The sequence below is a fragment of the Diceros bicornis genome, chromosome 25, assembly GCF_020826845.1.
Source record: "Diceros bicornis minor isolate mBicDic1 chromosome 25, mDicBic1.mat.cur, whole genome shotgun sequence".
NCBI classification, from domain to species: Eukaryota; Metazoa; Chordata; class Mammalia; order Perissodactyla; family Rhinocerotidae; genus Diceros; species Diceros bicornis.
Genome location: NC_080764.1, coordinates 36,198,655 through 36,270,743, shown reverse-complemented (window position 1 = coordinate 36,270,743; position 72,089 = coordinate 36,198,655).

Below are 72,089 nucleotides of genomic sequence, written 5' to 3'. Positions count from 1 at the left end.
AGTGGTATCTCATTGTTGTTTTAATCTGCATTTGTCCAATGACATATGATGTGGAGCATCTTTTCATATGCTTATTTGCCATCTGTTTCTCTTCTTTGGTAAGGTGTCTTTTCAGATATTTTGCCCATTATTTAACCAAGTTGATTATTATTGTTGAGTTTTAAGATATCTTTGTATTGAATACAATACATATTGAAAATATTGGATAACAATCCTCTAGATAGGTTTTTTGCAAATAATTTCTTCCAGTCTGTGGCTTGTATTCTTTCTGTTAATGATGTCTTTCCCAGAGTAGAAGTTTTTAATTTTAGTGAAGTCTAGATTATCAATTATTTCTTTCATAGATCATGCTTCAGTGTTATGTCTAAAAAGTTATCACCATACCCAATGTATCTACATTTTCTCCTATGTTATCTTACAAGAGTTTTATGGTTTTGCATTTTAAATTTAAGCCTATGACCTATTCTGAGTTAATTTTTATGAAGGGTGTAAAGTCTGTGTCTAGATTCATTTTTTTTTGCCTGTGAATGTCAAGTTATTCTAGCACCATTTGTTGAAAGTACTATCCTTGTTCCATTATATGATATTTACTCCTTTGTCAAAGATCAGTTGAATATATTTGAATATATTTTGTTACTCTATTTCTGGGCTCTCTATTCTGTTCCATTGGTCTATTTTTCTATTCTTTTGCCTATTCCACACTGTCTTTATTACTATAGCTTTTTAGTAAGTCTTGAAGTAGGGGAGTGTCAGTCCTCTAGCTTTATCCTTCTCCTTCAATATTGTGTTGGCTAATCTGGGTCTTTTGCCTCTCTCTATAAACTTTAAGATTAGTTTGTTGTTATCTACAAAATAATTTGCTGGGATTTTGATTGAAAATATATTGAATCTATAGATCAAGTTGGGAAGAACTGATATTTGACAATATTGAATCTTCTTATCATGAACAGGGATTATCTCTCCATTTATTTAGTTTTACTTTGATTTCATTCATCAGAGTTCTGTAGTTTTTCTCATATAGATCTTGCACATATTTTGTTAGAGGTATACCTAAGTATTTCTTTTTTGAGGGTGCTAGTATAAATGGTATTGTGTTTTCGTTTTTTTTTTTAATTTTATTTATTTATTTATTCCCCCAAAGCCCCAGTAGACAGTTGTATGTCATAGCCGCACGTCCTTCTAGTTGCTGTATGTGGGATGCAGCCTCAGCATGGCCGGAGAAGCGATGCGTTGGTGCGCACCCGGGATCCGAACCTGGGCCACCAGCAGCGGAGCGCACGCACTTAACCGCTAAGCCACGGGGCGGTCCCTGCTTTATGTTTTCAATTTTGGATTCCATTTGTTCATTGCTTGTTTGGCTTTTGTATATTAACCTTGTATCCTGCAACCTTGCTATAATTGCTTATGAGTTGAAGAGATTTTTTTTGCTGATTCTTTTGGAATTTCTATGTAGACAATCATGTCATCTGTAAACAAAGATAGTTTTATTTCTTCCTTCAATCTGTATACTGCCGTACCTCTGAGATACTGTGGGTTTGGTTCCAGACCACTGCAATAAAGTGACTTTTACAATAAAGCAAGTCACACAATTTTTTTTGGTTTCCTGGAGCCATATAAAAGTTATGTTAACACTATATTGTAGCCTATTAAATGTGTGATAGCATTATCTCTAAAAACACAACGTTCATACCTTAATGAAAGAATATTTTATTGCTACAAAATGCTAACCGTTATCTAAACTTTCAGCGAGGCGTAATCTTTTTGGTGGTGGAGAGTCTTGAAAAAAACACAATATCTGCAAAGCACGATAAAGCAAAGCACAATAAAGCAAGCTATGCATGTAGGCCTTTTTTTCCCCTTGTTTTATTAAATTAGAATTTATTGTACTTGATCACCAGTATGATGTTGAAAGGAGTGGTGAAGGGGACATCCTTGCCTTGTTCCCTATCTTAGCTGGAAAGCTTCTAGTTTCTCACCATTAAAAGTGACGTGAGCTGTAGGTTTTTGCAAATGTTCTTTACCAAGTTGAGGAAATTCCTCTCTACTCCTAGTTTGCTGGGAGTTTTTATTTAAATCATAAATGGGTTTTGGATTTTTTCAAATACTTTTTCTGCATCTAATGATATGACCGTGTGCTTTTTCTTTTTTAGCTTGTTGGTGTAATGGATTACATTAATTGATTTCTGAATGTTGAATCAGACTTGCATATCTGGGAATCCCACTTGGTTGAAGTGTATAATTTATTTTTATATATTATTGTAGTTACTTTGCTAATATTTTGTTGAGGATTTTGCATTTATATTCACGAGATATTGGTCTGTAATGTTGGTGTTTTTTGGTATTAGAGTAATGTTAACCTCATAGAATGGGTTAGGAAGTATTACCTATGCTTCTGTCTTCTAGAAGACATTGTAGAGAATTGGTATAGTTTCTTCCTTAAATATTTGATAACAATTCATCAGTGAACCCATCTGGGCCAGCTGCTTTCTGTATGGAAAGTTAGGATTATTGATTTAATGTCTTTAATAGATGTAGGCCTATTTAGATTGTCTATTTCTTATTGTTTGACTTTGGCAGGTTGTGTCTTTCAGGAATTGGTTCATTTCATCTTGTTTACCAAATTTGTGGACATAGAGTGTTTGTGTTCCTTTGTGCATTTGTGTTCATAGAATTTCTTTATTATCCTTTTAATGTCCATGTTATCTATAGTGATATACCCTCTTTCATTTCTGATATTAGTAATTTGTATCACCTCTTTTTTATTTTTCACTTAGCCTCTCTGGAGGCTTATTGATTTTATTGATCATTTCAAAGAACCACCTTTCAGTTTCATTGATTTTCTCTGTTGGTTTCCTCTTTTCAAGTTAATTGATTTCTGTTCTAATTCTTATTATTTCTTTTCTTCTGCTTACTTTGGATTTAATTTGCTCTTTTTTTCCTCATTTCATAAGGTGGAAGCTTAGATTATATAAGCTTAGATTATGTAGCCCATTCTTTTTTCCTAATATATGCGTTCAATGCTCTAAATTTCCCTCTAAACATGCTTTTACTGAATTTCACAATTTTGATAAATTATATTTTTATTTTCATTTAGTCCAAAAATATTTTTAATTTCTCTTGAGGTTTCTTTTTTGACACATCTGTTATTTAGAAGTATGTTTAATCTCCAAATACTTTGGTTTTTTCCAGCTATTATTCCACTCTTAATTTCTAGTGTGATCCCATTGCGGTCTGAGAGCAGACATTGTATGACTTCTATACTTCTAAATTTGTTAAGATGTGTTTTATGGCCCAGAATGTGGTCTATCTTGGTGAATGCTCCATGTGAGTTCGAGAAGAGTGCATAGTCTGCTGTTGTTGAACGAAGTAGTCTGTAGATGTCGATTATATCCAGTTGATTGATGGTGCTGTTGAGTTCAGCTATCAGTTCCTTACTGATTTTCTGCCTGCTGGATCTGTCCATTTCTGATAGAGGGGTGTTGCAGTCTCCAACTATAATAGTGGATTCATCTATTACTTGCAGTCTATCAGTTTTTGCCTCATGTTTTCTGATGCTCTGTTGTTAGGCACATACACAGTAAGGATGTGTTTGTCTTCTTGGACAATTAACCCCATTTCTCCTGATATAATTCCTCATTTTATCTCTGATAACTTTCCTCACTCTGAAGTCTGCTCTGTCAGAAATTAATATAGCTACCCTTGATTTATTGTGATAGTGTTAGCATGGTATATCTTTGTTTTTCCATCTACTTTTAGTTTATATTTATCTTTATATTTAAAATGGATTTCCTGTAGATAACATGTATTTGGATCTTTTTGATCCACCTGGACAATCTTTGTCTTTTAATTGGTGCATTTAAACCATTATGTTCAAAGGGATATAGCTGGATTAATATCTACTATATGTTACTGCTTTCTATTGTTGTCCTTGTTCTTTGTCCCTATCTCTGTCTTCTACTCTTTCCTTGCATTTTGTGTTTTTAATTAAGCATTTTAAATGATTCCATTTTTTCTCCTCACTTAGCATATCAGTTACACTTCTTTTCTGTTACTCTTTTAATGATTGCCCTAGAGTTTGCAATATACATTTACAACTAATCCAAGTCCACTTTCAAATAACACTATACCACATAACAGGTAGTACTAGTACTTATAATGACAAAATAATCCTAATTCCTTCTTCTCATCCTTTGTGTCATTGCTATCTTTCTTTTCACTTATATATAAGCATGCATAAGCATATGTATATACATAAACATACATAATTTAATTCATTGTTGTAATTATCATTTTGAACAAATTGGTAGGTGTTAGATCAATTGAGAATAGGAAAAATAGAAGTTTTGTTTTTTTTTTCCTTCACATATTTGTTTTCTGATACTTTTTCTTTATGTAGATCCAAGTTTTTGAGGTGTATCATTTCCTTCTCTTTGAAGAAATTCTTTAACATTTCACGCAAGTCAGGTCTACTGGGCACAGATTTACTCAATTTTATTTGCTAAGATAGTATTTATTTCTCCTTCACGTTTTAAGGATAATTTTGTAAGGTACAGAATTCTAGATTGGTGGATTTTATCTCTCAACTATTTAAATATTTCACTCCACTCTTTTCTTGCTTGCATGATTTCTGAGAAGTCAGATGTAATTCTCATCTTTGCTCCTCTATAGGCAACATGATTTTTTTCCCTTGGCTTCTAAGATTTTTTTTTTTATCTTTGATTTTCTGCAGTTTGAATTTGATATGGTAAGGTGTCATTTTTTTTTACATTTATCCTGCTTGGTGTTCTCTGAGTTTCCTGGATCTATGGTTCAGTGTCTCACATTAATTTCGGGGAAATTCTCAGTCATTATTGCTTCTGTTCCTTTCTGTCTTTCTAGTATTCCCATTATGTGTATGCTAGAACTTTTGTAGTTGTCGCACAGTTCTTGTATATTCTTTTCCTTTTTTTTCAGTCTTTTTTCCCTCTTTTCTTGTCAGTTTGGGAAGTTTCTATTGAAATAGAAACTCAAGCTCAGAGATTCTTTCCTCAGTTATGTCTAGTCTACTAATGTGCCCGTGAAAGGCATCCTTCATTTCTTTTACATGTTTTTGATTCTTAGAATTTCTTTTTGATTTTCTTAGAATATTCATGTCTCTGCTTATGTTACCCATCTGTTCTTGCATGTTGTCTACCTTTTCTATTAGAGCCCTTAGCATATTAATCATAGTTGTCTTAAATTCATGGTCTGCTAACTTCCATATCCCTGTCATATCTGAGTTTGGTTCTGATGCTTGTTCTCTCTCTTCAAAGTATGTTTTTTTTTCCTTTTAGTATCCTTTAATTTTTTTTTTTTATTATTGAAATCAAGACATGAAGTACTGGGCAAAAAGAACTGGGTAAATAGGTCGTTAGTGATGCGGTGGTAATGTGTGGGAAAGGTGTATATTTTATAGTCCTATGATTAGATCCCAGTATTTTACTGAGCCTGTGCCCCTAGGCTGTGAACTTCACAACTGCCTCTGACTTTTTTTCCCTTATTTTAGAAGGGATGTGATAGCTAGAGAGGGCTTTAATGGGGTATTTCTCTTCCCTCACATGGAAGGCTAGAGGGAACTGGAGTTGGGTATTTCCCTTCCCCAAGGTCAGTTAGGATCTGATATAATCCCAATAGATTATACTCTTTTAAAATAGTTTTTCTTGAGGGCAAGCCTTGTTAAGAATAATAGAATATTCTGGCTATTTCAAAATGGTTATTTTCCCCTCCCCCTGACAGAAGCCTGAGAGAATTTTTATCTAAATTTTACTATGAGAACCTGTAAAGCTACATGACGTAAATCTCACAAAAGTGTGGGGCCCCTATTTAAGTCTCAGACTTGTCTTCCCTGAGCCTGCAGGAATTCACCAATTACTGCTCAGGTTTTCCTATTCTGGTATAGGTTCTCAGGGAGGTTTCTGCTTGTTGGTTTCTGCTCCTGTAAGTTGTGATTCTCTGTATCTATTTGTCTTTCTAATTCTGGGGGCAGTGGTTTAGAGACAGCCCTGTGGCCTCGCTTCTCTGAGGGATCTAAGAATAGTTGTTGATTTTTCAGTTTGTTTAGCTTTTTATTTGTTGTTAGGGTGGATTAGTGACTTCCAGCTCCTTACATGCCAGACCGGACACAAGAGATCTTAAGTCAGTTTTGTTATGTTGAATTTTATGAGAGATTTACCCATTTCCTCTCAGTTTTCAATTAATTTTCATGAAATTGACTATGTAGTTTTTAAAATTCTAGTATTTTTGTATTCTAATATGAATGCCTTTTCTTTTTCTTTCTTTCTTTTTCTTCCTGGGGAATGTTACCAAAGGTTTGTCCATTTTATTAGAACAAGAGGCATAATATTAGGAGACAGGGACAGAAAGATGTATGCGTGAAGAGGGGAGGGAGGATTGAATCATTTTCAGGCCATTAAACTGACTTTGGCTTTTACTCTGGGTGCAACGGTCAGCCACTGGAGGCTTCAGAGAGGCATTATTAGGCTCACTCAAGCCACTCTCTTGTAGATTGGGGGGGTGGTAATGGTGAGAACAGGAATATTATTAGGAGGATATAGTTGTAATCATCATGAAAGATATCAGGTGCTGGAACCATACTGGTGGCTGTGAATGTGATAAGACGTGACTGGTTTCTAAATATAATTTGAAGACAGACTCAAACATCACAGACAGGTTGGATGTGTGGTGTGAGAGCAAGTAGTTAAGGATTAATCCAAAGTTTTTGGTCTGAGTGAAAAAAATGTGCAAGTTAGCTGAGACAGTGACACTGCTGGGAGATGATGGCAGTTAGATTACTTACAGCAATTTTTATACACATATTTGTATACCAGATTGTATCCTAATGAATATGTTGTGCAAAAATGCATTTGTTTCTTTTTTTTTTCTTTTGGGAATGATTTTTGTCTCTCTGTCCGCTTGAAAATACAATATTTTTCTTGGACATAAGTGATTCATGATCCTCAAATTGGTTTTACACTTCATGTTTTGACCCTCTGTTACTTTTTCCCTCTTTCAGTATATTTTATCCAGAAGAGTAGCAGTCACGTTTTGGTCTAAGTTGAAATGGATTTACTCTGTCACTTAGACACACAAATGCGTGACATTTCTTATTTTATACCATTACTTGAATCTCCTGACTATACTACTGCTTTTTTTTTTGACAGTTTAACCACATTTACCCAACTATCACCTCTCTCTTCTATCACACTTCTTAGCAAAACAAATATTTTTCATCTACCACTCATCCAGACATCCTAATACTCTCTTTCAGTTTCCCATATTCCACTTGGTTCCTGGAGAAGAATATTAAACTGGGAGTGAGTTGATTAATTTTACTGTGTGACGGCAATTGCTTTAAACATAGGATTAACTCCGGCCTCATACTCTTTTCCTTACTCAATAAAGACAGATTTCCTGACTATATGAGACATGAAAAATTTAGGCAGCATTTATAGCTTACGTAGTTTGGCATTGCTAAACAAAACTTCTTCATATATACCTTGCGGCATTTCTAAAACCACTTCCGCAATATACTAGTTGATTTTGATTCAGCTCTTTTCACGTTAACTTCTTGCCAGCATACATGGCTGGCCCTTGGCTTGGCCCTCTCGGTGTGGCTTCCCCCTTTTCAATTTCCACCTCCCTAACAGATGCAGAAATGCAATTACAAGGCATGGAAGTACCATTCTGCAGCTTCCGTTATTTCTCAAAAGGCCATATTTCACAGCATATATTCCTGCTTTTCTATCCACTTTACTTCTACTGTCTTGTTCCAAAATTCTCTTCTCTCTTTTTCTAATCATTTCCAACAACTGCACATTCATTCTCTAGACTGGGGGAGTATTACACATATAATCTCTCTACAGAAATCCTAAACAAAAATTCAATCCTATTGGGGACAGGGAATTATTTCAATTGGATGTCTGAATAAAATTACTCCTCAGGTGATTCAAAAGTTTAATCTTATGGTTTCAAGCAGACACAGTCTGAATATCTGACAGTTTTAAGTAGAAATGGGAATAAAACTATTTTCCTGGATCATATCAGCCTCAAGTTAACCATGCCAACTTTCATTAATAAATGTTCTCAAAGTTTTGCTATCCAAGCTATTTTCATTGTTTTTATTTCCTTTTTCAGACAGTATCCATTAAACAGATGGGATTTTGAAATATAAAGCCTATGAGAATTTAAAGATGTCTTGGGAGAATAAGACTACAACATTATAAGAATGTCCCCAAACTAGGTCCTTCAGTATTATATATATATACTTAAACAACTTTATAGATTTTCAATAAACCTTTTGATGAATCCTAATTTTAATAAAAGTTTTATATGATTAATATTGAAAATAAAGGTAGAAGACCTAACTCAGTTATTTGAAAGAAATTATGAACAGGTGCCTTATTACACAATTTTATTAAGTGTTTAATCAATGAATTCTTAAAACAGTACAGTTTATAATGCCACCTAGTGGATTTCTGAGTTAAAAATGACCCTTGAGTATAACTGATATATAATATGAAACATATGTAAAAAGAATGTTAATCCACTCTTCCTATATGTTAACACTGGTCTCTCTCTCCCTATCTATACACACTCAGTATTATATCATGAGATATAAGGCATTAAACATTTAAAAGCTTTAAATTGAAACAGAAAGAGAAAGCATGTCTGAGAAATTTCTCTTTAAGTTTTCTATAGTTGCAGAATGTTTTAATTGAATCTCAGAGACAGTAGGTAAATACTTGGCACATTTTGTTATAAATAACTGCATATAAATATGATTAAAATAACTAAACAGCAAACTATATATAATTATGGTTATATATAACATAGTACACATATATATTAGCATAAATTAAGTCATTATCAGTTAAACTTTTCATTTTTAACTCCATGTAAAATTGCTCGGATCAGTATGAAGCTGTGGTTTGTAAATCTGGCAGTGTATTAGAAATCTTCTGATTAAAAGACTCCAGAAATGAGGCCCAAGAATGTCTATCTCAACAAACCTCCACAAGTTCTTATCATACACATTAAAGGCTGATCATTGCTGCCGTAAAACATTATCTAGACTCAGAGACTAGCGTCCTGACTGCCTGAAACTGGACAAACGAAATTTAATACAGAATATTGTCTTAGAATGGTTTATTCTGTGTTTGGATATAAACGTAGCATGGCAATATTCACTATTTCCTCTTCTCTGTCAGTTTTAAATACCGGTATATTCTATGATTCTTTGTCTCATCTTCTCTCTCTACAATCTCCCTAGATCACATAACTATTTCCATGGTTTCAAATACCATATATGTGTTGATACATTCAAATTTATGTAGCAAACTCATATCTCTATTTTGATTCCCAAATCTGTGTTCAGCAGCCTCCTGAATATCCCCACAGATTCACACCAATTTCAGAGTGTCCAAAGCTAGTGGTACTAGTCCACCTCTAACCCTCGAGGAATTTATCAAAATTTTTACCTTCCCTATTTTAGGTAATGTAACCAGCATCCATCAAGATGAGCAAAAAACAAAAGTTCAAATCTGATTCTTCCATGTACTAACCTCTCACAATTTAACAGTTTTTAAAATTCATCAATTATACTTCTTAGTCTTAAATCTACCTTATTCTCTCTCTCCACACTGTGACTACCTTAGCTCAGACCTTCCTAATTTCTTTCTCTGATTGTGGACTCAAGTTTGTTTTCCTCCAATCTATCCCTTCCCTTCACTCTATAGAATGATAGCAAAGTGACCATTTTAAAATATAGTACTTTAACCTGTTTTTGATGTTCTTAAGATGCTTTAAATGGCTTTTGAAATAAAGTTCTTACATTTTAACAGCAGTATTTTTCAGAGGCTCTTCAGTGACCCAACTGCCCTAGAATCACCAAGGGGTGGGCTTGTGAAAATATAGATTCTAGGGTTTAATACAAACGATGGGGTGCAGGGAATACTTTAAGTGACCATCCACTGCAGGGCAACCAGATACTAAAAGACACATTTTTTGAGGCATTGCTGGTATTATAGGAATTAGAAAAACTCTTTAAAAACACTCCTCCTAAAATAAAAAGAAAAAGGATCACCTTGGTGTGAGATCTAGAAACCTAGTCGCAATTGCTGGGAGTATCCCAGAGGTTGGTGACATAGACGATCACTGGTACTAGGTTAGTGAGCTTTGGGCCAGTTTCTGAGCCTGATATTCTTGTATTGAGACGGGAAATTTGAGGAGAGAAGAAATGCTCCCATATCAGATATTTCTCCTGGTGCCTAGTTGAAAAGGACATAAATCCTCTTTGGGCAAAAATTATGCCAGTTTAGTCTCACAGGGATCTGCCAGATGAAGATGTGGCAATAACTTTACAATAAACATCAAGTAGAAAATTACTTATGTAAGAAAATCAAAGAAAATTTTTTAAAAATTATCTTCTAAGACTTAAGTAGTTGAAATTGCCAGAAACACAATATTAGCAAGCTGAATATCTCTATAAGGTTTTCAAACAAATTTGAAATAAATGTAGGTCTAGAAATAAAATGTAATTTTTGAAATATAAAAGGGCAACAGATGGATGAAACAACAGAAAAGATACAACTTAAGAGAGAAGTTAAAAACTAGAAGATGTATCCAAAGAATACACTGAGTAGGGAGTGACAAAGAGATAGAAAAATATTAAAAAAAAGTTAAAAGAAATGGAAAAAAATAATGATGTTTTAACATACATCTAAGAAGATTCTCAGAAAAATAAAACAGAATGAAAGGGAAATTTTTAAGTGATAATTGCTGAACAATTTAAATGACTAAAGCAAAATTTGAATATAGTGATTCAGAAAGAGAAAATATATAGAAAGTTAAACAAAAAAATATATATCCATCTCAAAGAGGTTATGATTCTGTACATCAAGACAACACGGCCTTTGCTCTGCCTTACTCCAAATTAGTCTCTATCAGGTAAAAGTTATTAATTTACTAAACATTGCATCATGAATTTGAAACTAGAAGATAATTAGGATTTATAAAACTATATACCTAGAGTAAGTATATTAATTATGAATATAGGCATTTCATATTAAGTACTGTAGATAATTGAGTGTCATTCAAGTTTAGTTATATCTGTCAGGAAAGTCGAGCTTACTCTGAAGTAACAAACAACTCCCAAATATCAGAGGCAGCAAGAATCATGATTATTTCTTGTTCATACTCAGTGTCTATTTCAGGTTGGCTGTGCGCTGTACCTGCTGTCATCATCCTCACCGTGGAAACCAGGCTAGTATTGCCATTATCTGGTATTGCCATTGCTAGTTGTCACAACAGAGGGAAAGGAGTGTGGGAAGCCTCTCACGGGCTCTTAAAATGTCTACCTAAGAGTGACACACATCTCTTCCACTCATATTTCATTGGCCAAAACAAATCACATGGCCGCTTCTAAAGTGTGAGGGCAAAGTGCTATATAACCGAGAGTCTGGAAGGAGAGACAGCTGGAATATTTGTCATCTCTCTAATGTCTACCATCCATAGTATATTAACATTGCTTACAGAAAAATAGAAATTTGGAGCAATTTAATTATAACTGTAATTACAATCAAACAAATAAAAAGGCCTGCTATTTCTCTCTTCTCTCTCTCTCGATCTCACTCTCTCTCTGCCTCTCTCTCTGTCACTCCTATTTTATATGTTAGTGCTTTGGGAATTGATTTACCAGTTTATCTATCTCTTTCTGAAACTCGAGACCAAACCCCTTATAATAATATGAAAATAGAAGAAAACACTTAAATACCACCCACTTGCTGTGTGCCTAAATAGATGGGGCTTGTTTATCAATTGGAGTAGAATAAAACAAAATTATATCATCAGTATTAAATAAATCCCTAAGGAGAAAGAAAGGGATATAGAACAGACCTTGCAGAGAGCTAAGGAAGTTAGAAAAGGGAGTTTAGATCCATAAGTTAGACTGGAACAAGACAATCCTTAAAATGTTGAGAGCAGTTTTGAATCCATCCCAATATAAATAAAACTTCAGGGGAATTGTCTGAAGAGGGTGAGAGTGATGTGTTCCTGTTTCCTTGTCCTACTCAGGGCAGAAGTGCATAGCCAGAAAAAATATTGTCAATCCAAGCATTAAATGTCACTACTAAATATAGCATGGACTGATCTAAAATGCAAAAAATAAAAACAGTTGTCGATTGTTTGTGACAGTGAGCTTAACTCTATCCTGTCAACCTTTATTGTCTTCAGTTTATAACTTCCTGCATATAGTTAATCAGTGTCAGTAGTTTTTACGTTTTTTTTTTTTTAATTAAGAATGTACTAGTTGTAAGTTTTCAATGCAGTGTAATTGTCTGGAAAAAACAGGCTAGATTTAACTGTAATTTTGGCTCATTTTGAACAATATTTTATTTATTTATTTGTTTATTTTTGGTGAGGAAGATTAGCCCTGACCTAACATCGGTTGCCAATCCTCCTCTTTTTGCTGAGGAAGATTGGCCGTGGGCTAACATCTGTGCCCATCTTCCTCTACTTTATATGGGACGCCTGCCACAGCATGGCTTGATAAGTGGTGCATCGGTCTGCGCCCGGGATCCAAACCTGCAAACCCTGGGCCACCAAGGTGGAGTGTGCGAACTTAGCCACTATGCTACCGGGCCACCCCCAAGTAATATTTTATTTTTAAATACTATATCCTTTCCACAAGTAATTAAGCCAGGAGAGAAGAATACAAATTAATCATTGAAATGATTTTGAATTTGTAAAGCTATTAAGTTTGTTCTGTTTCCTAATATAGATAGGTTTAATTTTATGGGATGATATACACGTATACTCATTTAAGTGCCCCCTTCAATTCATTAAATGATAAAGAATAATTCAATACATTTCTGTATTTGGCATTGGTAAAGATTATAAACATAAATAAATATATATGTGTAACTAAGGATAATAGAGAGATATGATAATCCTTCAGATCATCAAATCTCTCAAAATAAGAAGCTGACACAACTAATCCAAATTTGAAATTTGTAAATAGAAATAATATGTACTCTTTGCTTTTCCCACTTAAAATAATAGCAGTTTCACTTGGCATAGAAGATGTTCCAGGATTATTAACCATGTGGAGTTAACTGCCCTTAGATTATTTTTTAGGCATCAGGAAATGTAGGACTATTAATATTCTTGGATTCTTATTCTTGAAGATACTTAATAAATATTGTTGGAATGAATGAATGATCTACAGAGAGTGAATAAATGTCCCAGACAATGGGAATTTGTGATTGTTTCTGTGACAGGACACATTTACTATAAAATAAGTCCATGTAAACGATATAGCTGAGAGTAAAGGTAAGAGTTATTGGAAAGATAAAGGAATATTTTATGAGGGTTTGGGAAGGACAGACAATGTCTGAAACACTACCATGGATCATGCCTCCATCTCATCCTTTTTATTCTCTGCCTGTGAACTCTGTACTTTCCACTCTTCTCTCCACAAGGAATATGGTCACCAATAGCTTATAAAACTCATGTCAAGGTTACTACCACCAGCGAAGGACTCACTTGCTCTTTGGTATAGGCTGGGAAATCTAGTAAAGGTTTTTAAATGGCTTCATTTGATTCAGTTGCACAGCTCTAATTCACACAAGTGTGGTCAGGGATGTGAGACTGACATGCTTGGCTCAGCTGGGGTCAGATTATGCTTTGTGTTGGGCTAAGAAGCATGGTGCTGTTAGCACAGAAAAAGCAGCTTGGAGCACAGTAACTTGTGTTAGGACCAGTCTTAGAAAAGGAGCAATCACTCTGAACTAAGTACTATCTCAAGTTTCTCATCCTTGTAATAGTCAATTCCATATTTTCTCTATCTCCAAACATTTCTTGATGCTGGGAATCAAAAATAATATATGACTGTTCTGAGGAAAGTGAATGTATCTCCCTGACACACATTAGAGAGTATAATATAAAAATAATGGATATGTTAACTAACCTTATTGTGGTAGTCACTTCACAATGTATACATATATCAAATCATCACATTGTACACTTTAAACTTACACAATGCTTTATGTCAATTATATCTCAGTAAAGCTGGAAAAAAGAACTCTTATAATTCAATAATAAGATAAACAATCCAATACAAAAGTCTGGAAAGGATTTGAAAAGAATCTTCACCAAAGAAGATATATGAATGGCCGATAAACACATAAAAGATACTCAATAGCATTAGTCATCAGAGAATTGCAAATTAAAACTACAAACACCCATCCACTAGTATGCATAAATTAAACAGACAATATCAAGTTTGGGCAAAGATGGGGAACAACTGGACTCGTGTATTGCTGGTGGGAGTATAAAATATTACAACCACTCTGGTAAAGAGTTTGGCAATTCCTGATAAAGACAAATATACAATTACCATATGACCCAGTAGTTCTACTTTTAGGTATTTACCTAAAGAAAATAACATATGTCTACAAAAGGATTTGTATACAAATGTTCTTAGCAACTAATTACTGATATACACAATAACATGGATAGAATTCACAAACATCATGGTGAGCGAAAAAAAGACACCAAAAGAATACATAATATATAATTGTTTATTTTACATTTTTCTATTTATATGAAGTTCTAAAATTGACTATTAAAAACATAAATAAATAAGTTGCAATAAGTTGCAATATTTTGCAAATCTGATGTAGGTGAGTTAATGAATCCCAACAAGATCTTCTCATTCACAGCTTGTACTTAAGCAATTCATTTAAGTTAGGGTACAGTGTCATTTTATATAACAAATATGTAACCAATTTCAAGCAAAAGAAAGCCAAGAGAAAAACATTCTCTTGCTTTTTTCAGTACTTTTTTCTAACTTTCTAAGTCAAAAGACAAACAAGAAAACAAATGAAGAATATTAGGAAAAAAGGCCTGGAGAAAGTGAGAGAATAATTTTGGGGGTTTTCTTCTTATTTAACAATTCATTATTAGGAGGAAGAATAAGGAATCTTGCAAAAAATAATCCTGTTTTTTTTTCCCCCTTACTTATGTGATACATATCATAAAATCCTCAGTGAATAATACACACTGGAAGGTCTAAGTATTTCAACTGTGTAAAATTAAGTGTGAAATAATGAGTGTGAAAGAACTTCCAATATGAATGTATTCCCTATACTCTTGTGAAAGAATTTTCTTCGTTTGTCGTGGTTATCACAAGTATAATGAAACATGAAACTTAAAAAAATTAAAGAAAACTGTTCTTTCAGTAGAGAAGTAACCCAAGGTCTGCAAATAATTATCGTGAATAAGAAATATTCCTGCTGGTGATCATTTGTTCCACAATATCATTCCATTTTTTTCCATGAGGTATACTCAAAATTACACAGTTAGTGTTTCTAAAGTTAGAAACAAGAAGATATTTGCCCAGCTGTTCTAATCTCAACAGTTGCCCTTCTGATAGAAATGCCAATCTATTAGCTAATGAACACAAATTTCCACGACACCAACTCAACACATCTAAGTATTTTGAATGATTAGTTCCAAGTTAACTGAATTGTTAGCTTGGTGCTTCAAAAGGCAGAGTAGGCTAATAGACATTGATTTGTTTTCAAACGTACTGACTCATTCTTTGTCAATAAGGTAAGCATAGATATAGAAGTATCTGCTGATATGAGGTATGGAATCTAAAATTAGACTTATTTTTATTTCCTCATTTTAGAATCACTAGATTTGGGGGTCATCAATTTTTGGGGGAATAACATTTTCATAGTAATTTGGAGTTTTTAACACAGTATTTTTCAACCTTATTTTAATTCATGCCCCAACAGCTGAGCTGAGTTTGTCGAGATTTAATTTCTAGAATTTATGCTTCAAAAATATATTCTTTAATTTCTTAAATATAAATTCATTCTACAATATTTGGTGTAAGTTTGCAAAATCCAGTGTCCCACCTCCCATCTTTAGAAAGTTTTTATTTGTTCCCTTAGAAGAGCAGTCTCTCCGGGTCATGACTCATGGGAGAAAGAACATGAAGTTTGGGGTCTAAGTGAATAAGAGTCTACCTTTAGCTCTGCAGTTTACCAGTCCTATGGTAGTTTCTTTGCCCTAATCCTGGTAAGTTTTTTTTCCTCTTATATGAGAATAGTACTTATCCTCTAGATTTGCTGTGAGAACCAACTGATTATACTACTGTACCTCTAATTACCCAGGACAATAATGGGCATATAAGTCACTCAACAAAAATAATTCAATATTTTTGAAGTATTGTTGAAATGACATCCTAGGATTATTCATTAAATATTTCTATACACACATCAACAATTATTTTGACAAGTAAAAATATAACTATTAAAAGAGAATTATTTATTCAGTGTAAACTCCCAAGAATTTAAGAATGGCTGAGTTTTGAGACATTCATTATACTTTAGTAAGCTATTATAGGAAATACTATGCCCTCGACACTGGATGTGTTGATGTAGCATCCAGAAAGTAATACATACAGAAAAGATCCAAAAAATAAATAAAATAATAGAGGAGCACCAGTAATTGATGAAACAATTTCAAACAGCCTGATATAGGAAATGTGTGGAACACATGCAATTATAGTCTTCAAAAAAAAGGGTGAGCATAAGAAATATTTGATCAAATATTGGTCAAAAATTTCCAAAATTTAATGAAAATATAAACTAACAGATTCAAGAATCTCAGTGAACTTCTGCCTTAGTAATACAGTGCCAAGCCAGAAGGACAAATAACTGCAAGGCAAATTTGCTTATTTTAATTTTATTAAAGAAGAGGTTTATTTGAGTCAGTGTCTCACATTGGGTTAACAATTGTCAGCATGTCAAAAATATTTTAAGCAATCTGGTTTGTATTTTGTAATTTCGAGAAAAGTGCAGATAAACATTATTGACCAATTATTGGTTTTGAGATGTACAAGCTTTGGCACATAATTCGTACTAACAGTTTTATATTTCTGTAATAAGATAGTGATTCTTATTTGATATCGTGTTATCAGAAAATGAAATTTAAACTTTATGTCTCTCTGGCAATCAACAAAGAGCCACAAAGTATCCTCACCTTAATTTAAATGTTCTAGGTGATTTTTTTTCAAGGCACAAAATATAAACTAGTCACTCCACCAAAGTAGAGATGCTGTGGTAGCAGTGGGGGTAACCAGCAAAACTAAGTCTATAATTCTTCTCAAACAAGTAAACATACACGTGGCTAGAAAGAGTTCCCTCTTTCTAGCTGTAGGCCTCTGCCTTAGCCAGAGGCAGACTTCTCTGAGATTTTACTAGAGAAGACCATTATGGAAATGTGAAGTCTAAGAAATAATAATCAAATTGCGTTTAAGTGCACTCTAAAACCAGAAGGGCAGGATATCTGAGGCATTAACTAAATTAGGGAAAGAAACGATGGACTTTTTTTCCATTTGTTTATTATTTTAAAGTAACATTTACGATTGCTTCAACCAAAATTTTATGTCTAAGTTGCATTTTTAAAAAGGATAAAGAGAGGGAGAAACAGAATACCTATTAGGCTCAAATATGCTTTTAGAAGTCTAAAAATGATATCATTAACTGACTTGTTTAAATATATAGTTAAATCATTTTCTCTGGGAGTGTGAGTGAACTAAAACATTCCCTTCATGAGGCAAACTATGTAAGAAGAATTATTTTCCAGCTCATGCTTTTATTCTTAAATTCAAGTTACGTAACAGATCTTCAATTATTATGACTTAAACTCAGTTGTGGCCAATAATATTTTTTAATAGGTGCCAAAAAGCCCAGAATCTTGCACATTTTAAGGATTATGTCTACTATTTTATTCCATGCTGTATTGGGGAAGTGATCTGGTGAGTGTGGGGTAGCAAGTCCAAGCTTCCCAAGATTTTTGCTTTGTTTTTAAGAGTAAGGAGATTTGTGAAAGGGGGTAGGGCTGAGGTGTCCCCACGGAGGGTTTGCCTTGCAGTCATTCAATTCTTAGAGTCAAGTTCCTCGGTAAACTGCTGTTTACATTATAGCTCCTCATGTTTCCAAGTGAAAGAATTCCTTAGAATAATCCTTCAAGCTCTTTCCCCATTATCCATTTCTCTCTGTGGGAGGAGTGAGTTTTCTGATTAGAGATTTAACAAAAAGGAGCCAGGCATGCTCAGCTTAGCTCTTTCCTCTTTTAGAGTCAGAGGTCTCTTCACGCTATAAATTTTACAACGGTAACCTCAATAGAGGAAGTTTGTGGTTTTCCAGCTATGTCTGTACCTGGGTGAATAAGTGTAATTCTTCGATGCACTGTTAGCAAGCCATGTCTTCCAACCTAGCTTTTGTCATAAATAAAGATGATATATTAATCTCCATCCGTCTGACTCCTTCATCTACGCCACACTTTCTCCTGTTGCACTCTTTGTGTATATTTGTGAAGGCTCCTGTTTCATTCTATTGCATTTTAAATTTATCTGTCTCTTTCACTAGGCTGTCATTTCCATTATAGGCTGGGGATGTCAATTCCATCGCCCTATTTTAATCGCTTAGAAGGTTTAAACATAGGAAATAGGCAATGTACGTTTGTGGAATAAATGGATGAAAATGCAGCAAGAATTCCATATGACAAAGTTTATCTGGGATATGTATTACATAACAAGTCCTAAAATAAAGATCCAGTAACCTTAGTCAATAGACTTGCTGCTGTTTACTGGATTACAAAACATAAAGGTGATAGATTAGTTCTAACAGTGAGCCAACCTTGATCCTTAGCCTGCTGCACCTTGTCGCATCAAGTGGACTTTTCCAGGCAATTACCCTCCAAACACATATGGCAGAGTTTCCTGTTTCTTCTGTTGGATAATTCATCTTTAACCGGTGGTTCTTTGTGTGATTCTTTCCACCTAGATCAAGTGGAAGAAATGGAAGTTTTATTGAGGGTGAAAGAGCCCATTGGCACAATGACAGGAGAAAGCCTTTGAAAACGCATGTATTTCTCATTCTTCTAGCAGGACAGTCTTTCCGGTTCAAACCAGCTGTTTGATTCTCTAGGGTTCTATTACTTAGACTATCTCAACTTTGAAAGCATTGCGCCGTAATTTTAAACATATATATATTCCAACACTGGTTTAGAACTATTCTTTAAGATTGAAATAAAATCCAGGATGCAGAAATTTAGGATAATATAGGTAAAGAAAAACGCATTACTGGCAGTAGAGAATGTAAACAAAAAAAGTATTAATATTTATTTGCTGAAATATTAGCTTATGAAATAAAGAATAGCCAGGATTTTATAAGTATTAAATAGAAAGTAAAACTCTTCCAGGCCATGTTATAATGTCTCAAGAATCGAGCAAGAATTTTTCCATTTCCTTTCTTTTCCAAGAGGAAAATAATAGTAATAACTATGATATTGAACCTCCTCTGAGATTTGGTAAAACATTATAAAAAGTCCAACCTGAGCACTTTTGGTTTTCATGACCTGAACTGAACATGACCTTATCCCATATATTCAGCTTCCTTTCCAAAATTGAGAAATTAGTGATTTATAACATCATGTCATTTTTGGCTGCGGTAACATATCATAAATGATGTTGCACGTTGTTACAACATGCAGAGTGTTGAACAAATATTTCTCTTTTCTTACCTCTTTCTGTGTTGTTTATTCACTTGTATTCCTAGGAGATGCCAGCTCAACACAAAACTTTCTGGCATAGAAATCTTTAAATGAGTGGAAATAACCAACGACATTTTTGGGTTAGGACTTGCACTAGCTATTGAATCCCTCAAGCCTACAGGAAGAAACCATTAAAATAGATTCCCTACATGTTCATTTTAAATGGGTCAGAAGGTTACATAACAATATAAAACAGCACACGAGAGCTTTAAAAATGATTTATGCTTTGTTACATTTATTAATACTAATAACTCTGAAAATTTTACATAGGAACAAAAACCTTACTCTTGAAAAGTATCATGTCCATCAATGGACATATGGTGTTTGTAAAATGTCCTTAGTCACAGCTTATATCCTCATTTTTAATTTTCTATAATATTTGGTTTTGTCTCTAATTTAAACTTGTCTTCTTTGTCTTAGAACAAAGTGATTCTTGGAATTAGTGAAAAAAATAAAAAGTTATATTTCATATGAAGGCATGAAATATTATCAAGAAAATATATGCTGTTAGCTTAAAGAAATAATTTAAAAGAAAAAAGGATAGGCATGTTTTATAATTCCTATTTATTTCTACAAAGAGCTTTACTCATTTACTTTATTTAAGAAAACTTTCATGTCACTTAATTCATGGCAAGCATTGTTATGAATTCTTTTCATGTATTAGCTCAAGTAATCCCCATAGTACCCCTATGAGGTAACTACTATTAGCATCCTTGTTTTCTGGGTAAGAAAATTGAGCCACACCCTGTGCTTAAAGAATTACTCAGGTGACTCAGCTAGCGAGATGGAGCTGGATCCAGAGTCTAAGCTTTTACTTCTGGGGTCACTGGAACTCCAGAATATCGAGGGGAAAAAAAGTACTCCAAAATGCTACAACATATTCTTACTTATTTATTTTTGTCCATATGCCTATGCTTAGGAAGTGAATTTATGCTTGCTTTTATATTTACAGTTACAACCACGATGCCTATACAAAATTTTACCTCAAGTTTAACCTACAATTTTATCATAAATTTTGGTCCGTTATTACATAGCGAATTTAACTATCAACTTGAAGGATGCGTAAAATACTACTATATTTTTATGTACTTTTCTTTATTTGTGGAGGTTCAGATCACATAATATTTTCTCTTATAGATATGAATACTGTTAGTTATGGTTAATATTTAGAGAATGTGGCTAAACCTTTCCACAATACTCACAACAGCTTTATGAGCAGGTACAATTATTCCTATTTAATGAGGAGGAAACTAAGCATAGGATGATCAAATAAATAATTGAGTGTCACACAGCTCTAAGGACTAATACAGGATGTGAATAAGCAGTTTGACTAGAATCTCTGTTCTTATATACACCACATGCCCTCCCATTGACTAGACCATTGTTCATAGAGAGTTCTCCAGGGTCAAAGGGTAAAGAATTTTCAAGGCTATAGATGTATTTAGCCAATTTGAAAGGGTTGTATTATTTCCTTATTCAATTGGACTGAAGATGCTGCCCAACCCCTGCCAGCATTGGAAGCTCTCTCTCTCTCTGGATCCATCTATCTTTATATCTCTATACGTACTTAGAAATATATATAGAAATATATTTGCTTAAGCTATTTTAAAAGGAAAAATAACACAATTTTTAAATATGCATTTATTTTGTTCAAAGTTAAAAATTTCACATATATGTGTATAACATTAATTTCCTTTTTTGCATATTTTTCAATAATTTTGGCATTTTTAAGTTAGTTTGTAATGCATTAGATATATTAATATAATAAAATATTATCCTTTTTCTACCCTACTTGTCTTTTTTCTTATTTTTAAAGAGGTTCTCTACCTATGTCGACACAATGGCTAAAGAATTTTCTATGTCATATTTTACAATTTTAATCCAGCAGAAGAGGAATGGTGCTTACCCATTAATTTCAATCAAGTGCCAAAATTGAGACTAACTAGCTCTGATTGGCCCATGCTGAGCCAGGAATCCATCTTCAGAAATAGTCACTATGGCGGGTTAATGAGATGTATTTGTGTGCCCGGTCCCAGCTCACAAACTCCACTCTTAAATCAGGAATTGGAGCTATTCATGAGAAAAGCGTGGACTGAGAGTTGGTGAGGTGTGGCTCCCCGAATGAATGTCAGGGGCAGTTAATGTAAGTAGGTAGAAAGAAATGCTGACTGGCCAAAATCAATAACTGTAGGCTGTATCAGTGAAAAATATAGAATTTTCTTCCTTCTCCTAGAAAAAAGTGATTCAGGTAATGACTGGTCTCTTGGAGTTTATATTCTTGTGGATGAAGACAATAAGTAAATGAATACATATAAAGCAGATGAAGGTAAGAGTTGATATATTATAAATAAATTTAGAATGTAATACTTATAATGTTTGGCAACTAGGATATTAGATTGTGCTTACTTTATAAACGTTCCAACATTTCTATGAGCTCAAGCATTTCATAAAATTTAGAAATATCTTTTAGTTAATCAAAAATATTCTTTCAAGAAATGATCTTCAGGACATATACAGTCCAATAGGAAAGATGAGATATGTAAATAGATTTATTTTTAAATATCTTTCCACTTACACCTTTTTAAAGTTGGAATGATAAATTATAATCACAGTTAAGCCATAAAATGTTTAGGGCCAATAGTTCAGGAAGATTCCCTGTGAGATAAGGTATATGAGTACATAGTATAGATTTTTAATAAGAATATGATATACTTGTCCAGCACAGACTAAACAACCCAAGTGAAGAATTTTTGTCAATTTGACATAAACATAAGAGAATGATGACAACTTAATCCCGTGCTTATATAAACAATGCATATCTGGAGAAGGTATTTGACGATGTGCAGTGGAATAGTTGTAACATTTCAATAATGGTTAATGTATATCTTACTTTAAACAATCCTGATAGGAATTTCCTAATCATTTTAATTTGTATTTATACTTGAACAAAAATTCTTGGCCTTAAAAAAGTTGTTTCTTTGAAAAGTTGTTTCTTTGTAGAGTGTCTCCATTTTACGTAACATACAAAAACAGCTGTGTAGAAGTGATGTGAAGATTTTACTTAACATTACTTTATGATGAAACTTTTCTTTACCTAACGGAAGTAAAACAATTATAACAATTTCAGAGGTTACAAGTAGCATTACATTTAAAAAGAAAGATTATTTTTATTGGTTATAGAAACCCATATTTGATATAAGTGACACAAACACTTTCTTACTTCAGTGAGGAATTTTTGGTTATATATTGATTGATGAAATTCATGGCCAATCTGCAGAATTTTCCTTGGTCTCAAGCTTTTTGACTTTTGTGTCCTTATCTCTGTTCAGAGCCATATGTTCTCAGGAAGTTAAAAGCTCAAAGTTCTTTTGTTTATTATAATGGTGGAAAGCAGAGAGTACCTGGATTTCCTTTTCCATTAATGTGCCAAGATAGACGTGCTGAAAAAATACCTGATACGAGACACCTATAAATACTGGAAAAATGTAGCAAACATTTGTTAATGAAACACTGTGCTTGCAGAATAACAAAATATCGCCAGGAACCAGAAAAAAATATCTGAACAAAAAAATTGCAAGTTAACTCTCAAACTGTAGTCACACCTGGGGCATTTACCAGTTGTAGTAATTAAGAGTACTGGGATTTAATGCTGGGTCCTAGAACATCTAAAGTCTCCATGAAAATGTTGACAAAAATCCCCTTGGCTAGCAAAGGTAGCTGAAAAGGAAAATTGTTTATTCTGGCATTTACAACATGGTCAAGGAAGTTCATACTGAGAAAACAATATTGAATAAGTCTACATTTGCTCCAGCCAGGAGCAACTGACAAAAGTAATTGCAAAAGACTCTTGGGGCTGGCCCCATGGAGTAGTGGTTAAGTTTGGCATGCTCTGCTTCAGCAGCCCGGGTTCATCGGTTCAGATACTGGGTGTGGACCTACACCACTCATCAGCCATGCTGTGACAGTGACCCACATATAAAAAATAGAGGATTGGCACAGATGTTAGCTCAGGGCTAATCTTCCTCAAGCAAAAAAAGGAGGAAGAGTGGCAACAGATGTTAGCTCAGGACGACCCTTCCTCGGCAAAAAAAAAAAAAAAAGAAAAAAAGACTCCAAGAGATAAAGCTAGAGAAAGTCTCACTAGATTAAAACCCTACTAAAAATGATTTAAATTCAAAAATTACAAACACCCAAGGAAACAGAAAACTATTATTGGTATTCCCCAGAATTGAACACCATGAAACTTCATATGATGCAAAGACTGGGCAAAATACGCAGTCTTGCTGAATCAAGAAGTAATGTAACCCTTTCACATATCAAATTGGCAAAATATATCTACAGTCTTGTAAATTCTCTTACCCTTTGATGCTGGAGAGCTCTCTATGCACAGTGATTTATTCAATAGGAAAGAATGTAATATATATAGGAGCAGAGATTCTAGTCACACTGCTGATGCACATCTTGCATTTGCTTATAGAACCATGTGGCATCGAATTATTTATTTGACCTTCCAGCGCCTAGTTTCCTCCTCATTAAAATAGGAATAATTGTACTTGCTCATAAGGCTATTATGAGTGTAAAGTGAGATTATAAGCGGAAAAGCTCAGCCACATTCTCTAAATATTAACCATAATTAACAGTATTCTTCATATCTGTAAGAGAAATATTATTGGGTTTCTAATAAAGCTAAAAATGGTAACCTGCTGACTTTTATTCTTCTGAGCCAATTTCAGAATGCTAAGGCAAGGACCAAAGAGAGGAAAAAAAATTGTGTCATTCTAATCTTTGTAGCAACCTTGTGATGCATACATAATTTTTGATATGCCAGTGTTATGGGTTGAATTGTGTCCTCCTTCAAATTCATATGTTGAAGTCCTAACTCCCGATATCACAGAATGTGATCTTATTTGGAGATAGGGTCTTTACACAAGTAAAATGAGGTCATTAGGATGGGCTCCAATCCAATATGACTGATGTTCCTATAAAAAGGGGAAATTTTAACAAAGAGATATACCTAGTAGAAAGATAGTATGAAGAGACAGTAGGGAGATGATGGCCATCTATCAACCAAGTAGAAAGGCCCAGAACAGATCTTTCTCTCACAGCCCTCAGAAGGGACCAGCCCTGCCTATATCTTGATTTTGGACTTCTAGCCTCTATAACTGTGAGACAATAAATTTCTAATGTTTAAGCCACCCAGTGTGGTACATTGTTATAGCAGCCCTAGCAAACCAATACAGTAAGTATATATAATAACATGATTAATTTGGTTTAATAAACCTCAAGTTAAAATAAGTTTAAATTTTTTGCAAATATACAAGAAAATGGAAAGATCTTAAAGTGTATTTTTCTTTTATGTTTCAAAATGGCTAACAATCCATGGGTTATCTGCTTTATCTTACACGTTTATATATAGCCATACAGTGAAAACTCCTAGGGCCCAAATATTGGTATCTAATACTGTTTTTCACTTTAATAAATAAGGCGCCATCTTGTTGTTGTTTGAATTTTTTTGAGAAACAAACATTATTTTGAAAGTCATCAGAAGTTGTTAAAAGGAATCAGCATAAAGAGACTCCTTTTTGCCACATTGTGACATTTTAGCTTAATTTTTTTATATAAAGATGACAGTGAATTGAAAATAAGTTAGCTTGTACTAAGCCACAAATCCATGCAAATGCTTAAGATAAAGTTTATAGATGACAAGTCTCTTCTGAAAGTCAATTGATTTGTGCCTAATTTTTCACATAAAAGTGGGAGAAAAATTCAATTGATCAAGGAAAGTGTAGTAAACAAACAAGTTTTACGAATGCAATATCATCTCCCAAATAGTTCAAAGAATTGTTGGAGTAAAAGTGATAGGTATGTTTTGTTTTATTTCCCTGAAAAACAAAAAAGTGGACAGTAAAGAAAAAAAAAAAAACTTTAGGAAGTACAAACAATTTAAGGCTAAATCTACTAACTTGATGATGTGAATATATCTTAGTTCAGGGTCCATTTCAGAACTCAACCTCAGAGTCTGCTTAGGTTTTTCCTAGTTGGGGATGATATGCTTAGGAAATTGATCTGTGAAACAATGAGACATCCAGGGAACATTGGGGAATGTTTTGGGGTTGGTTTGTACCAAGCTCTTACACCAACTAAACTGGCCAGCACATAACCAGTGCCTAAGAGCAGTCAGAGAGAGTGAAGGGGCAAAACAAGTCCAGAGTCATCTTTGTTACCTCTATTTCTCTTAAATTCATAGATTAGGAGATTTTATAGGCTATAAAGTATTTCTAATGACAAATTTTAAAAGGTGTCACAATATTCCTCCAGTGAAAGTAGTAAGCATCCATCAGTTTCTTGACAACTGGATTACTCTAACTAGCAGGTTATATGACATGCAATTCTATCTAATATGGGATTGGCTTCACCCTAGTCTATTTGGGGGCAGGGTCTAGCCAGCCTCCTCATTTGAGCGCTCAGTAGTCTGAGCAATTCTTCATCCAAGTCAGTCAGAAGGTCCTCCCCTTATCTCCTAGGTCCAAGGGAGAACAGCTGGTTTGTTTGTTTGATTTTTAAGTCAGGTCATTTTTGATTAACTCCTTTCAAGACATTTGCTCAAATTCCAATAAGTTTATATTGATGGCAGTTTAGAATTTTGGAGTGGGAGTGAACAGCCTCCCTCTTCTTGGCTCAGACACAATGAATTTTAGCCAAAATTCTACAGGACCTGAGATGAGGGCATGGCACTACCTATTTTCTTAGAGATAGGGCTATACTGATCAGTACAGAGTAAGTGCTATTTTTTGCCACTTGTTTTCAACCAGTGCAGGGAGGCAAACTTCCCTATGCAAAATTATATGTTAAATTCAAAATTGGTTATTTAACATTATAATTGCCTTGAGCTTGATGAGATTAACTCAATATTATTAGGGATCATGGATCATCTTCAAATTATGAAACTAAAGTTTCAATTTCTCAGACACTTAGAATATTCTAGTTGGCAAGATACCATGTACAGATTCATCCAACTTTTAAGCAAAATTATCGAAAGAAAAATCTTTTGTACACATTCACCAATGAAAGATTTATGGCTCAATAAAGAACAATAAAATTTTTTATTTGAGGGGCAGATATTCTAAGAAGAAACATTTAGGCCCAGTTCTCTCAGCAACAGGTTTGATACTTCTGTGAATATCATTACAAAAATTTTAAAATACAATTAATTTTCAGATATCACAGAATTCACAGTCACTTTTTTCTTTTTATTGTTTGTTTTGAATTTTCAAAAAGGCCTTTCGAAGGAACGGTTTACTCCTTTAGATAACACGACACAATCATAATGAAAACTCACTGTAAGAATTGTTTTCTTGTCATCAATCACCCACCATTTTTCCCCTTTCATAGGAAATTCTGATTCAAAGAGTTTCTCAGTTATGATTTTTCTAAGTGAAAAGTTTATTACTCTTTAAAAAAATTGTAGTATAATACATGTAAACATAAAATTTATCATTTTTCAATGTACAGTTCACTTGCATTAAGGACATTCACATTGCTGTGAAACCATCACCACCATCCATCCCCATGATTCTTTTCATCTTGTGAAACTAAAACTCTATATTCATTAAATAATAACTCCCCATTCTTCCCTTGCCCTAACCCCTGGAAATCACCATGTACTTTGTCTTTATGATTTTTACTACTCTAAGTACTTCATATAGGTAGAATCATACAGTATTTGTCTTTTTGTGGCTGGCTTATTTCACTTAGTATAATGTCCTCAAGTTTCATCCATGTTATTGCATACGCCAGAATTGCCTTCCTTTTTAAGGCTGAATAATATTCCATTGTATGTATATACCACATTTTGTTTATCCATTTATCCTTCCAAAGATACTGGGTTGCTTCCACATTTTAACTATTGCAAAAAAATGATATTATGAACATGGGTATGCAAATATTCCTTTGAGGCCCTGCTTTCGATTCTTTTGGGTATATACCCAGAAGTGGATTTGTTAGATCACATGAAATTCTATTTTTAACTTTTTGAGAAATCTCCAAACTGTTTTTCACAGTGGCTCTATCATTTTTCATTTCTACAACAGTACACAAGGATTCCAATTTCTTCGCATCCTTGCCAACACTTGTTGTGTTCTATTTTTTTGATAGTAACCATCCTTATGGGTGCGAGGGGGTATCTCATTGTAGTTTTGATTAGTATTTCCCTAATGGTTAGTGATGTTAAGCGTGTTTTCATGTGCGTATTGGCCGTTAGTGTATTTTCTTTGGAGAAATGTCTATTCAGGTCCTTTGCCCAGTTTTGAATCAGCTTGGATTTTTTTTATTGTTGTTGAATTTTAGGCGTTCTCTATATATTCTGAATATTAACCCCTTAGATATATGATTTGCAAATAATTTCTCCCATTCTGTGGGCTTTTACTCTACTGATAGTGTCTTTTGATCCACATTTTTTTTTTTTTAATTTTTGTGAAGTCCAATTTACCTATTTTCTCTTTTGTTACCTGTGACTTTGGTGTCGTATCTAAGAAAACATTGTCAAATCCAATGTCATGAAGATTTTGTCCTATGCTATCTTCTAAGAGTTTTATTGTTTTAGCTCTTACGTTTAGGTCTTTGATCCATTCTGAGTTAATTTTTGTATATGGTGTTCATTAAGGCTCCAATGTTACTCCTCTGTATGTAGATATCCAGTTTTCCAGCACCATTTGTTGAAAAGACTACCCTTTCCGCATTGACTTGTCTTGACACTCTTGTCGAAAATCATTTGTCAATATATGTGAGGGTTTATTTCTGGGCTCTCTATTTTATTCCATTGGTCTATATGTCTGTCTTTAGGCCAATTCCTCACTGGTTTAATTACCATAACTTTGTACTAAGTTTTGAAATCCTGACGTGTCAGTCCTCCCTTTTTGTTCTTATTAAATATTGTTTTGGCTATTTGGGGTCTCTTGAGATTCCAAATAAGTTTTAGGGTGGGTTTTTCTATTTCTGCAAAAATGTCATTGTGATTTTGATAGGGATTGCGTTGAATCTGTAGATCACTTTGCTATTTTAATAATTGACATTTAATATGACATTTTAACAATGTTAAGACTTCCATTCCATGAACATGGGATATGTTTCCATTTATTTATATCGTCTTTAATTTCTTTCAGCAATGTTTTATAGTACAAGTACTATAAACTTTTAAAGTACAAGTCTTTTACCTCCCTGGTTAAATTAATTCCTATGTATTTTATTCTTTTTGATGATATTATGAATGGACTTGTTTTTGTAATTTCCTTTTCAGATTGTTCATTGTTTGTGTATAGAAATGTAGCTCATTTTTGTATGTTGACTTGGTATCTTGCTACTTTGATAGATTCATTTAGTAGTTCTAACATTTTTTTGTGCGTGTGTAATCTTTAGGGTTTTCTTCATATAAGATCATATCATCTGCAAACAGAGGTAACTTTATTTCTTCCTTTCGATTTTGACTCGATTTCTTTATCTTGCTTAATTGCTTTGGATTGATGTGGTGAATGTTAGCATTTTTGCCTTGTTCTTGATCTTAGAAAAAATGCTTTTAGTCCTTCACCATTGAGTGTGATATTCACTATGTTTTTGCTATATGACTTTTATTAGGTTAAGGTAGTTTTCTTCTATTCTTAGTTTGTTGCGTGTTTTTATCATGAAAGTGTATTGAATTTTGTTAAATGCTTTTTTTCAGCATCAATTGAGATGATCATGTGGTTTTTTTTCTTCATTCTGTTGATGTGGCATATAGCATTCATCAATTTTCATATGTTGGACTATCCTTGCATTCCAGGAATAAATTTCACTTGGTTATGTTGTAAAATCTTTTAATATGCTGCTGAATTCTGTTTGCTAGTATTTTATTGAAGATTTTTACATCAATGTTCTTAAGGGATATTGGTCTGTAGTTTTCTTTTCTTAGAGTGTCTTTGTCTGGCTTTGGTATCAGGATAATGCTGGCCTCATAGAAGGAGTTAGGAAGTGTTCCTTCCTCTTCAAGTTTTTGGAAATGTTTGAGGAAGATTGGCATTAGTTCTTAAATGTTTAGTAGAAGTCACCAGTGAAGCCATCTGGTCTTGGGCATTTGTTTGTCGATAGGTTTTTTATTACTAACTTAATCTCTTTACTACTTATATGTCTATTCAGATTTTCTGTTTCTTCACGATTTAGCCTTGATAGGTTTTGTGTTTCTGGGAATTTGATAATTTTATTTAAGTTATCCAGTTTGTTGGTGTACAGTTGTTCATAATTCAATCTTACATTCATTTTTATTTCTGTAGAATTGGTAGTAATGGCCTCACTTTAATTTCTGATTTTAGTAATTTAAATCTTCACTCTTTTTTTCTTAGTCCATCTAACTAAAAGTTTATCAATTTTGTTGATCTTTTTGAAGAAATAACTTTGATTTCATTGATTTTCTTTATTGTTTTTCTATTCTCTATTTCATTTATCTCTGCTGTAATCTTTGTTGTTTCCTTCCTTTTGCTAGCATTGGGTTTAGTTTGTTCTTCTTTTTCTAATTCCTTAAGTTGTAAAGTTAGGTTGTTGATTTGAGATCTCTCTTGTTTCCATTTTGTTTGCATATCGTTTTCTTGACTCTCTATATCTTCCTTTAGTTCTTTGAGCATCTTTAAGATACTTTTTTATGTTTTTTAAATCTTTGTCTAGTATATCTGCCATTAGATTTCTTTCATGGACAGTTTCTGTTGATTTTTTTTTTCCTTTGAATAGGCCATACTGTCTAGTTTCTTTGTATGCTTTGTGATTATGTTGTTGAATACTGGGCATTTGAATCTAATAATGTAGTAACCCTGAAAACCAGATTGTCCCTCTTCCCAGGTTTTGCTGTTTTTTGTTATTGTTTTGTTTTTATTTTTGATTGTTGTAGGCTGTCTCTGTGCTGAAGATCAGCCTGAAGTGTAAATTTAAGGTATTCTTGGGTTTCTGTTGAGCCTTTCTGTGAGCATGCATGTGGTCACTTTCTACTTTTCCCTTTATATGCAGTTGTTTTGAATATCCTAGCCTTTAATGTCTGGCTCCTGAAAGGGGAAAAAGTGAAAAATAAAGGGGAAAGGTGCTAGCCCAAATCTTCTGGAAGTCATTTCAGCCAGAAGGGTAGGGTCTTGCAACAATGGGAGGTTGTGCAACATTGATGACTGGCTGCCTCTTTGTTTTCACTTCTGTCATCAGAGGCAGCAATCAGAGATCAGACCACAGATCCCCGATATTTGGAGGACAGTGTGATTTTTTTTCTCCCTGGCTCCTCCAAGCTATGTGCAAGCTTCTCCAGGAAAATGTTCATGGTTGCCTGCCATGTGGCTGGGTTTGGGAGATGGGTAGCTACTACTGTGTTAAGAGCTGAAATTGATTGAAATTAACCACAAATTACCCTCTAAGACTTCCACTGGAAGTTGCAAGCCTTCAATAGATTCCACAGTTCCAAAATAGTTACACAAGATAGGTTCTGCCAGTACAATTGTTGTCTAGATGGGCAGACAGATTCCTGGTGCTTCTTACTCTGCCATCTTCCTAGAATCCTCTTTCCTCAGGTGAGATTTTATACCTGAACACTTCACCAGTATTTGCCTGTAAAGATGCCAGGTTCCTATCTAGCAAAAGATCCTGGGTACTTTCCTCAACCCTAGTGTTACCATCTTACTACCTGGTTCATGACTTCAGTCTTGGAGATGAATGAGAGTTGTCAAGTTATACAGCTAAAGAGCACTTTTTTTTTTTTTTTTTTTTTGGTGAGAAAGATTAGCCCTGAGCTAACATCCGTTGCCAATCCTCCTCTTTTTGCTGAGGTAGATTGGCCCTGGGCTAACGTCTGTGCTCATCTTCCTCTACTGCCACAGCATGACTTGATAGGCAGTGTGGAGGTCCGCACCCAGGATCTGAACCTGTGAACCCCGGGCCGCTGAAATGGAGTGCATGAACCTAACCACTATGCCACCGGACCGGTCCCTAGAGCACAGTTTTTTAAGATTAAAATATATACAAGTGTGTACTACAAAGTCAGAGGCACTGAGGTATCTTTCCCATTGTATAGGCTTTTATAGCTTCTCTGTCTTATCCATAAAAACACAACAGCAGCCAATGTCACCATCTATACAAAGTGAGAATTTTGCGAGGCTGGAAAAGCTTACATTTGTCATTCTATAGGTGGTTAGACATTTATGTGCCTGTACCTGACTGCCCAAAAGGCTCCATTTATATACCTAATCAGCTGACATTATCCTATGTAAGTTTTAGACTATCAATCTTGCATCTGCTGGGGAGTTTGGAATGGAATGGCATAGAGGAGAAATTAAAGAGAGTGTTGTGATAATTCCTTCTGTACAGGTGTTTGCTGATGGTGACCTGAGTGGTCTGGAGAAGGAAACTTTTCATGGTTGATGGTAAGGAGCTCTCAGACACTAGAGTAGAATTGCCTAGGTTCAAATCTTGGCTATATTTCTCATGATCTATGTAATAGTAGGCAATATGCATAAATTCTCTTGGCATCATTTTTACCATCTCTAAATTGGGAAAATAATGCTACTTCATATGGTTGTAGAGATTGTTAAATTAAATATATACATACATACACACACACACACACACATACACACAATGGTTAGCATAGGAAGCACTCAATAAATTTGTAAATATTTATCTTCAAATATGTATGTATATGTATGAGTGTGTGTATGTGTGTGTGCATTGTAGTAGTAGTATAGAAGTCACAGTGGAAGGAAAGTAATGGATTTTAGATACACTTTACAGTGAAAATTGACAGGAATTTTTGATAGATGAAATATATGGCATAAGGTAAAGGAAGGACCCAAGAATGTCCCCTAAATTTCTAGCTTGTACAACTAATGGTGCTATTACTTAAGATGGGAAAGCATGGAGAAGGTATAGTGATGGGATCAAGCAAGGAAAAGCAAACTGAAGCCATGTTTTTCTGTCTCCAAAGTCCATCCTTTATATTTGCTATGGAAAAAGCACTCTTTGTGGTGATTTGTGGTCTTCTTTGGGGTCTTCTTCGTGTTCTTCTTCCATATGATGGGGTTCAGGGCAGGCTGCTCCAAGATGTGCCACTCTAGGGTGTAGATTAGTTTGAACTGAACACAATAAAGGCTCAGAAGACTCTGAAAGAAACTTTGACTTGCCCCCCAACTAACTGACTTAAAGAATTTAAGATAGAAGGTCTGTCCCTTCTATCTTAATGGCCTGAGGACAGGCCATCACCATAGGTAACTCTGGGTATTAATAGACTGAGAGGGTCCTTGCTAAGCCCATTCTTATCAAAGTTCTGTTACCAAACATTTACATTTGTAAGGGAAATCACCATTTATAAAGATATCTCCCTCTCTGTACTGGGAAGAAGGGGGATGACCTCTTCTCTAGAAACTTATCATTGCAGAAGGTGAGTCCTTAAATCTGCATAATAACCTTACTTTTGTTTACTGTGCTTTTCTGGTAATCTCCCATAACTGACTCCCCCAACCCCCAACACCCTCCTTTGTCAGATAGTATTTAAGACAAGAACCTTCACCATTTTGTCAAGTTACCCAGTTTTTCCGGGTTTCTCCCATGTAAACATGTTATAAAGCTTTGTTTGATTTTCTCCTTTTATTTTGTCTCATGTCAATTCAATTTCTACCTCAGCCAGAAAGGACCCAGAATGGGTAGAGGATAATCTTCCCTCCCCTTCACATAGTAAACTGTAACTGCAAAGGAGACAGGGGGTTGCTTTGTATAATGCACACCTACCTCTAGGACACATCAAATAAACATAAAATATGAATGAAATGAGATTTTTAATTATGCAATCATACCTTCAAAATAAATTCCCTATCTCCCTCTTCAAAACACATGGCTGTCTCTTAGAATTTTTTATATGGAAAGTTTGCATCCATCACTCTTGCAAGAAGGACAGATTCACAGAGAAAATTCACTGGAATAAGGATGACAGGCTACACAGAGAAGGCAATGTGTTTAGGGTCCATCAAGAATTCTACTTGATAAATCATATGAAATTGTCAATATTTGATCCTTTTTGGCCTACAAGAAAAGCAGTCTTGTATAGTTTAGCCAAATAGTCTGGCAGAAGGTCAGGTGATTTTTCTGAGAACTCTAATGGCTGTCATCTTATAAACAAGTCTTTTCTACACCCTGCCATCAATATTGCTCAGAAAATCTTTGAATCTATTTTTTTTTGTATATATTTTGTCTTCTGCTTCCTTTATCAACTAATGAAATCTCAACATATATTTTTATGCAATTTCTCAAAAAAAGGGAATCTAACTGATCTATCCATTTACATTGCCCCTTTGGGGGCAGAGATTCTCACCAGATATAAAATTTTTGTTCAATTTCAAAATGTATTAAAATCCATTTAAAGTTTGTAATTGATATTGTTTCAACTCAATATTTTATAAATATCACACAGACAATTTTTTCATTTTAGTCTAATTATACAGACAATAAGCTTTATATTTATGCATAGCATTTTTGCTATAGATAATTTCACGTTTTCAATTTTTTCTACCATTAATATCATATAATAACCATTCTGTAATTAATTAACAACTACTTATTAGTACAATATCAATAAGATGCTGATTGCAAAATCAAAATTATTAAAATATTAGATGATTTATCAATGAAATTAATGAAGCTTTATTAAGCAAAATAACACATATTTTGCATTGAAATTTAAAGAGATTAAATATGCCCTTGGGTCACTGAATTCTATGTTTTCATCATTAATATGTTACAATGTGATGTCTGCTTTTTTTTCTGTAAATTACTTCAAGTAGTACTTTGTCACTATGTACACCTGAACCTTTTCTTTTTTTGAGAATATACAAATAGACAGCAGGTGAATGCCAGAAGAGATTTACTGACTTGGCTTTCTATATTGCTCTCCTGTGTGATGTTAGGCCCTGCTCAATATGTAATAATAAAATAAAAGTTCAGGGGCTGGCCCCGTGGCTTAGTGGTTAAGTGCACACGCCCCACTACTGGCAGCCCAGGTTCGGATCCCAGGCGCGCACCGACACACCGCTTCTCTGGCCATGCTGAGACCGCGGCCCACATACAGTAACTAGAAGGATGTGCAGCTATGACATACAACTATCTACTGGGGCTTTGAGGAAAAAAAAAAAAGGAGGAGGATTGGCAATAGACGTTAGCTCAGAGCCGATCTTCCTCAGCAAAAAGGGGAGGATTAGCATGGATGTTAGCTCAGGGCTGATCTTCCTCACAAAAAATAAATAAATAAATAAATAAAAGGTCAAATAGCAAGATGAATAAGCCCAATCCACTGATCATGATGCAGGAGAAGTACAGCTGCTCCCAGTATCCTGGGAACTAGGTTGACATCGCTGAGAACCCCAAGAACTCTGAGCATCTGTCTCCTGAATTGTAAAACAGAGACATGGATTCTTGCCATATCTACTTCATAGAGTTGTGACAAAAATGAGGTAATGTTGGTGAAAGGACACTATTAATAAATCGTTGTGATACATAAATATCTATTACTCATAGATGACAAAACTTAGATTTAGACAGACTAAATGACTAATTAATTGTAGACCATCTTTAAAAGTCCATGTACTTCTTTCTTTGAAATTCTATGGAGAATGATATAAACTTGAGGACAATGGTTAGAGTAATATCTCCTGCTTTTTCTGAGAATTTTCTAATTCTCAGCCTAAATCATTCCTGTTGTAATTTAGTTCTATTCTTTGGTCCTTCTCCGGTGCAAGGGAGAACAGTTGTTCATCTACACCTGTAGAAGATCATTCACATCATCACATACAATGTTATTATTAGATCCTTTTGTTAGCTGTGTTTTATCCAAGTCATGCAAACATAATTCTTTATGTTTTACATGTTATCCTGATTTTCTAGCCATTTAATCATATCTCTTCCTGTGCACTGTAGCATCTCCAATTTTTTTATTTCTATTAAGTTTGAGGCACTGAATTTGGAAACACTATTCAAATAATGACTAGGCCAATGATAATTGTGATTTCCTCACATTCTCTGACTAATATTCATTTTGAATATTTGAGACACATGCTTGATAAACTTTAATTGGTAATCGTTTATAGTTTCAAATAAATTATGGTCATCTGCCACACCCATTCCCTCAAAGTGGGAAAATGTATATGATCCTCATGTTGATGTAATTACATAATATCATTTTTCTTATATTGCTTCACTATGTAATGTCTTATTATTTTGCTCTCAACTTAGCATCCTTTTGAGGTTGGAATGATTGGTTAGTAATATTACAAAAGGGCCTCATGTTTATTGTTCACTTATGGTACCTAAAATATGTAAAATACAGGCTGAAATAGAATCACGTTTGTCTTAATGATAATAACAAAGTTTTTGATGAAAAAATTAACACCATGATTATTGGTTTTAGCAAAATCCAAACATCTTAGCTCAGTTCTAGAGAGGTAAACGGTCAGCAGGGCCTTCATGTTTCCTTGCAGATTATCATTATTATATTTGAGTCCTTGGACTTCTCTTCTTTGGCTACAAAGTCATTCACACAACTTGGCAGCTAGTAGAAAATGAATTAAGTATGCAAGTGGTAAATTACAATATAGAACCTATTCCATAAAGAAGCCAAACATTTTTTAAGCGATGAAAAGCAATGGTAAAAACATCATATTTAATGGATTTGTAATATATTACACAGTAATAATCAAATGAACAACCTCAGCCAATTCATATGGGCCTGTCTTTGACTTCATGGCTGGTGATTGCATTGCGTGTTTTTGAAAAATAAATTAAATACCAAACTTTTTCAGTAATACTTTGAAGAACTTGCACTCTAATAATAAAATTCCCATAAAATTATCTGGAAATATTTTTATTAGTTTTGATTCTATAACGTTTCACAGAATAGTAAAGATCTTTGCATAAAGAAATGTTTTCTAGAGGATAAAGTGAAATTCTTAGAACTGATATGACTATAAAATATTTATGTGGACCACGATAAGGACAAGTTTCCAGGAAATAAAGAGGAAAGTGCCAAAGAAGAAAACAATATATAAAAGAATAAAAATAAGTAACACATGTGTTATGGAAATGCTTTCATAGTCCTAAGTATCCCTTCTGTGGTGTTAGACCTAATATCTATTTGCAGGCCTTCCAGTCTTAAATAGCACAATTAAGAAAAAATTTCCTACCTTCTCCTCTCAGAAAATTTTAATATGAAGAGACATCTGTAAACCCAAACCACAATACATAAGGAAAACTGGCCAAATGCAATGAAGGTTAAATAGATATGTGGAAAGTCCTTTGGAGGTGATAATGTTGAATTTCACATAAGCACTGAAAACAGCAACCTTTAATAAATCCCTCCCACACTTTTTTTGTCCTCGAAAATGGCTAGGAGAGAGAACCATCCTTCCTCATATGATTTACTTAGACTTGCTGTTCACTCTTTTTCATGATTTCCGTAAGACTAGTGTATGACACTCTCGCTTACCTATGACAAGGCTAAACACAGATCTTTAAGCTTTTGCCTGAACCTAACAAGGACAGACACAAACCCTCCAACTTCCCATTCTTTGTCTCATGAATGATTAGCTGAACTGTTTGTCCCTCTAAACTAGCTACACACAGAGATAAATATTTCCTATTTTGCTGACTGACTGAGACATCTCCTGACTGCAAAATCAATCTCGTTAAAAATCATTCCAACTGTAAATTGTCTACTGATTCTTATAAAAGTATAAGGCAATATCATCTTACCAAGACACTCTCATCTTCAGATCCGGGGTGCTCTCCATATTTCAATAGTGTGAATAAAATAAATTTCCTTATTCTGTTTTTGTCACAGAAAGAGGGAACATTCAAGGATGTGCATCTTATAAAAAGAAGGCAGAGGACATTTCTCTGCATGGCAATCAGGAACCCATACTCTGCAGCCGTTACATCTGGATTACAAACCCCATCTCTAACACTTAAAAGGACTAGGAATCAACTTACATATATACACGATATATGCACATTATTATAAGAACAATCCTTGCTTCCTTCAATGACCTTGGCCCACCTCTGTATGAACCTCATGGAAATAGCTGGTCCAAGAAGAATAAATGTCATAAAAACATGAGAGATATACAAATAAAGACAAACATATTACTCATTTATTTATCTTTTTATTCATTCAACCAATATTTTATGAGAACTCACTGGAAACTCTAGGCATTTTTTTTTTTTTGATACATCAGTAAACAACGGGACAGTGGCACCTGTCCTCAAGGAATTTTTATTTTACTGGGAGAAATGGATACTAAACAGCTAATATCCAGATAATAAACAATAAACTTTATAAATATGTAAATTTTATGTCATGTTAGATGGTGATTAAGACCAGAAAAGAGAAAAAGTGAGACAAGATGAAGGAAATAAGGAATGATAAATAGTAGAAATGGAAGCTATGTGGAGTGTAATATTCAACAGAATAGTCAGAGTAACCTTTGAAAGGTTGAGATTTAGACAGAGACTTGCAGAATGTGAGGCAAATAGCCAAGTGGATGTGTGGGAGAAGAACATACCAGGCAGAGGGAACACTTGGAACAAAAACTCTAACAAAAATGTGCCTGGTGTGTTTGAGGAAGAATGAGGAGACTGGAGTGACTGAAGCGGAATGAGAAATAGAGTAGTAGAAAAAGAAATCTGAGAAAGTACGAGGCCAGGTCGTACAGGGTCTGGTCGAGTTTGGTTAAAATTTTTTTTTTACTCTGAAATAAATTAGAAGACATTACAGGGTTTTGAGCAGAGAAGTGACATAATCTATCTTGTGTTTTAACAGGATTACTATTTCTGTTCTTTTGAAAATAAACTAAAACTAAACTAAACTACAAGGATGATAGAAAAAGGTTAAGAGACTATTAAAGTAAAGGATGATGATGGCTCAATCCAGGGTAACAACAATGCGTTGGCCAGAAGTGTTCAGATTCTGGATGCATTTTACAGGTGAAGACAAGAGGATTTATTGATAGATTGGATGTTCAGTATGAAAGAAAGAGAGACATTCAAGGACAACTCCAAGATTGTTGACCTAAGAAACTGGAAGAGAGGAGTTACTATTGATTGAGCGTAAATTTTGGAAATAAAAACACAAGTTCAATTTGGACGTGTTGAGATTTAGATGTTTAGAAGTTATCCAAGAGGAGTTTGTGCAGGCCTTTTCATAGTTGAATCTAGACTTTGGGGAGCGGTCTTTAAATTTACAGAGATATAAATTTAAAAGTGTTATGTAAACTATGTTTAAGAAATGGAATTGAGAGCTGGCCTGGTGGCACAAGTGGTTAAGTGCGCGCGCTCCGCTGCAGCAGCCTGGGGATCGCTGGTTCGGATCCCGGATGCGCACCGACGCACTGCTTGGCAAGCCATGCTGTGGCGGTGTCCCATATAAAGTGGAGGAAGATGGGCACAGATGTTAGCCCAGGGCCAGTCTTCCTCAGCAAAAAAAAAGAGGAAGATTGGCAGATGTTAGTACAGGGCTGATTTCCTCACAAACAAACAAACAAAAAAGAAATGGAATTGAATGCAATGACCAAGAGATGTAAAAAGAACAGAAAGTGGGGGCCGGCCCGGTGGCGCAAGCGGTTAAGTGCGCGCGCTCCGCTGCGGCGGCCCGGGGTTCGCTGGTTCGGATCCCGGGCGCGCACCGACGCACTGCTTGGCAAGCCATGCTGTGGCGGCGTCCCATATAAAGTGGAGGAAGATGGGCACAGATGTTAGCCCAGGGCCGTCTTCCTCAGCAAAAAAAGAGGAGGATTGGCGGATGTTAGCACAGGGCTGATCTCCTCACAAAAAAAAAAAAAAAAAAAAAGAACAGAAAGTGAAAGTGGGCAAAATTTACACACTGAAAACAAAACAAAAGCTAAGAATAATTTTAGAATAATTTAAATAAAAATAGATATATACTATGTTCATGGATTAGAAGACTCAATATTGTTATGACATCAACTCTTCTCAAATTGAAATATAGATTAAATGCAATCCCAATTGAAATCACAGCAGGCATTGTAAGGAAATTGATAAGCTGATTTTAAAATTGATTTGTCAGTACAAAGAACCTAAAACAAACAACCTTAAAAAAGAAGAACAAGTTGTAATTCTTTCCCTACCTGATATCACAACTTACTCAAAAGGCAAAGTAATTGTGACTATATGATATTGGTATAAAGATAGACAAATATATCAATGTAACAGAACAGCAAGTTCAGAAATATTGCACATAGTTAATTGGTTTTCAAAAAAACATTGTCAAAGCTTTCAATGGAAAACGAAAATTTTCTAAACAAATGTTCTGAGGACAAACAAATAACCACATGGATAGTCAAAGCCCCAAATTACTTTGAGATGAGTCATAGTCCTAAAATTAAAACCTTGAAAAAACATAGACAAATATTTTCATGATCTATAGGTAAACAAAGAAGGCCACAAAAAGCAATAACCATAAGAGAAAAAATATTGAGTAATATATTATCAAAAAGTAAAAAACACACTCATCACATATGGAAGCAAAAAGGAAGTGGAGAGCCTAGCCACACACTGGGAGAAAATATTTCAATATATGTATCTGGCAAATGGCTTTATCCAGAACATAAAGAACTCCTATAACTCAATAATAATAGGACAAATAAGTAAAATGGACAAAGGACTTGGACAGATATTTCAGAAAAGAAGATATACAAATGACCAATAAACACAAGCAAAAATACTCAAAATAAATAATAATCAGGGAAATGCTAATTAAAACTACCATAAGATACCATTTCATACTCACAAAAATGACTAAAACTAAAAATACTAATAACATCAACTGTTGGTGAGGATGTGGACCGGGTGATGCTTTTATATACTGCTGTGTGAGTATAAAGTTTTACAACCACATTGGAAAACTGAATGGAAGTTTCTTATACCATTAATCATACATCTACTCTATGATCCAGCAATTCTACTCCTAGATATTTACCCAAGACAGATGAAATTAAATGCCCACAAAAACACTTACATAAAAATGTTCAGAGCAGTTTTATTCATAATAGTCGTAAACTGGAAACAACCCAACTGTCTATCATTAGGAGAATGATTAAAAAATAAAATTGTTTGAAATTAAAAATATTATTACTAAAAATGTAGTGTATTGGTGGGATGAAAGAATTGGGGAATTTCTGAAGAACTTGAAAACAAAAGTCAAATAGAAAGAAAATAAGAGAAAAAATATAAAAGACAAAGAGGATTAATTTAAAAGATCCAAGATCCAAGTTGAATGAATACAAAGAATTGGAAAAGAGGAAATTATCAATGGAAAAATGCAAGAACAAATTTTAGAACTGAATTGGGACAAGAGTCTTACATTTAATAGGTCTACAGAGTGTAGGTAGGATAAATGAAATACAAAATGACTCACATATGTTATATGCTATAACTTTGAGATTTTGCATATTGGATTTTCTTTCCTTATTAAAAAAAATCAGATATGGGAGTATTTATTACTATTATATAAGAATTCTTGTGTATTATTTAAAATCTAATATTGTTTTGGAATATTTTCTTTTAAAGAAAGACAGCTCTTAGGAAATATTATTTCTGATGAATTCAGAATTTTATAAGAAGATAAACAATAATATATATAATAGCCTCGCTTTCTTTCTGGCTACGTTTAACATCATACATAGTGATGCGGAACAAAATGGCTTTCAGAGGGAAGACCAATTCTTTTTCACAGCACAGATGGCCTGAGGTCTCAAGACCTGATTATACTTTCTGATGTAAAACAAGCATCAGGAAAAATAGAGCCAGCTCTAATAGGGGCACACACACACACACACACACACACATCAATATTTACTCAGTTCTTGGGGATGATTTTGATGGTGTGAAGAAATTTTTAAACATTTTCTTTTAATTAAAAGGGAGTTACATATTACTACTGTTATACTATGAAATATCATTTTATTGAATACAGAAAACGTGTCTATGTGTTTGTGAAATGTGTAAATGAAATGATTCGCCAATATTCAAAACGATAGTATGAGACCTTCTTTTGCATATGAAAGGTTAAATGTAGTAGTAAAAACGTGATTTGTAGTTAGATAGTAGTCAGATTGACATGACCTAGAACCCTGGGTTTACCACTTATGAGCCATGCTCTTGGAATCTGAGAGTTTCAATTTCATCTATTAAATGAGAATAATAATATGTGCCTTGTAAATTCAATACAGATTTAAATATATACAAAATATCTAATATGAAGCCTGAAACATTATAGATGCTCAGTTCAGAATCATTTTGTGAAATCCTTCCCTGGCTTCCTAGTTGTCCTACAATAAAATTCAATGTCCTAAATATCTATCACCAGGCTCTTCATCATCAAAACTCTCTTATCTGTCCAACCTAATATGTACTTTCAGTAATATTCAAGCACTTACAGCTTCTTGAATGTTCCACGCCATCATACACCTCTAGCACTTTGCATATACCTCTTCTTGCACTTTTCACTCTCTTCTTATACGTAGGTATATTTTGGCTTTTAACTTCTCAGCTATATCTTATTCATTTGTATTTGTTCATTAACATATTCATTCATCACACAGTGACCGTTCCTATCTGTCAGGCACTGCATTTGACTCTCAGAATACAGTAATAAACAAAATAAAGAAAGACCTTCTGATTTAATAGCTTATAGTTGAGTGGATGGAGACACACCTCTGTGCACATGCATACACACGCATATAGAACACAGACAGGCATGTAGCATATGCTGTATTGGTGATGAGAGCTGTGATAAAAACGGAGCAACAGGTTACAAGGCAGTGTGGATTTAATGGAGTAAGATAAGGTCACAAATGGGAGGAAAAGAAGTCACAGACAAAGAGCATTTAACGTACCATCCAGTAAGACATACTGAGAAATTTAGGTTCTATTTTAAGAAGTCTTTGGAGAATTTGGAGCAGGAGGGTAGCATAATCTGATTGGCATTTTAAAAATATCCTGAAGTTTGCTGAATGGAGGAAATTTTACGGGATAGCAAGGAAGAAATCAAGAGACCAAGGGGTCAGGGTGAGAGAAGATAATGACTTTTATTAATGTCAGAGCAGTGGAGCTGGGGTTAAGAGGTTGTTAATAAAATATTTTGAAGAGAAATTGACTGTGACTTCCTGATTAGATTTGGACGTGAGAGACAGAAGTGCAAGGTTGACATCTAAGCATGTTGATGATCATTACTGCCATTTACTAAGATGAGGTGACAGAGGAGGAGACTTGGGAGAAAATCAAGATTCCTTTTTGGCACGTGTTACATTTGAGATTCCTGGTATTTTCCAAGTGAAAATATCATTTAATCAGTGGAGTTTTTTTTTTCCCCCTGAGGAAGATTTGTCCTTGGCTAACATCTGTGCCCATCTTCCTTTATTTTGTATATGGGATGCCACCACAGCATGGCTGATGAGTGGTGTAGGTCCGCGCCCGGGATCGGAACATGTGAACCTAGGCCACTGAAGCAGAGCTCGCCGAACTTAACCACTAGGACACAGGGCTGGCCCCAACCGGTGGAGTTTTGATGGAAAAATTCCACAGAAGTTATCAACATATACATGGCATTTAAAACCATAGGGCCAAGGATTATATAAAGAAGAGAAAGGAGTGGGAGACTGAACCCTGGGTAGCTACGTTTTTTAGCAATAAACAAGAGAAAGAGCACATAGAGGAGACATAAACGGAGCGACCACATAAGTAGCAGAGAGACCAGGAGAATGAGTTCTCCTGTAAGTGTAGTGAGGATTTTGTATTAGTTGCGGTTCACGCTAAGGTATTGTAAAACAAAGATCTGAACACACATTGGATTAAATACAAATCTATTTTTTTAAATCATGTATTAGTCCAGTGGTTCACAGTCCAGGCTTGTAGGGCACTTTTGTTATTCTCAATGTGGCTTCCATCTCTGGGTCCATATGTCCGCTCCTGTTCGAAGCATCTCCTAACTGGAGGAAAAAAGAAAAATGGCAAAGAGAGTTTATTCCTGTTTCTTTTAAGGCCATGACCGAGAAGAGGCACACATCCTAATGGCAAGTACCTAGTTTCATGACCCTACATAGCCACTGCAGAAGTCAGAAGTGTAGTTGGCAGTGTGTCCAGCTAAAACTTTATTACTACAGCAGAAGGAAAGAACAGATAGGGTAATGATTAGGGGATTCTTCCACACAACTATATCAAAAAGGACAGTGACTGACTATGCAGAGTGTTGCTGTGAGGTTAAGGAATTTTAGGACAAGGAAGTAATTGTTGGATTTGTCAAAACAGAGCTCACTAGTGACACTGACTGAATTGGTTTCAGTGGAGTAGTGGGAACACAAATCTGATTGCTGTGGTTTCAAAAGAGCTAGGAGGTTTGGGAGTAGAGACAGTAAATATGGGACAGCAGCAGTCTTATTAACTTTTAAGAAAAAGATGACAGTGGCACTGGTTTCCAATCAAATTCCTCCTTCTTAAAGTAAAATAAGCAAAGAAAACACACAGTCACACAATACGAAATGAAAAACTTGATATATATTTGGGAACATAAAACATTGTTTTAAATTTTACGTCCAGATTTGTTCCAAAATGGTTTTATGGAAGGAAAAAAAATTGCGTATGAAGAATCAGCATGGCTAATGCAAAGACAAACCAAAGAAGGCAAATTGAAAAAAAAAGGAGGAAGAAAAGGAGGCAAATCTCAAAATTCTACAAATTCTATACTCTAAACTCCGTACAATCAGAATTAACGAGGGGAATACCAATACAAATTTGTTTCCTTGATTGTGGATTTTAACAATAAAAGGCAGCATAAAGATAGACAAATTTAATAGTGTTCATTTGTTTGGAAAAATATATCACGTGTGAGCAGATAACTTGAATATATCCCAGTAGAGTTGGAAAGATTGTAAACCAAACTAAAACAAGGGAAAAGAGACTCGGAGAATCCCTAAACAACCTCAATATATTCACATCCCCAGGACTCAATGATACACAGACAAAGGTGCTCAAATAATTGCCTGCTTTTATGATATCACTTAGCCAATTATTTTGATGGAAATTCAAAGAATAGGAGAACCTTGAAAGTTAAAATGACAAAAGGAGCTTTCTTGAATAGTGAATAACTCTGATAATTACCGAACACCATTAGCTTAACTTCACTCCTAGACATGCATAGTCAGGTGAGGAATAAGATAACAGTGCGTGGATGAATCTAGGAAGACGAATGTTAAAAATGTACTTGATTTTGCACCTCTGATTGTTGTTTTTTTCCTTTAAAATTTTTAAAAAGGCATTGTTTCAATTCATACCACTAAATACTTTTAAAAAGCAATTTTTTATCTCAAGTTTTCAGACATGTTTAGGACCATTTCATATATAAGTAATCAGGTTTTAAGAGGTTGAGAGCTCATATTTTCATAAAACAAAATATTAAAAGAGCAGATTTGTTTTACTTCAAAATCACTTCTTGTTTCATTGCATCCCACTGCCTTCAAAGGCATGTGTGATTCCCATTCTGTGACAATATAATTAACAGGTACTGTGAAACACGGTGTAGAACATTGACATAGTTATTCATTGGTAACAGACCAAACAAATTGAAATTAAGGAGCAACAATTTCCTTTGTTATCTGTCCTTCATTAAGAAATGCTTTTCAACTAACATGGCGGAGCAGGTCCATCTGAACTTCTCAAAAACTACTGCTTCTGAGACTAGACTAATTGGTGTAAAAATAGAAAATATCCAACTGGCTATTTGATATCTTTGACCAAAAAAAGTGGTTTTTTTTAAAACTTTACCTTTTGTCTCATAGCTTTTTTCTGTAGAATAAAATGTTATAAATTGCTTTTAAATACCAGAATAGCAGAAACTAAGCGTGTTTTAAAAGACATTTTACTTGCTTCAGAAACACCGTGTGTCATGGTTGTTGCAATATATCTGTATTCACAAAATTTATCTTCTTTCTAATAGCAACAGTAAATTCCTTCTAGTAACAATAATAGCCTGCTTGATTCTGCCTTTCATCCAAAAAGATTATTTTTGTGTATATAAGATGGGCAGTGTGAAATAAGCTAACCTCAGCTCCCACCTGAACCCTTGATGTTACTTGTGAAAGCTCCACATGCATCTAGGTGTTCCTGACAGCTCCCAGCTTTCACGTGTCTGGTTGAAAAGTCACAGGACACTTGGAGTCTTGAGGTTGAGGCCAGTTCAGTGAAAACATGTTGCAGCAATGCTGAGTGTAAATGTGAAGAACAACAGGGCATACACATTACAGTGTGGACTATTTTAACACAGGAATTCCCTTCTTCCTCCCTTTTTGGAATGAACACTTGTACACCATAAGAAAGAACTAATCCAAACCATAAGAAAGGACTAATTAATATTCATACACACACACACACAATGCACACTGACTCACACTTTTGGAAGAAAAATAGCAAAGACAAGACCTTTATTTTCAAGCTTGTCAGAAAATCCCCCTAACTAAGCATACCTGCTTACAATGTTTATATTCTAAATATGTTCTGTTTATTGCGTTATTCCCCAAAGTTATAAACTCTTTTTTTAATTCCAAAACAGTTCAACTAATACTTGTGAATCACTTATAGTTTATAAAATGATGCTTTCAGAGCATTACATTATATTATAGTCAATGTCCAATAGGCAAATACTATTAGTATCTCCTTTTTACGGTTAAGGGAAAATATTCAGATGGATTAAGGTCATCCAATTGTTAAGTGGTTGTTACAAAATTCTGGAATTAATAATATCAAATTTATTTCTAATTACATAGTAATGTTGGAAAATAAGTCTTCTGGGAGTTTTTTTTTTATATTTCTAAAAGTCATAGTTTATCATCTCTTCCTTAATACCAAAATTTTCTGTGAATAGAGACCAGCACCTTGAAAGGAAGACCATAAGTTACATATTTTATAAATATCAACAGTATTGTGAAAATTGATTTTGAATATCAATGATAAAGGGAATAAATAAAAACAGCAAAGGTATATTCCTGTAGCAACAATTGGCAGAGGTCGGTAAGCCTTGAAATTTTGTTTATAGCATGGAGGCAAATATTGTATGTTTCTTAAGGCAGAATTTCCCAAATTTCTTGAATTAAAATGATTATCTATTGGGACTTATAAAAATGATGAATTGCAATGCAGATCTAGTGAATCAGAATCTTCTGAAAAATGACCTGGGAATTCATATTTTTAATAAATAAGCTAAGTGATTCAATTAATTATAAAAGTTTGGGAGAAACAGTCAATATATTTCACAAACTTCTAAGGGTATAAAGGAATAAAATTAATCATAGGAACTCTTTTGTTCTAAATAAAAATATAGTGTTAAGTGTGTTTTTGCTAAGTTTTGAGAAATGCATATACCTTTGAAACCCATAGTGCCACCAAGATACAGACTATTACCATCACCCCAGGAGTTTTCCTAATGTCCTTTACAATCAACTCCTGCCCCACATGCAGGCAAGCAATGGCTATTCGGAATTTTTTCCACCATAGATAAGATTTGCCTCTTCTATAACATCATAAAAATGGAATCAAACAGTATTACTCTTTTGTTTAAGGCTCCATTCACTCAGCATAGGGTTTTGGAGATTAACCCATGGTGTTGCATGAACCAGTAGCTTATTTCTATGTAGTGTTCCATTTTATTAATATACCAAAACATATTTATCCATTCTCCTATTGATAGACCTATGGAATGTTTCCAGTTAGAGGCCATTATGAATAAAGCTGCTACGAACATTCTTGTACAAATATTTTGTGGACACATGTTTTCATATTTCTTGGGTAAATACTTAGGATTGGAATGGCAGGGTCATAGAGTAGGTATAGTTTTAATTTTATAAGAAACTTCCAGACATTGTTCTAAAGTGGTTGTAACATTTTATACTGCCACCAATAATACGAGTTGCTACACAATCTTCCCATCATTTGGTGTGTTTTCAGACTTTTTATTATGGTTTTGATTTGTATTTCCTTGATTAATAATGATGGTGAGAACATTTGCATGTGCTTAGTGATCATTCAGAGATCTTTTCTAGTGAGTTGTTTATTTAAGTATGCCCATTTTTTTTATTGGCTTCTTCCCTTTTTGGTTAACTCTGGACTACTGTACTTCGGAGCATAGACTGTGTACATATGAAGACTATGTAATTATGAATAATATGTATTTACATAGGAAAAATCCAGAATATCTGTGATGTCTACTTCTTCAAGCATTCAGTAAGGTTCCAAACACAGGGAACACTTAGTATAGTGGCAACCTCTCTAAAGGCAGAAAGGTAAGGCAGAATCTCTGCCTGGAGGCTTTCTGCCTGTGGCCTGCAATCCAAATTGACTGTGGGAATATAACTTTCCCCTTGTCCAAGTTAGGAAAGCTGAAGTTTCAAACTAAATTCAGGGTAAAGAAAGGTAGGAAAGCAAGATGTTGTTAGCCACATGGCAGACTCTGGAGCTATAAGGACAATAGAAAAGGGAGATCCCTCCAGCAATTATTTTTCAAATATTTTTCTGTAGCCCTCGTTCTGGGTCTCCAGATACCCTTCTCAGAGTGTTTGCCAGGTCGCTGAATCTCGCATCTTACTTTTTCAGTGTTTTATTTCTCTGAGCTTCAGTTTTGATAGTTTATATTGCTATATCTTAAAGGTCACTGATCTTTTCTTAAGCCCTTTCTAAATTACTGTTAATTCATTCTGTTAAGTTATATAGACTGCATTTTCTACTTTTTCCATCTTTAGTAAAATTTCAGTTTATAGTGAACATTGTATGATTTTTCTGTGGCTGGTATTTAAGTAACTAGTGAATCAAATTAACTTTTTTTTTTTTTTTTTTGCTGAGGAGAACTCACCTTGAGTTAACATGTTGCCAATCTTCCTCTTTTTTTTTTTTTTGTTTGAGGAAGATTAGCCCTGAACTAACATCTGTGCCCATCTTCCTCTGTTTTGTATGTGGATCACTGCCACAGCATGGCTGTCAAGTGTGTAGGTCCACGGCCAGGATCCAAATCCGTGAACCTAGGCCGCTAAAGCAAAGTGCACTGAACTTAACCACTACGGCACAGTGCTGGTTGACTTTTTTGAGGCTTGTGTTTAAGCTTATTATGGAGGTCTAGTGTGGCCTTGATTCTATTGCTAGTTTATCCCTACTACTAAATCCTGAATTTTCTGGGGCGTTTTTTGAATTAGAAGTGGTCAATAAGGTTTCTTCATGGAGGGTGTTTGGAACTTAGCATTATAAAATAAATTTTGAAATTCTATGTTGTTCTATGGCCTATTTCAATTTAAATAATATTGAACTTATCTCATTTTTAAAAGTTAGGCAAAATTCTGCCATTTTCCAGCTAGAGCTCACTCACTTTTCAATATATGTTAACTAACCTTTCTCTTCTTTTTGAGTACAATTAATTTAGTCAAACTTTTCACCTCTTTTTGGATCAGTTTTGATGATTTGCATGTCTCTAAGAAATCATATGCTTGTTTTATGAAGTCATATGTAGTGTTTCCTTTAAAATAGCTTAAGTTGTTTTTCTAATATTACTTACATATTTATTTCTCCTTTTTCCTTAAGTTGCTGAGAGCTTATAAATTTTATTAGTTATTAAAACACTGATAAAGAATTTTTTATATTTTTGTTGATTATCTAATCTCAAAAGATAATTCCACATTCTTTGCAACTTCTCTTCTTCTTCTTCTTTTTTTTTTTTTTGCTGAGGAAGATTTGCCCTGAGCTAACATCTTTTGCCAATCTTCGTCTTTTGTTTGAGGAAGATTTGCCCTGAGCTATCATCTGTGCCAATCTTCCTCTATTTTGTCTGTGGGTTGCTGCCACAGCATGGTTGCTGACAAGTGTTGTAAGTCTGCATCCGGGAACCAAATCCGGGCCGCCAAAGTGAAGTTTGCTGAACTTAACCACTAGGCCATGGGGCCAGCCCCTCTTCTTTCTTCTTTAATGAATTATAGATAGCTATAAACTTTCCATCCTAAAGCATTTACTCCATTTCATATGTATTCATATAAAGTGTATTCCTTTTCATTTGCTTTCTAGATAGTTTGAAATTTCATTATTTTAATTTTCTTCTTTGATTCTAGAGTCACCTAGGTGTGTTTTTCAAACTTTTCAAGAAGTTGAGATCTTTCTTGATACCCTTTTCGTTGCTCATACCTAACTTTATTAGATTTATTATTTATTAGATTATAATAACAGGAAATAGGGTATAAAATCTTAATATAAGTTTTCATTGTGGTAGCAACTTGAGAGGTTTTACTAATAGCTTATAGTAGTAGATATTTATATAATATATTATATCATCTATTTAAGAAAGTTAATTTTCTTATTTTTTTCTCTTCTTTCATTCTGTCCCTTCTTCCCTCTCTCTTAATTCCTCTTTTTCTTCTTCTATCCCTCTCCGATAATGTTAACTTATTTTATTATGGAATCAATCAATGTCGTGTTTATGATGGCTATAGCTTCTTAATAATGACTCTCCACTGTGTCTTTATTCTCAAATTTTAATATATCTAATATGAATATTCCTATATTTGTGCTCATTTTGTTTTCATTTGCCTGTATTTCTATTACAAATTATTATTTTCAACCTTACTTTATCACTTGGTCTAATCATGTCATCATTTTAGAAACAGTATTTAATTGATTTGTTTTGTGTTAACCTAATCTGAGACTGCATTATAGAAAGATAATTAAATCTATGCACATTTTATTTAATGTTAAATATGAAACGTCACTTGAATTGTCTATTTTATCTATGCCTACCTTTATAGTCACTATTTGTTTTCCATTGTTCATTTTTCTCTTTTCTTATTTCTCATGTTACTCTTTTTTAACATCCATTTCTGTTCTTTACCTTGTTAATTGAGATGTTTTACTCTACTTTAAATTTCATTGATGTGAGCTTCATTCTCTTTCCTTGCTATTTCTGCTCCCTTTCCTCATTCCAATAAGTTGAACTTTTTAATAATTTTACTTCCCTTCTCTTTTCGCCTGTGTACATCACCCCTTTCATTCACAATCTTTGATGAGATTTTGAAAATTTTACCCCACCTCCCACAAACCTCGATTTTTGCTAAAATTTTTTATTCATTTTAGATTGTCTATTATTACATGTCCCTCACAGTATAACTCTTCTTTTTCAAGACATTTTATTTAGCAGGTTCCTATCATAGTTAGCCACTAATTCTTTTTATTATTTTCCTATATTTGGGGGACTCTGTTCTGCTTAATGTATTATTTGATTAAAATTATTTTTCAAGTATTTTCCTCGAATGTGTTTCTTGTGTGATGTCTCCAAACTCTTACATATCTGCATAGAGTCTTCTTTCCTTTTGACCATAGGTAACTTTGTGGGATTGGAGTAATTTGGTGACAGTTCTTTCCTCTCAGTCATTTGTGAATATTATTTAATAATTGTCAAACTTCTAATGGCAGGCTAACATCATACACTTTACAAGTTATGCATAATAGTTTCCTATGCCTTAAAGCATGTTTTTCATAGACTTTTTTTGCTTTATGATTAGACTTCAGTAATTTTACTAGGATATGCTAAGGTTGGTGTTTTGTTCATTTGTTTGTTTGTTTTTCTTTCTTATCAATTAGTCCTGAATTTTCTGAGCTCTTTCTACTGCTCTTGTTTAATTTTTCTTTTATCTTCTCCTGACATTCTAGATACATTGTGTTCTAGACACTTTGTCTTCTGTCAATATTTTCTTCCTGCTTGACAAAAGTGCCTAGACCTTTGTACCACTGCCTGGTTGCAGGCTGCCCTAAGAAGCAAATAGAATTGGCTCAAAATCTAAGGTAGGATCTTACAGGTGGAAGTTGTCAGCTAATCGCATTCCTTATATCTAGGCAGCCTGTCCTTTCTTCAGGAGGGAGCCAAGTAGCACATCTCTGTGCCTGCCACAAAATGGTAGAGAAAAACATCTTTATCTTTAACCTGTTTTTTTAAAGAAGCTGAAAAGAACATATCAACAATATAATAAGATAACATTGTTTAAATATAGGAGGTAAAGAAAAATTAAAAGCAAGATTGTGAGATAAAAAGAATCCAGAAATGCAGCTATGAATGATATATACATTGTGCATGAAAGGTAAATTTTTTTAATCTAAGCTTTCTAACATCTAACTGAAACTAAGAAATTAGATCATTTAGAAAATTAACTATATCCTTAGATTAAGACTTTGTAATTACTTACACGAGTCACAACTTTCCTTGGTGCTATGTTCAGAGAAAATTTCTTCCCTGGCATGTTTGTTATGGCAGTAGGCTGATGGGGGAAAAAGACCAGACTTTGTAATATCACTGAACCAGTGGTGAGACTGCCATTTTATTTGTTTTTTGCCTTAGATATTACTCTGCCTGGACTCAGTGACAGCCCCAAACCCAGAAGTGTACGGACAGCAAAAGCTCCAAGGGAACAGCTCATTTTCCTGTCCAATAAGCAGGAAAAGGAAACTGATACTGGTCAGAGAGAGTGGGGAGCATTCAATTTTTCTTTCTTTTGTTCTCTCTGACCTGAGCCACCAGTAACTGTGGTGGTGGTGACAGTGGAGCAGAAACCGTGGTGATGGTCAGGCAGTTGCCTTAAACTCGGAGGGAGGGAACCTTTCTTTCTCTGACCACAGGAGGTATAGTCCCAAAAGCATGAGGTGAAGCTCTGCTGTTTACCTCCTCTCTCTTTATCCTGATGCTTGGCTCTACTTGAGGACATAGTCACAGAAAGTGTGCAGGAGAGAGGGAAAGATAGAGAAGTGAAGCCCTTGGGAAGCAGAACGAGTTAGGGTGATTGCAGAGAAGAAGGAGCTCAAGAAAGAAATTCCTTAAAATTAGTCATGATTTTCTGAGTTCACTCTTAAGCTGCGTATGCATAGATCTGTCCCTCAACAGAATACCGCAGATTTTGAAAACTGAACTACAGAAAAAAATCACCATGCAGGTCGCAGACTCCCCACTGGGTGGCGTATATATGGGACAGTTCTGGATAGGACTAAAAAGACTTTAAAAAGTCAAAAAGTTGCAGTTATACAAGACAAAAAAGTCCTAGAGATCTACTGTACACTATAGTGCCTACAGTTAACAATGCTGTATTGTACACTTAAAAATTATCTGGGACCGGCCCAATGGCATAACGGTTAAGTTCACATGCTCCACTTTGGCAGCCCGGGGTTCACAGGTTCCGATCCCAGGCACAGACCTATGCACCACTTATCAAGCCATGCTGTGGCAGGCGTCCCACATATAAAGTAGAGGAAGATGGGCACAGATGTTAGCTCTGGGCCAATCCTCCTCAGCAAAAAGAGGGGTATTGGCAATGCATGTTAGCTCAGGGCTAATCTTCCTCACACACACACAAAAAAGAGGGCCGGCCCCATGGCTTAGCGGTTAAGTGCACACGCTCCGCTGCTGGTGGCCTGGGTTCGGATCCCGGGCGCGCACCGACGCACCGCTTCTCTGGCCATGCTGAGGCCGCGTCCCACATACAGCAAATAGAAGGATGTGCAACTATGACATATAACTATCTATTGGGGCTTTGGGGGAAAAATAAATGAATAAATAAAATTATAAAAAAAAAAGAAAATTTCTAAGAGGGTACAATTTATGTTAAATGTTCTTATTGCACAAAAAATAATAATAAATAAAGAAGGCAGGAAGAAACTTTTGGAGGTGATGGATATGTTTATGGTATAGTTTGTGGTGATAATTTCACAGGTGTATACTTAATTCCAAACTCATAATGTTGCATATATTAAATTTGTATAGCTTTTTGTATGTCAATTATATCTCAATAAAATGGTGTGTGTATGTGTATACATATGTAAATGAAGTTTGCATTGGAATTCAGCCCTCAGAGAAGCTTGGACACAACAAGGTGGACTGTCTACATAAAACATACAAACAAATAAAAATTAGCATTCTTTTTAGGACTCAAACAAGAACAAGAGACGCATGGCATAGTATTCAAAATGTCCAGGATACAATACAAAATTACTCAGCACGTGAAGAATCAGAAAAGTCTCAACTTGCAAGATAAAAATAAAAAGAATCAACAGGGGCCGGCCCAGTGGCATAGCAGTTAAGTTCACACACTCCGCTTTGGCAGCCCGGGGTTCACAGGTTCGGATCCTAGGCGCGGACCTACACACTGCTCATCAAGCCATGCTGTGGCAGCATCCCATATACAAAATAGAGGAAGATGGGCACAGATGTTAGCTCAGAGCTAATCTTCCTCAGCAAAAAGAGGAAGATTGGTGATGGATGTTAGCTCAGAGCCAGTCTTCCTCACACACACACAGAAAAAAAAGGATCAACAGACTTCAAATCCAACACAACCGACAGGTTGGGGACATAGAGAAAAACTTTAAAGCAGCTTTTATAGCCATTCCCCAAGAAGTAAGGAAAGTAAAAATAGAAATCCTAAGCAATAAAATAAGAGGAACAAAGATAAACCAAATACGCAGAACTGCAAAATACTATAACCACAATAAAAAATTCATTGGGTGAACTCAATAGCATAATGGATATAACTGAAGAAAAACGTCAGTGAACTTGAAGATAGAAATCTGAACAAAAGAGAGGAAAAAAAGAATGAAAAAAATGAACAAATGTCTCAGAAATCAGTGGGAAAATACTAAAAGGTTTAATATTTGTAGCATAAGGCTTCTGGGAGGTAAAGAGAACAAGTGTGTAGTAGAAAAAGAAAATGGAATAAATAGTGGTTGAAAGCTTCTAAATATGAGGAAAGACATAAGCTTACAGATTTAAGAAGCTGAGAAAATCCCCAGCAGATAAAACTCGAGGAAATCCACATCCAACCACATGATAATCAACCTGTTGAACACTAAAGACAAAGAGAATGCTTGACAGCAGCTGGAGTAAAACCACCCATCACTTATAGGGAAACAAACACTTAAATGACTGAATATTTCTTATTGAACACCAAGAAGGCCAGAATGAAGTGAGGAAAAAATTTTTTTTAATTTATGAAGAGCTGAAAAAAAGATTGTTAATTCAGAGTTCTATTTCCAGTGAAAATATACTTCAGGAACAAAGGTGAAATAAAGACAATTTCTGATAGAGAAAAACTAAGAGAATACACAGCAGCTGACTTGATCTAAAAGAAATACAAAAGCATATTATTTAAACAAACAAGAATTGAGGCCAGAGGGAATCAGGTAACTTGAGGAATGAAGGTAGAGCAAAAGAAATGATTAATAACTGGGTAAATATGACTGATTGTTCTTCTCATCTTAGATTCTTCAATACATGTTTGACAATCTAAAGAAAAGTTATAATATTGTCCATACAAACTGGAAGGAGTAACACTGTCCCTATTTGTAGACCACAGGATTGCTTACTTAGAAAACACCGAGTTACCTACAAAGAAACTCCCAGAACTAATAAGTGAGTGTAATAAGGTCACAAGATACAAAGTCAACTCACAAAAATCCATTACAGTTCTATCTAGTATCCTTTATAGATCCTTTCAACAATTGGTGTCAGAACAAAGCATATTCGGTGGGCAAAAAAAAAAAAGTGCCTCAAACTAAACCTTATATTAACTCTAAATGGATTATAGACCTAAATTTAAAATATAAAATTTAACTTTAAAACTTTAAATGTAAAATATATAATCTTTTAGACAAAAATAAGAGAAATATTTGTGACACAGGGTTATGTAAAGGATTCTTAGATATGACACAAAAAGCATAATCCATAAAGACAAAAAAAAGATAAACTGAACTTTTGCTCTGTTAAAGACATTTTTAAAAGAATGAAGCATATACTCAGAGAAAATATTTTCCAATCATGTATCTAACAAAGGACATGTATCCAGAATACATAAAGAACTCTCAAAGCTTGATAGTAAGAAAACATTCCAACTAATGAATGGGTAAAATACTTGAACAGACACTTCACCAAAAGGAAAGTAAGGATGCAAATAAGCTTTTGAAAAATGTTCAACACCACTACCCATTAGGAAATTGCACATTAAAATCACAATGATATACTAAAACATACCTATTAAAATGGCTAAAATAAAAAAAATAGCAATAAAATAATAATGAAACTGATAATACTAAATACTGACAAGGACATAGAGCAACTAGACCTCTCATAGATTTTTAGTGGAATGGAAAATGGTACAGGACCTCTGCAAAACAGTGTGACAATTTCTTGGAAACTTGAACATCTACTTATTCTATGACTCAGCAATGTTATTCCTGGGCATTTACCCAAGGGAAAACTCATATTCACACACAAACCTGTATACAAATATTAACTGCAGCTCTATCCATAATAGAAAAAAGTGGAAATAACTCAAATGTCCTTTCCTGAGTGAATCAAACAAAACTGTAGTACATTCATACAAAAGAATACTACTCTGCAATAAAAAAAAATGAGCTATTGATCAATGCAATGACACGGATGAATCATAAATACATTTGCTTAATGAAAGGAGCCAGTCTCAATGGCTATATATCTCAAGACTCAATTTATATGACTGCTGGAAAAGACACAATGACAGGAGTTGAGAGTGATCAGTGGTTGCCAGGGATTAGAAAGGAATACATGACTATAAATGAATAGATAGCACAAGGGAGATTTTTGTGTGTATGTGTAAGGAAGACTAGCCCTGAGCTAATATCTGCTGCCAATCCTCCTCTTTGTGCTGAGGAAGATTGGCCCTGGGATAACATCTGTGCCCATCTTCCTCTATTTTATGTGGGACACCTGCCACAGCATGGCTTGATGGGTGGTGCGTAGACTTCACCTGGGATCCAAACCTGTGAACAGGGAGGTTTTTTTAATGAGGTGGTGAAACTATTACATATCCTGATTGTGGTGTTGTTCGCGCAAATCTACACATGTGTTAAATTTCCTAGTGTACACACTAAAGAGAAAGTCAATTTTATCACGTTAACTCAAAAAATAAAAATTTTAAAAATGTTCATGGGCTCCATAAAGAGTATGGGAGAAGACCCTCCTCAACTCAGTGCTACTCTGAAGTCCCTCTGTTTTTGCTCAGTTTCTTATAAATAGTCTACTCACAGCTGTGGTCTGAGCTTTCTAATCAAGATCTAGCACATGAGGCTGTGATCACCATCTCATCCTATTCACCTCCCACCTTCCACTCATCTCTCCTCTCCTCTTCTCTTCAGCCCCTCTGCAGAATCTCTGTTTCTTCTTTCAATGCCTCTCTCTCTTTTTAATTATATATCTAGTGCTTATTTGTGCATTTTAGGGAAGAATGTTTAGAGAATGATAGAAATAATATGTTTGTTAGTCTAAATTTTCTTATTAAATATTCCCAATTTGATAATTTATTGATTAGATGCAGAAACTGGGATTGGAAGTTAATAGGCTCTAGAACTGAGTTTGTTTTTTTTTTTTTTTTTTTGGTGAGGAAGACTGGCCCTGAGCTAATGTTTGCGCCAATCTTCCTCTATTTTGTGTGCAGGACACTGCCACAGCATGGCTTGGTGAGTGGTGTGTAGGTCTGCACCTGGGATCTGAACCTGTGAACCCCAGGCCACTGAAGGGGAGTACTAACACTGGGCTAGACCGTGGAACTGAGATTTTAACTCAGATATTCTTTAAGTATAAAAGAACTATACCATACTATGGAATTGATTGATTTTCCTGGTACATACTAGGCTCTGTAGATTCTAATTGAAATTTAATAAACATTATTTAATTCAAAATTAATAAGTGCTTCTCATTCAAATGTAATTAGCATCCTGTTCTTTATTAACGTTTTAACTTTTATTGAATATCTTCTAGAATGAAAGAAATATGAGTGATGCCTCTAGATATTTTGTTAAAATTATTATAAAATTAAATCTAAATTTAGTTAGCAGTGGTTTATAATTTTCACTCCACCTCAGAGGGAGATCTTTTATAGCAACCCTGGTTCTTAAATATACTTTTGCTACACAGAAATTCTGCCAACTGCTACTGTCACAATGTTCATAAAAACAAAAATTACATACAACTGTGAGCAACAGTTCATGTTTAATGTAGCAAACACTTGTGTTTTTAATTCAGATCAGCATCTGGTTTTGCCCTTGTTTTACCACTAAAGAAGCCGAGGTTGATTGACTAAAGAAAGATCAATTAATAGATGATGGTTGAATTAAATGTTACCATTCATATACAATAATATAGCCTCCTCACTCAAAGAACCCAATTATAATACTATTTTCCATTTATATTTGTTAATATCACTGCTATTAAATTTATGGTTATAATTTTATTTAAAATGTTTGCTCTTTCAAAAATTTTATTAATCATGCTTCTCTGCTTGTTGCTACGCTAAAGTGTTTAGTAATCAGTGGATGGTGAGATATCTTCTTATACTGTTTGTTTGCTATTTTAACTATTATTTACATTAAAACTGGTTGTTAAAACTACTTCAGAGTTTTACTTTGCGCAACATTTTTAAATTGTCTTATTTGACATCAATATGAACTCATTTTTAGGTTAATACAATATGGATAGATAGATACTGAAACCATTATAGATATGCGTTTGTACACGGGTTAGCACATATACATACAGTGCTATCTCTCTGCACTGAGGGGGCTTACCAGCACCCCAGTAGCAACAAGCATGTCGAGCAGTGAGACTTTGGTTTCTAAATACCCCTCTCCAATAAAGTGAACCAAAGTCCTTTGGGGAAATGGTTGATTCTAGGCCTGGGTATGGAAAATACAAGACAATCCTGGAACATTTTGCATTATCAAAGAGTAAGAAAGACTGAAAAAGGAAGAGAAGGATAAGAGCATGTCAGAGGGAAATAGAAGTCAACTGAAAGAGCCCCCAGTGACCACAGCTGGAACAAATTGAGCAACAAAATAAATAATAATAATGTTGGGTTATAAACCAAAGAATAAAATAAATACATAAACCTATATTGATATGAGTAAATGATTAAATAAATTTAAAAATAGAGGAGATGGGACATATTTTTTACACAATAATTCCAAATAATAAAAGTAGAAGGAATAAAAATACATATAGAAGGTCATCTTTAGAAAACCACAGTAATAATCATTGCATGCAAAATCTTTTGATGAATGCTAAAAGTACTGGATGAAATTTTAAGAAAATGTTTTTATACCCTCAAAGCATCATTATTAATCATTGTGGTGGTTTTAACTTATGTCCACAAATACCTTGATATTCCTCCCTCTAGGAAGTGGAGTTTACTTTCTTTCCCTTTAAGTGTGTACGAGACTTAGTGATTTGCTTTTGAAAAATAAAATTATGGAAAATGAAAGATATTTACTTTGCAGTAGAAAAACCTGGCACACAGCATCTTAACAGAATGATTTAAGCTAACACTAGCAGAAACAATTCGTGTTGATGTTATATGACGTTATATCTGTTCTATTCTTCCCCCAAATCCATAACTCCAGGCTAATCATGAGAAAACATTAGACAAAACTTACTTGAAGGAATTCTACAAAATATCTTACCGGAATTCTTCATAAGTGTAAAAGTCATTAAAAAAAGGAAAAACTGAGAAACTGTCACAGACTGGAGTAGACTTGATGACTAAAAGCAATGTGTATCCTGGACTTGATCCTGGGATAGAAAATGACACCAGTAAAAAAAATTGTTAAAATCCAAATAAAGTCCACAATTTGTTAGTATTGTACCCAATATGAATTTCTTGCTTTTCATTTTTTACTATAGCTATTTAGAATGTTAACAGTTAGGAAAAACAGGGTAAGGGTTATCCAAGAACTGTGTACTATCTTCACAACTCCTCTGTAATTCTAAAATTATTTCAAAATAAAAAAGGTGAAATCCAAATTATCAATTAACAGAAAATGACAATCAGACTCATTAGTAATCAGGAAAATTTAATGAAATTCTATAACACACACACCACAGATTGGCATGGAACTAATAAATATCTGCTAAAGGTTGAAGGAAGAAGTTCTTTGAAACACTCCTGGTAGAAGTGTAAATAAGTACAGCTTCTTTGGAAAACCATTTGGCTTTATCTAGTAAAGCTGAGGATATGCATATCCATGACCTAACAATTGCACTCTGAGGTGGATACACTAGGGAAACTCACACACATGTACACCAGAAAAAATGTCCAGACCATCTATAGTAGCATTTTAGTACTAGCCCAAATCTCAAAACAATTAAAATGTCCATCGGTAGTAGAATGGATAAATTGTTACAGAGCCATACAATGAATTAACAAACATACAACAATTAAATTTACTGAACTTTAGCCACAGATAACTCTTTATGTATATTATAAAAACAATATTGAGTTAAAGATACAGACGAGATAAAATATGCAACGTGATTACACATATAAAAAGGTAAAAAATACAATATTATATCATATCTTTCTAGGGACATGTGCGTAGGTAGTGTCGTAGTCCATTTGGGCTGTTATAACAAAAATACCATAGACTGGGTGACTTAAACAACAAACACTTATTTCTCACAGTCCTGGAGGCCGGGAAGTCCATGATAAAAGTCCTGGCAGGTTCGGTGTCTGGTGACAGCCTGTTCCTGGTACGTAGAGTGCATCTTCTCACTGTGTCCTCGCTGTGGAGGAAGGGACAAGGAAGCTCTCTGGGGTCTTTTTAATGAGGGCACTAATCCCATTCATGAAGCGTCTTTCCTCATAACCTTATCGCCTACGCAAAGCCCCACTTGCATACCATCACACTGGGGGTTAGGATTTCAACGTATGAATTTGGTCAGGGGGAGACACAAGCATTCAGTCTATAGCAGGTGGTAAAAACATGAATACAAACAAAGAAGTAATTGCCATCAAAGTTCAGCACACTTGTTACTCGTAGGATACTTTTGGGATACATACTAGGTGGTAAAAATAGACAAATCCAAAGCTAATTACCATAAAGTTTAGCATACTAGTTGCTCCTGAGAGTGGTGGGTGTGATCCAGCAAGAACACATTAGGGACTTCTGGGAAGGTGGCAAGTTTCTTCCCAACCTAGACGGTGGGTCACATGGTCGTTAGCGTTACTGTTATTTGACATGCTGCATGATACAGTTTTATACACTGTTGTTATATATGTTATTTTTCTTATTTTTAAGAAGGAAAATGCATAGATACATTTGTTTTAAGAAACCCGGAATCCAAACTAAGACTTCAAAATCTGTAACACTCCAAAAACAACATTTACAAAATTAATGACTAGAAGAAAATTTGGTTAAGCAAAAGTTAACCAAGTGCTTACTAGAAGTGTCATTTGACTCTAAATTTGAAAATTAGGTACGAAATAGAGTCTCCATGAATGTAAAACACATTTTCTCTTATATTTTGTAATGTAGAATCTTAAATTTATGTGAAACTAAGAATAGCGGTTTGGCTCACCATCCAGTCTAAATACTCAAAATTACTGCCAACCTGAGAGATCTGATATAATATATTCAGACTGAGCTGATACACTGAAAAAGTGAAGACCAATTATATGGACACAATAAAATCATAGGGGAGGTAGAAGAAGAAGTAACACAATATTATAAGTTTCACTTCTGCATCACTTCCAATAGTTTATTATTCAGGCAAATCATAATCCCAGAAAGATTATACTCTCTCTGTGGCTAACTTCAACAGTCCAAGTAAAATATTTTAGTCCTTCATGGACTAGGTTATATAGCTAAAAAGAGGGCTAGCCACTAAATAGATTTCTTTAAATCCCTAGGCAGACTTAACCCCTCCACTTGCCCATTGTAGAGCTTTGATTATTATTATTTTCTATTTTTTATGGTATCTGCTGGCATGCCCGCTTGCCTAATTGTACACTGACTATATGGTTTAAATAAACCCAGACCGTGAGAAGTTATCCTGAATCCTTCTTTTAGTGTTGTTAAGATTTTCTGACAGTCTTTTTTGATACTATAGCTTCCATTTCATAGATTTTTTTTCTTTCCACTGAACTTTTCTGTCACGACCAATCTTTCTTCATCGTTTATGCTTTTCCAATTATGGTGTAAAGGGGTGTAAGGACTTCCTAATACACATACTCGTATCCTGACTGCTCTTTCCACACCATTTATGGTATCTAAAACAAAGAATGTATGCATCACAGACATTCCTTTCTCCACTCCCGGATTTTGATCTCACTTTGGTGGATTCATGCCAAGTAACTTATCTCTCCACTGGACGTTTGCTTTAATTTGAAGCCTGATCTATGGGGACATGTAGTCACTCTAATTTTACTTAGAAAAAGTCTCTTCTAATACCTCTCTTTCAATACTAGGACGGTACATGTTTCCCCTGCATTCTATAGAACAACTTTCAAGCACATGAGGAATTTATCTCTTCATAGATTCAGAGCATAGTTCCAGAATCCCAAATGTGTATGCAGATTACCCGAGGCCATTTTGTCAATATCTCTCCATGCTTTGGGTGATAGTAGTTCTAGACCAGTTCCTATCAGTTTGATTTCACGCAAAGGCCAAAAGACCAGTTTACTTGAAGTAGATGTCCTAACTGCTTAACTGTCTATTTAGACATAAGCCTGGTCAAGGGACAGCCAGACATAGTCGAGGGGAAATGACAGCCCATAGACATGTGACTGGTATTGAAAAGTGTCAGAGAGATGGCTTTTCTGAAAAATGCAGGGAGTATGTTTTTTTATAGTCAAACAAGTAAACATTTGCTGGTAAAAACAAAACCTAAATTTTTAAAAATCTTTCTAAAGATCTCTCTTGTATAAATTTTAAATTGCCTTATTTTAAATATGGATTTTGAGTAATATTATTCTTTCTCGGCTATTAGTTGGTAAATATTATTTCATCAAAAACTAAATGAAATCTGTAACATAAATAGAAGGAGTAATATGTAGGGCACAAGGCATGAGACTCTACATGAGAAAACACATTTTGATTGTTAGTTTTCAGTTACCATAACATTCAATTTTGAATTTGAAACCAAAGTTTTGCGTTAAAGAATAAGTACTCGGTTTTCACAGCAATCATTTGTTTCTAGATTTTCTGTTTTGCCTTTTCCTTGCTCAAAATAAAATTTTGTGTGGTATTCTGAGAGAGATAAATCAATGATCCTGCAATATATTGTTGTCTGTGGCTTCTAAGGGAAATTAATAACATCTGTAATTGGAAATTTTATTGAAACCAAATCTCTGATGAATGTCATCACAAATGCTATTATTGACTCAGAAAATTACTGTCTAAATAAAAATGAAAATCCACGTTTCAGGCTATTATTATTTTCTTGCCTCAAGTTAATTTCCTCTACACCACCTTTCCCACTGATGACAGCCACTAGAGTTTTGACTAACCACAGCCTGTTACTACTATTCAGATGCCACAAATAGCACAAAACTTACCCGTACTGGAAAAACTCTGAAGATAGCTCTGTCCTCACTCCAGGCTAAAAATATTTTTTCAGGATGATAAACAGAAAGGACAGTTAACCCCAGTGACATTCTCGTACTCATAAATATAACATTTTAGTGTAAATATCTATAGCCATATTTGTCCTGTTTAGCACTTAGGTCTTATTTACATGTCTAGTAAATATTGTGAAGAGAAGAATATGTTTGCAAAATAGTAATTATGTGAAAAGCTAGCAATAATATTACAGAAGAAGTCACGTTGAAATCATACTGAGTGTGCTGGGAAATCAAATTGCTCAGCTATTAGGCCAAGAGCCAGACTAGTCTCTGGGGTCTTGCAAGTTCATGAAGGAACACGCTATCTTGTCAGGTTTCTTGGCCTCTTCCTTGGACAGTTGTTGGTGCTATAGCTCCAAAAGTCCACATTTTTCAGATAAAGAACATAAAACTCCTAGAAACTAAGCAACATTTTTAGCCATAAACAACTCATGGAAGGGCCAAGATTCCAGATCTGGTCTACTTGAATCCAAGGTCTGTAATTTTTTCACTCATTTGTCCTTTCTCTTCTCCCCTATTCTCATTAATATCCTACAGACAAATAATCCTCATTCCTTAAAGTTATGAAGACTACATTTATGGTGTCCTGGAGGATGCTATGAAGCAGTGAGAAGGCGCAGGTATGGGAATCAGATGGAAGGCATTGTAATAGTTGGGCTGGAGGCAAAGGGCGTCTAGAACAGAGAAATGTCATAAATAAGGAAGAGACAAGAAAGGAAGAGATCTAAGTGATGTATATAAACTATATAGGACATAATTCTTTTAATGTAAAGTATGAAGAAGAGGGAGGCTGCTTCACTCGCTATGACTTTTGAAGTCCTGATAAAAATATGAGTTAGGGCAATTAGATTTATCTTTTAGAAACTTGGAATTTGGAAACCATGAGACAGAGCCAGTTGCTATTGAGCACTTGAGATGAAAAATATAAAAGTTCAGACACCCAGAGAGGAGCAGAGATGTAATGACTGAGAGAAGTTCTGGCCCATGATAAGTAGAAACTTGAATTCCTGATGGCTTTCAAATCCCTGGTTGCACTCCATAAGAGGCGTGGGTGCCTTTTGGTCTGCCTGTGGGTTTCTGTGAGACTACAGCATGTACTCATATAAAACCACTTGCCTGAGCTGGTTCGAGTGAGTCTTTGTTCTTTGCAGCAAAGAAAGAAAGAAAGAGAGAGAGAGAAAGAAAGGAAGAAAACAAAACTCTTTTTAACTGAGAAAACATAAATTGTTGGGGAGGGTCTGTATTAATGGCGATGGAAGCATAAAAAGATTAAAAATATAAGGAACAAGAAACCAGTGACAGAAACTGTGGACGAGAGGGTGATATAGGCATAGATCCATAACTGATTTCCAGAAATCCACTCAGATGATCCCAACCAAATCATGAAATAGGAGATCATGTATCCATATGGCAGAAACCTTAAGGAAATTTGTCTATAGATCAGGTTCATTTTGAACCAAATTGAAGGAAAGACTTGTCCCAAATCATAAAATGATGAAAAATAAATTTATTTTACCCAGGATAGTTTTGTTTATAGTACAAGTATTTAGGCTTGCTTAACATCTTTTAACCTTACATTTTATTTTTTTAATTTTATTAATAAAATTAAAGGTTAAAAAATGAGGCTACCTGTTAAAAAAGAAATGAAAATTTTATAAATTAATAATTGTAAAAATAAACTAAATACTATAAAAATCTAGTAGGAATAAATAACAGTCTTACTAAAAATAAATTACAAATACAAATTGGCTTTATATTTAAAAGAAAAAACTAAATCTTGGTCAGGAAAAAAAATTGAGAAATTTTTAGATGAAAATGGCTCCAGGCCTGCCTAATTTGGTCAGACAGTGCTTTCAAACTTTCAAGGAATAAATAATCTCACTATTATGTCCTAGTCCAGAGAGAATAATATATCTATCTACTAAATATAGTATATGTGTATATATGCTACATATATATACATATATATGACTTTAAGTTAATAAAAACTTTCTTTGAAATATCATAAATATATCGACAATTAGCGCCAATTTTGGGGGTTAAAACTTTCATTGTGTAAAAAGCCAAATTCTATGTTAATTTAGCAAAAGGCAAAGGTCTACAGTATATCATGTTATTGCTCACTTTGAAGCAGGAGGTGAAGATTCTGCAAATAAAAAATAACATCTTTTTGGTTTTATACCATTAACATTTCTAATGCTGTCTTAACCTGAGTCATATTCCTCCAATTATACATGATTCCTGTGTGAGATGTTCCCTGGCCGAAATGTCCCCTAGTCCTTCATTTTGAAATTCCAACTTAGCTAATTTATACTCCTTTCTCAGAACGCTTGGGAACATCTATAGTACGATTAGGCAAGAGATCTAAAGAGTTATGAGGAGGTAGGGAGAAGAGAAAGAAAATAAACTATTGTGTTCTATTGTGTGCCAAGCACTGTGATGGTTACTTATCTTTAATTCTCATAACCCAATGCAGTAATTATTCTCATTTGACAGGTTAAAAAATAGACTCAGAGATGGTTATTCTGACTTCACCCCACAAGTGCTTCTCCCATACACTACAGCATGCTAGCACTCAATAATAAAAAACGCTGGATTCAAAATCAAAGTGAAAATCTCAGTTACGTTAATGAAGGACATTAGAGGATAGTGGTTAAGAATATAGACTCTATGGGGCCGGCCCTGTGATGTAGCGGTTAAGTGCACGCGCTCTGCTGCTGGCGGCCCGGGGTTGGATCCCTGGCGCACACCAATGCACCGCTTGTCAGGCCGTGCTCTGGCGGTGTCCCACATAAAGTGGAGGAAGATGGGCATGAATGTGGGCTCAGGGCCAGTCTTCCTCATCAAAAAGAAGAGGATTGGCAACAGATGTTAGCTCAGTGATGATTTTCCTCACACACACAAAAAAGAATATAGACTCTAAAACTAGATGGCCTGGGTTCAAATTCAAATCTGAGATTTGTTAAGTTTGTGACCTTGGGCAAATTCTGTAACCAATCCATGCTTTAGTTACTTCATTTTTGACAAAGGGATGATAATAAATCCTGCCTCCTAATGTATTATAATGATTCAATCAGTTAATATATGTAAAACACATAGGAGAATGCTTGGTACCTAGTAAGAGCTTTATAGGTTTGCTAATAATAATATTTCATAAAATTAAACTTGGTAGGGAAAAATGAAAAGAACTTTCAGTCCTACAGACCAGAGCACATATCCTGTTCACTGTTGTGTATCTCCTACAATCAAGACACTGAATTCCTAGAGATTGCTTTTTTTCTTAATCCTTCACACAACATTTTAACTGTTACTGGCACATTGGGTCCTTGCTGTCCCCCAAGATGGAAATCAAGAGAGACAACAAACGGGAGTAGAATAATAAAAGTTTATTAGCTACACAAGAGAGGCACCAGGGAGCTGGTGCCAAAAGGAAAGGGGAAGGTGACAGGCTCATTAGGGAGCAAGATTGTGGGGCTTTTATTAGGCAAAGGGTGGGGAGGAACCTTGTCATGGCATGTAGAGGTGGGGTTGTGCTTGTGCCTGAGCTGTCGTGTAGGATGCTACCACATGGGACGCATGTATCATTAGCATGTTAGCTCTCCACCCCCAGGTGTGACTTTTACTGTGATAACGGGGCTGAGGTCACCTTCAGTGGACTCCTGGGTGCTAGGGCGCATGCGTAAGCCCGGGAGAGTCCAGAAACTGCAGAATCTGGATCTTGGTGGTCTCTATCTGATTCTCCTAGCTTACAGATTGGTTAGGGGCCTTATCTTGTTAGGCCAGGGGCCTTGCAGATGGCCCTGTCTCATTAGGTTGGTTCCTGTCTCACACTATCGCAAGTAAAGTGAAACTTCCTGCAGTTTCCTTTTTGAGTATTAATATCCTCCTCTAACTTAAAGCAGTTGCCCTGTGTGATGGTTAATTTTATGTGTCACTTGTCTGGGGCCATGGTGCCCAGATACTTGTTTCCATGAGGGTGTTTTGGATGAGATTTACATGTCATGTACATACATATATGAGATGGTCTGCCATAATGTGGGTGAGTCTTATCTGATCATTTGAAGGCTTGAATAGAACAAAAGGCTTGACTTCCCCTGAAACGAGAAAATTCTCCAGCAGACGGTCTTCAGACTTCATCTGCAACATTGGCTCTTCCTGAATTCTACAGCCTTTGAACTGTTGAACTTGAACTGCAACACTGGCTCTTTCTCGTGTCTTCTGCCTGCTGGTCAACCCTGCAGATGAAACTTCTCAGCCTCCTTAATCCCATGAGCCAATTCCTTAAAATAAATCTCTGTCTATATATATATCTAGATATGTATGTATCATATATCTGTGTGTGTGTATATCTAGATATGTCATATACACACACACACACACATCTAGATATACACACACACACACATCCTATTGGCTCTGTTTCTCTGGAGAACCCTGACTGATACACCCCGATTTCTCATTTTCTGACTCAGTTGTTTCTAAAACTTTTCCCTGTGTTCTTTGGAAGTCCCTCCTGGGACTAAAAGCAAGGAGAAAAGGGCCACCTGCTCTTTCTGGCCAACTTGGATGGGCACATTATAAAATTCACAAAATAAAAGATGTATTACACTGTAGCAGCACCCCATTACTTTAATTGGGGAGGAGAAGAGGACACATATGTTGCTTTTGGTGTTCTTATTCTTTTCAAAGTAAACTAGCAAGCTTATAAGTTGACAATTTTCCATTGTAATTTTGAGAAATTTTCTAGTAAATAGAGGTAGCAGTTCAAGTACTGTTCTAAAGTATTTTCCTTGTTTGGAAGTAGCATTGGCGTGAAAGATGATTGACAGACAGTCGCATACGGGGCAAACAGGAGCCACCCCGTCATCACCCACCCATCTAGTCTCCATGAACTCTTTGGGAAGATACCCCTTGTCCACAAAATTTCCAGAATACATACCCATTAGATTATAAAGTTTATAGCTTTTTTCTAACTAAAGTTTTATATAGTTCCTTGCTATGTGCAAGGAACATCTAGAAAAAAATAAATGCTAGAAAATCTCATCCTACTGGCAGAAAATGAAACAAAACAAAGCAAATGAAACACTTCGTTGGTTTAAAAAAAACTGAGGTCATACAGGAACAGTCAGGACAAAACATTGCAGGTCACTGTCGTGGAGTGTTAAGAGTGTGGGACCTGGAGACAAGTAATAAAACTGTATTTTTCACTTCAACTTTCTTTTATTATTATTAAACTTTTTATTTTTAATTAATTGTAAAATCACATGCAGTTGTAAGAAATAATACAGACAGATTCTATGTACTGTATATCCAGTTTTCCCCAATGGTAATATCTTGCAAAACCATAGTATAATGTACAATAGCACATCCAAGATATTGACAGTATCCAAGATATTGACAGTATCCCAGATACTGTCAAGATCACAAGAAACTCTCATGCTTCCCTTCTGTAGCCATATCCATTCCCTCTCACATTCCCAGCTTTCCCCCCACCATCCCTAACACCTGGCAATCACTAATCTGTACTCCATTTTATAATTTTGTCACATCAAGATCATTATGTATATGGAATAATACAGTATGTATGTACCTTTTGGGATTGGCTTTCTTCACTCAGCGTAATTATCTGGAGATTCATCCAGGATGTTGCATGTAAAATAGATACTTTTCCTTTTTATTGGTGGGTAGCATTCCATGGTATTGGTGTACCACAGTTTGTTTAATTAGTCACTAGTTGAAAAAACAGATGGGTTATTTCCAGTTTGGGGTTATTACAAATAAAGTTGCTATATTTATTTGTGTACAGATTTTTGTGTGAAGGCAAGCTTTCATTTCTTTGGGAAAACACCCAGGAGTGTAATTGGTTGGTTGTATAATAGTTATATGTGAAGATTTTTTAAGAAACTGATAATTCGTTTTCTAGAATTGTCATTTTATTTTATTTTTGTGAGGAAGATCAGCCCTGAGCTAACATGCATGCCAATCCGCCTCTTTTTTTTTGCTGAAGAAGACTGGCCCTCAGCTAACATCCATGCCCATCTTCCTCCACTTTATGTGGGACGCTGCCACAGCACGGCTTGACAAGCAGTGCCTCGGTGTGCACCTGGGATCCGAACTCGGGCCGCCAGCAGCGGAGCATGCACACTTAACCGCTACACACGGGGCCGGCCCCTAGAATTGTCATTTTACATTCCCACTGACAATGCATAAGTGATCCAGTTTCTCTACATCTCACCAACATTTGGTATTGACACTATTTTTTCCCCCTTCTGATAGGTGTTTAGTGAGTCTCATTGTGGTTTTAATTTGCATTTCACAAATGGAAAATAATGGTGAATAACTTTTCATGTGCTTGCTTGCCACCTGTATATTTTCTTCAGTAAAATGTGTATTCTCATTTTCTAATTCGATTGTTCATTTCTCTTTTGAGTTTAGAGTTCTTTACATATTCTAAATACTAGGCAAATACTAGTTTGCAAATATTTTATCCTAGTGTGTAGTTTTTCTTTTCATCCTTTAAACAAGGTGTTCACCAAAGCAAAAGTTTTTAATTTGATGAACTCTGATTCATTAATTTTTCCTTTAATGGATTATTCTTTTGGTGTCAAATCTAAGAAATCTTTGTCAATTCCTAAATCTCAAACATTTTCTTCCATGTTTCTTTCTAAAAGTTTTATGGTTTTACAATATACATTTAAGTCCATGATCCATTTTGAGTTGGGTGTGTAATTACAGCCTTGAAAGGGTGAAATTCTAGGCTCACCACCAGACCTTTGCTGGCATGTGTGCAGTTGGGGCCGCATTTTTTTCCTGTGGTGTTTGAACAGAGTACAGCTGTTATTGACTATAAGTTTCCTGGCCCTTTGGTTAGAGATAGAGGACTTTTGGGGAGGCTTTTTTTTTTTGTCTGTGTTTGTTGTCATTTCTGGATTGCTGACTTCTTCAGCTCCACGTCTGGTACATATGAGGCAAAAAGACAACCCAGGGAACTCAGCACCATGTCCTTCATCAGATCCCAAAGTCCCCGGTCAGGCTGCCTCACTCTCTTCACCTTTAGAGTCTTCTTATGTTTGTTTTATATATAATGGCCAAGAGTTTTAGTTGTACTAAATGGTAGAAATAGGGTAAATTGTGTCTACCTCTCTTCCCAGAAGTGGAAGTCATCACTTAAATTGAACTTGCGTTTATTTTTTCATCTGTAAAAGAACATACAAATACAACCTAGGATGTGAGTTCATTGTGAGAATTAAATGATTTAATATATTTAAAGTATCTATAAAAGTGTGTGACATATAATAAGCCCTTAATATATGGTGTATATAATTGATATATAATTGTTTCTTTTCTCTGTCTAACTAATGAATTCCATGTAGCTAAATAGAATCACACATTCTAGCTCTGCATATTATTTAATTCACACACACATATGAACACAAATTGAACTATAATAGATTCAAAATTAATAATTGAAAGTTGTCCTGGAAATCACAAAAATTGCTCTTTTTTTTCAATATGCTTGTTGTATCTTTGACTATAAGTTCTACAAGTGAAGCAAGCAACTGAATTCCCCTAGGCCTATTACATAGGAAGTCATCAATACACATGCGTGTTAGACGAATGATTGCATAAATGTTTCAGAATTTAGTTTAGGCTGTTAGCACAAATCTGCTATTTTCTAAAATGGTATTAAAAAAGGAATTCTCTTTTCCTTTTCCTTTTCTTTTTCCTTTATTTCCCTCTCTTTTGTTTTTCTTCCTTTTCTTTCCCGAACAATTTAGATCTAGTCTTTAGCAGGGCTGTGTATTATATGCATCTGGGTTTAGGGGAGTCACCGTAGCCCAGAGTGTTAATTCAGAGCCAGACTCAAATGAGAAAGTCCAAACTGGGAGGTGGCCTGGTAGGCGAGTCAGAGCCCAAGCAAGATGAGGAGGCTGTCTCATGGAGGGGCGGTGTGACATGCACTTTCAGAGCTGCAGCGGCCTGGGGTAGTGTATAGGAGGCTGCTCAGCATGGGGTGGAGGGTGAAGATCAGAGCTAAGGAGGGTGCTCACCTATGAGGCGGCAGCCCGGTGCAGGGTGTCCGAATGCAATCAGAGAGAAGGATGTCTATGTAGTAAGGTAGTGATAAGAAGCTGGGTATGAGCAGGGGGACCATTCAAATAAGGAAATGGATTGTATATAACGGGAGCCAGGTTTTTCACTGTCTGAGAAGGGAGATAAATAAAAAAAGAGAGAAAAGGCTAGCAAGCCCTGTGGTTTTGGATTGATGTTGGTAGTATCAGTGTGAACTCATGGCTTTCAATATAAATGTAAATAAGTAGAGAAATAGATATGGATGTATGTATTTATTCACCAGCTTTATCCACTGAGATCACTCGAGATTAATGAACAGACCTCAGAACCTGGCATTATATACCAATCTCTACTGAAAGAAGAAACTGGGATTCCTTTGGAGAAATGGTTAATTCCAAGGCTAAGTCAGGAAAATTACAAAGGAGCCTAGGACATTTAGTTTTGCCATAAAATAACAAAATACTTAAAGAATAATTCAGCCATGTCAAAAGGACCTAGAAATAGCCAGAAGGTTCTCCCACTGGCCAAAGCAGAGACACTCTGAGCACTAAAAACACATATAATTATAGGGGCCGGCCCTGTGGCTTAGCAGTTAAGTGCATGCACTCCGCTGCTGGCGGCTGGGATTCGGACCCGCACCAACGCACCGCTTGTCCGGCCATGCTGAGGCCGCGTCCCACATACAGCAACTAGCAGGATGTGCAACTACAACATACAACTATCTACTGGGGCTTTGAGGAGAAAAAGGGAAAAAAAGGAGGAAGATTGGCAATAGATGTTAGCTCAGGGCCGGTCTTCCTCAGCAAAAAGAAGAGGATTGGCATGGATGTTAGCTCAGGGCTG